At 36.5% G+C, this 72089-nt stretch overlaps 1 pseudogene; it reads right to left on the bottom strand.

Annotated features, from left to right (window-relative positions):
* Window positions 1-16649: 16649 nt before the first annotated feature.
* Window positions 16650-66300, bottom strand: LOC110220746 (glutathione peroxidase 3 pseudogene; annotated as a pseudogene).
* Window positions 66301-72089: the final 5789 nt, after the last annotated feature.

The following is a 72089-nucleotide window of genomic DNA, read 5'->3' as shown; positions in this document are numbered from 1 at the left end:
AAGCCAAGGAGGATTATTAACGCTTATTTCTGCAGGACCTGAAATGTTGTGGATGCAAATGAAGACTTGTATTTAAAATATCATAATACAATTAACTCACTTAGAATTTGCATGTATCGTATCTGCTTCTCCTTGTTCTCCTTATCAGCACAATTCCAGCCAGTTGGGCTGCTTTTAATTACTCAAGCCAGGTGGGCTGCCTCCTCAGGAAGCCTCCATCCCTCATGGTGGTTTGATGGCACTTACTGTCATTTAATTCAGCCTTTGAAACCTGGAGGTTTTGTTGAACTGAAGAAATTCATTTCTCTGTTTATTGTTGACAAATTAGAGTGTGGCTGGTTTGGGCCTTTAATTCGTGTGGCCAATTTAGACACTTTGTAACTGATTTTCATTTTCTCAGATAGTTTATTGATGAGAGTAGTATTCATTTTCAAATAAATGAGTGACCCATCAAGCCATGCTGTTCTGATAAGATTGTTTGAAAGAAGTCAAGCAGAGGTATATTTGCTATTTTAAGCATTACTAAGAATGGGGGTGCAAGGGGGGAGAGGCATTCCCAAGGAATTCTTTGAAATATAGGGTAAGAAGAAGAAGAAGCTCAGATTTTCCCAGTACCTCATTAATTTGCCATGAACTGCAGATATCCTTTGATTGTGATGCACTTAATGGTAATTTCTAATTGTTGACATTAAGAAGAAAAATGTGCTGAACTAAGCAAAGCAAGGTAGTCTGGCTTCAGTGTATACTCTCCTTCTGACTCTCCAAATTTAAGCATAACTGACAAAGGCTTAATAGCCTCTCTCAAGAACCATCGTTCAATCCCAAGTGCCATTAGAAAGGTTAGGTATTTAAATCTTGGCAAATAGGCAGTTTCTGAATCTCAGGGCACCCAGGCAATGGATTTTGCTCCTTAAGAACAGAGAAAATCTGGAAAGAAAGGGATTCTTCCCTCCAATTCAGAAACAGGAATGCCAGCCTTGTTTACTTCTCACCTGAGGATTGGTTGAATGGGGTGAGCTAGACTGCTATTTGGGTGATGCAACAATGGGCTTCTTGGGTATACACGCAATGAAAAAAACACAGCATAGCTCATGCTTTCCCGGAGCATCATCTATATTAGAAAAGCCAAGATAACGATTCTACATAGCTACTGCTATGTCATTTCTTTGCTCCCAATTTCTGCCTCTCGTTATATTCAGGCTCCTATCTCTCACCCAGTTACCTCTACTAACATAGTAACATTATTCTATTATTTAAATGTGGATTTAGGAAATGCTTGCGTCACTCAGAGGAAATTGATTTGGTGAAGAGGAATAGTAGGATCTAGGAGAGGCAGCGTACCTTTGAGAAGAAAGAACAGAGCACCAAACATTAGAAAAGGAACAGAAGAAAAATTTCCTTCGAAAGTATAGATTATACATCTCCAATGGCACTTGTGTCTCTCTCAAATGTGGAAATAGAAATTGTTATTTTATCAGCAAGGCTCACACAGCCTCTTAATCGTAGTTGGCAAATGCACTCAGTGTTGTATGAATATGGCTGATTATTATTTGAATCATTTCTATTTTGTTGACAACCAAGAAGGCAGTAACCACTGCTGCTGTTTCATTTCAGATTAGGAAAAGATTTTTTTTTTTACGTAAATCAGAATATGTCCTAAATTATAAAGTGATGAGTGAGGTGTTCCTTAGAAAATGGTTGTTTGCTGATCTAAAGGTAAGAAGCAGCCACGTATTTTGTAGTGTCTAATGAAGGTAATACATGATTATTTATTGATCAAACGATGAAGATGACCCTATCCTATCTCTGACCTTCATATTTCCAGTTTCAGGGTCCATTACTTTACCTTCTGCTTCACTTGATTTTCCCCTCTGTTCCATGTTCTCCCAAAATTATTATTACTCCCTTATGTTACCAATGTCTTCTAATTCAATTTTCTAATCACATCTTTCTTTATATCTTTCATTCTATATGATTTAAAGGTTTAAAAATGTACTTAAAAAGGAAACATAAAACTAGCAGATATTAAGAAAACACACATTGACAAATGCACCAATGTGTAGAAGAGGGCAAGGAAAGTATATCATTCTACTTATTTTTTTTTTATTAAGTATGCTTGAAGGTGGAAGAGTAATAGGAACAATACAGTAGGGTTCCTCTCTGCAAGTCTCCTCTAAACATATCTTAAAAATGCACCAGCCTGAATTCAGGTTAGGAAATTTCAAATAAGTTAGAATAAGTCATTTCTCCAATCCAGCTTGGGGCTTTACTATCTTCTTACACTTTACCCCTCAATATTTACTCTTCCATGCAGTTGCGCTGGCCTCCTGGCTGTTCCAGAAACAAGACATTCCATCTCTAAGCTCCAGGCATTTTCTTTGGTTTTCCCCAAGGCCTGGACCACTCTTCCTCCTCGGCTCCAAATACTGACCTCCTTGACTTTTATAAGTGTCAACTAAAATCCGACCTTCTTCAAGACTCCTACTTTAGGGTACTCTTTTAATTATTTCCTATTTAACCTGCATGCAACGTGCTTTGTACATAGTTGTTTGAATGTTGTCCCCCCTCATTAGACTGTAAGCTCCTCAAGACTGTATTTTGCCTCATTCTATATCCCCAGCATTTAGCATAGTGATTGGCACATAGTAGGTACTTAATCAATGTTTAAGAAATTGAATTGAATTGAACTAGAGATGGAGTCCTGCCAGAAGCACACTGCACGCAGAGCACTCCAGTTCCCAAGGAAATACTGTGCATTAGGGCAAGAGTTGGTCCCAGACATATCCCAAGGATTCATTAGACATATACCAGGATTCTGTGGTGGGAACAAGTACGAATTGGAAGGTTTTTGCCTAGTTCCAAATCACAGACCCAACTTGCACACGTGGTAATGTTCCTAGGCAGTATACTGAGAATAGAGAAAGTTCAGTTCAGAAGTAAGTATGCAGCAGTGCTTCATCTTTAGCATCTGTTGTTCTGGCTTTCAGAAAAATAGTAAGGATACAAATCCCAGACCAAAGGGGAGCCTAAATATTTTCCACTGAGCCAATAGAACTTTCCAGCTGACTGACAAGGGCTGGGTTCAGCGGCAGTCTCCTCTTGCATGGATCCAAACCCAGGTCAGGAACTTGCAGATCTCAGACCAGAGTGGCAGCAATCCGACTTTGCTCTGGTTCAGACCGCTCTCAGAACATTAAAAGCTGTTCCTGAGAGCCTGGAATAACACAACATTCAAAACTTTAGGAAAGCAGCAACAAGACCTTCCCTCTAGAAGTGCCATAGACCACCCCTCTCTTTTTACTCCTCTCTTTTTTTACCATTAGGAGACATCCTATTTTCCAGAGTTAAGACACAGCAAATAAGCTTTACCCTGAGCCTGGCATAACAACAATCCTTTGCACTCACCCTCTGGATATTCTCTGTTGCGGCAAAATTCTAGAATTATTTCACACCAGCCCCTAGTGGTTCCTTGAGCTCAGACAAGAACCTGCTTGTCCGGACCACATTCCAGTCGCGAAGCTTCACTATGAATCAGACTTGCCTCATTGTTGCTTTTACCCATTCACTGCCATGGCTACAGCTCACTGTGTATGCAGTGGGTCTTCCCAGTATCAAAGCAGATTCTGGCACGTGTGTCTAATTTTCCTTCTCTGATGGAATATAGAAAGCTTTTTGCATATAAACACTGTTAGCTCTTTGGTTTTGTGTTTGATAACCTCTGTGGCTCTTTGGTCACTTATTTTCAGGATTTGACAGAACAAAACCTTGTCCAAGCAGCAAACTCTGAGAATTAGAATGGACCAAATAGAAGCCAATGACTTCATGAAGCAATAAGAAATACTAATGTAAGTCTAAAGGCTAAAACAAATAGAAGAAAATGTAAAGTGTCTCATAAATCAATCATTAGCAACATAAAAAAAATTAACCTGGAAAACAATCAAGGAGAAAAAATTTTAAGAATCACTGTACTCTGAATATCATGACCAAAACCAACAAAAAGTCTTGATATCTTATTTCAAGAAATCTTAAAAGAAAAGGCATCCCAATCTTTTAGAACCAGAGGGTGAAGTAGAAATAGAATGACTCTGCTGGTCATCCAACTGAAAGAAATCCCAAAATGAGAACTCCCTGGAACATCATAGCTAAAATCTAAAGTTTGGGGTCAAAGAAAAAATACTGTTAGTGACCAAAAAGAGACCTACCTCAGTTTCCTCAGCTTGTAAAAAGGGGATAATAACATCAACCACTTCCCAGGGTTGTGTTGTTGTAAGTGATGTATGTCCATAGATAGATTGATAGATTATATATCTGTCTGTCTGTCTATCTATCTATCTATCCTAATCTTGTCTTGTCCTCTAGAAGCTTATAATAAACACAAATATGCATTATACATGTATATACATGTACACATGTGAGTGTATATATACACATACATGTACATATGCATACAAACATACAGGTTAAGAACATTATATATGGACACACACATACATATATGTACATGTATACACACACACAAGTACACATAGGTTAAGAACCCCTGATCTAGCAGAATTATGAACTCCTAGAGGGCAGAAGAAGACTACTTTGACTTTCTCCTTGTACCTCCTGAAGTTTTGAATAATGCCTTGTTCATAGTGTGTACTTCATAAATGTTTATTGAATTGAATGCAATTGAATTCATATATAGAGGCCAAACATGATTCAAAATATTAGAGTGGCCTAGTATAGATCTAATTATTTTAGGTCCTTGGATATTATTTAACAAATTAAATATTAGTGGTATGTAAGAGTTGAAGCTTTCCTCAAAAGTATTTATCTTAAGCTATAGAATGTAAAATGCAAGATATTATAAAGAAAGAACTTTGAAGAATTCTCATTTGTATTTTTTATGGGTACACAATCTTTTTGTTACTTATTACAGTTCTTGTTTAAGGGAAACAACCTAGGAATCAAGGAAACAGCCCACCTCTGTGACTTTGTAAATACCATTCTCCATATACCTTGAATGATCTACCCCCATTTTTCCATCTGTTGAAATATTCTACTTCTTTCAAGGACCAGACCAGCTAATATCTTTTCCATGAAGCCTTACCTCTTTCCTCCAGCTACAAATGACCTCTCCTTCCTCAAATGTCTCATTCTACTCTCTATAGGCCTTGCTTATTCATTATCTTCTTGTAAAGAAAGAAAGAAAAATGAAAAGAGCTTTATTTTTCTTTCTTTTCCTTCCTTCCTTCCTTCCTTCCTTCCTTCCTTCCTTCCTTCCTTCCTTCCTTCCTTCCTTCCTTCCTTCCTTTCTTTCGTCCTTTCTTTTATCTTTTCTTCCTTTCTTTCCCTTCCTTTCCCATAGGGTATTATACGCTTATCTGGGTGTGCTCTGCCCAAAGGAATTTAAATTTTTATCACAAACCTCATAAGATCTTGAGGTTTGCAAGCTAGATTTTTTTTTCTTAAGGACCATAGCTTAAACACACATCACTTTGGCTCTCTTTGATTGGCCAACAATAGGTCCCAACCCAAGTGTCGCTTGGTCATTGTTTGGGCCCTGGTGTCTCAGAGTGAGTGCAAATAGCAATTTTTTCTGTTCTTGCCAGAAATCTTAGGTAAGAGAGACCTTTCTCTGCCTCCTTTCTTACTAGCCTTAATCACTGAATGGGCATTGCTTCAGTCAAAATGAAACCTGTTAAAGACCTGAGCTTAAGAAGGCCAAGTTCTCCCACTGCATCTTTGGCCATCTCCAGTAGTCCTGACCTGTATCTTACCACTGGACCGAAATGGCTCTGGAGGAGAAAGGAGAAAGTGAGGCTAATGACTTTGCACAGGCCTCCCTCACTTTAATCAAAGTTACTTGCATGGCATGGCATCACCTCCCTGATGTCGTGGTCCTCTTCAAGAATGAAGGACAAACAACACCAGATTGCAACTTATATTACTTTGATCTGTGCCAGGCCTGAAGTCAGGAAGACTCATCTTTCTGAGTTTAAATCTGGCTTCAGATATTTACTAGCTCTATAACTTTGGGCAAGTCACTTAATCATGTTTGCCTCATTTCCTCACCTGCAAAATTCACTGGAGAAAGAAATGCAAACCACTGCAATATATCTATCAAGAAAACCTGAAATGAAGTCACAAAGAGTTGGACACAACTGAAAAATGACTGAACAATAAATATGGTAATGGCTGATTGGTCCTATTTTAAAAATTGGACTTTATCTCTTTGTTGACAGTTTATGCTATGCTTATACATTATCATTATTAGAATAATTTTTATCAGTTTAGTGAAATGCTAATAATAGGCACCAGTCAATCAAAGGGAAGATGAGAGGGTTGGAGAGATAAAGGATTTTGGGAGGAATTCTTCTATTAGCAAAAATGAATATCTGAATAATACAAGCACAACCTCAGTTAAATGTACGTCATAAGCATTAAGTATATCACAAACTCATTTAGTTTGTTCTTCCCACACATTATTCCTTCCACCATTGCAAATCAAAAATCCTCCATGCCTTAGTAGGGAGTACTTATGTGTGGTTGTGGCCATAAGAATAAAGCACTTGGTAAGTCATCTTCTGGTAACAAATCTCTTTCTGTTTAGCTAGTGCTTGTGAACACACCTAGCCCATTACTAGGCCCACACACTGGAAAGTTTTCCAGCTTGGTAGGACTATCAGAGAGTCCAGTCAGGGTCACTTTCATAGCAAAATGAGAACTTAGAATTTGAATGGAAGATATTTCATTCAATAAACATTTATTAAAAACCTACTATGTGCAAGGAACTCAACTGGGTGCTAGGAACAAAGACAAAAGGGTGAAAACTAAGAAACATACAAAATGTCCTGTAATCACGAGGAGTTTACATTCACCTAGGTATTAAACTTAACAAACATTTGTTGAATTGGTGTTGATTAAATTTATAGACGAGGCAGAATCAAACAGTTTGTATTAAGAGATTAAGTGACTTTACCTGCTGGTTTGAGATTTTGCTTCTTTTTTGACCATGGAAACATGGTCCTACATCATTAAAATACACAACAGCACTTAGTAGCATAAAAGCTCAATTGTATCTATATCCAGTTCTTTAAAAAAAAAAAAAGAAATATGCTAATTTCCCCCCTGAATCCATGAACTTGTTATAAGTGCTGTAGAAAAAATATTATACTTTGACTTGACTCAGAGCACCTTTTAAAATTAAAGACAACTAATATTTTGACACACTGTAATTTTTCAAGCTAAGGATTTGCATTACATTCATTTTTCAGATTGTTTACGTAAAATATGTTATTTCCCTGGCACCCCTCCCTTTTAGACTGCTTAATCTCAAAGAGCTAAAAAGAGCATTAATGTCACTGTATAATTCACCTGTGCCTGGGAACTGTGGGGCTTGTTTACTATGAAGTTTGAACACTATTTCATTCTCAGGCAATAAGGATTTCTTCAGACTTCCAATGCAGTAGATCTGTAGCTAAAATAATACATTACTTTGGATTATGGCTTATAATTATTTCTGAACTGGAACAAAATCTGTGAAAGGCACATTGCTCAAGTCTGGGGTCATGTTCCCCCCATGACCAGTAACCTAAGACTTGAATTGTTTATTTAAGATGAAATATCAGCTGCTTAAGAATGCTTTCTGCTTGTCCAGATTGAAAGGCTGCTGCCATCACATCCTAGGATGCTGGCATTTTCTCTTGAATCTTTGATGAATGGTTTTTAAGGAAGGAAAACTACTTTTATTTTTTTTCCCTTCCCCAAAATACTATATTGGTTTATTCTGTTTGCTTTCAGCATTTAATAATGATCCTCCTTTAGAAAAGTCTACCTACCTTTTAAAGCCCTGAAAACACTTTTCTACAGAAGAATATAGGAAGTAGCAGAAAATCATCTCATTATATATGCATCACTAGTCTTACATAGACTCCTGAGGACTCCAAAATAGTGTCATAAGCACCAATGATGATGTTTCTCTTTGTATATATTTGGCTAGGTTTCTATTGGGTAGCTACTAATAAATTAATTTCTCTCTCTCTCTCTCTCTCTCTCTCTCTCTCTCTCTCTCTCTCTCTCTCTCTCTCTCTCTCTCTCTCTCTCTCTCTCTCTCAATGTATATGTATATGTGCACAGTGGACCATAAAACCAGTACCTGAGGTATAATACAATCATATAGTGGTATATGTTTGAGCATTCTGTTAAAGGTTATTAAGGAATGAGGCAGAAATTTTATGAAAGAAATAGAACTTTTTTTGTTGTTAAAAGCTCTTGGATTTCTCTAATTTCTAATTTCTCTAATCAAGTAATTTCCATTTTATGTAATCTGTTGATTCTACCAGACTTAAAAAGCAATATTGTAAGATCAAAAGTTGTCAGTCATCAAGTGATTTATCAGTCACTACGTAGAGATGTTCCAGTTATTTCCAAACTATGATGCCTGCACTCTGACCATCTTCTTCATCCCCCTCCAATCCACTCAGACTCTGTCCCTGGAACTCTGGGCTCTGACACTTGGCCTTTTAACTTATTTTGCCTGGAACCAGGCCATCTCACCATTTTACTGGTCATTTCCAAATCACTCTGCTATGAATAGCCCCCAACCAAAAAACCCAGCTCCCCTTTCGGGTTTGTCATCCTCCATCGGAATATCACTTCATAAAGGCAAGCACTCAACTTTCTTGCCTGCCTGTGTATCCTGAGTGTTTAACATAGTCCATGGTCTATAGTAAGCACTTACTAAATGCAGTTTCCATTCATCCATTCATTCAGTTATAAAAATACTCTAGGATCCCTGGTGCATATCTATGGACCATGGTAGATTGACTATCTCTATCTATTGGTAATCACCAAAGCTTTGGTAGCAAGAATGGAATAGCCCAGGGAGGCAAAGGTAGAGCCAGTGTAACCCTGTGTCAGCTCCATATAACGTGATCACAGGTCACAGAATTAGAATTGTAAGCTATCTCAGAAGTCATCTTATCTTATTCTCTCTTTTTAGAAATCAGTCAACAAGTACTTAGTCACTGCTTACTATGTGCAAGGCGCTGTGCTAAGGACTGGAAATACCAAAACAGGCAAAAAGAAAGATAGCCCTTGACCTAAAGAAGCTTACATTATTCTCAGGAAAGACAACACATAAAAGGGAGCCAAAAAGTGAGGAAGGGGAAAGGTTAAAAGAGAGGGGCATTGACATTGGGCAGAGGATGAAAGATGGGTGACCTTCATCCATATTTCTCAAGAGACACTGAAATAACTTGTCCCACATTTGCATATGATGAGGCTCAATTCCTTTTTTTTTTTTTTGTGGAGGCAATCAGGGTTAAGTGACTTGCCCAGGGTCACATAGCTAGTATGTGTCTGCTACCAGATTTGAACTTAGGTCCTCCTGACTCTAGGGCCAGTGCTCTATCCACTTTACCACCTAGCTGCCCCTCAATTAGCCTTGAGTAAAAGATTATCCAGCCAATCTAAATCAAAAACTGACAGCTGGATGGTGCAGTGGACAGGGCACCAAGCCTAGAGTCAGGTTAGCAGGAATTCAAATACGACCTCACACACTTAGTAGCTGTGTGACCCTGGACAAGTCATTCAATCTCTGTTTGCCTCAATTTCCTCAACTGCAAAATGGGAATGATAATAACACCAACCTCACTGGGTTGTTGTGAGGATCAAACAAGATAATATTTATAAAGCACCTGGCATATAGTAAGTGCTATATGAATGTTAGTTATGATTATTCTTAACAAACAGCTTTACTTGCATCATAGAACTCCCACTGACTTGATGATAGAGTTTCATATGAGGATGAGATAAATGTAACTAGAAATGGGGCACCCTTGAGCTTACTAGGAAATTAACATGCATGTAGATTGTAGTAAATTAAACTAAATGAAGATCTGCCACACAAGGCACTATATCTACTGATTGCTCATGAACTGTTCTGACTGACGTGCCAACTCTTACTCGTTCTCTCTGCACCAACTCAGGAAATAACAATGTTTGTTCACAGCTGTAATGGCAAAAAGAATTCCCCTTTAAGATGATAATGTCTTTGTGCCCCAGCGCCACTTTGGCACATTGACTTCTGAAGTGCCTTCAGTGGGAGTTCCATGCACAGCAAGATCAGGTCCCAAACACTGGATCACATCTTGGCGGACTGCCTTAGTTTGTTTATCAAAATTGTGTTTTCATTTTTGTTCTTTGATTTTGTGCTTGTTTTAGTTTATAATGGTTTTTAAGTATTCATTCGTATTCCCTGGAGTCCTTCTTTTTCTCCTTGGCACACCTTTTTCTCTTAATTAAAGCCTGTTGGTTTTGGAATAGACCCTACCCAGATAAACACACCGTAAAAGACAACTATTGAAAATGAATGCCAATGAGGAAAGACATTTGAAAATTTGAGTTGCTTTGTGGTCTAACACTGGGCCAGAAGATTGGTGAACTTGGCCTACATTTTTCTTCTTCAGTTCACCCAGGGAGATGGCCTTTTATGCATCCTTGTGAAGAATATGTAATAGCTTTATGTCTAAAGAAAGCTCATCAGATCAGTAGGGCAATATATTTTTGCAAGAACTGAAAGGTAGAATGGTAGAAAGAGACATAGTCTCAATTTTGTCATTAAGTAGATATAATCCTAAAACACCAATTAATCCTTCTGAGATTCAGCTTTTTTCATCTGTAAAAGGAGGAGGTTGGACCACAATGATTCTGGAGTAGATCCAAGATCTTGCATTCAAATTCATTCATTGTCCTTATGCTATTCTATGTCTTCTTAAAATCAATTTGCTTTCTACAAAAGACTTTAAACTAGGTTTCTGAGAAGCCAGATTTATTGAAAGAACAATAAAAGTTTGTGTATGTACATGGAAGACAGGTCAATTCCCTGGAATTATTTAATTAAGTATTGTCACAGTACCTAAGGGAAAACAAAGCATAACTAAAACTAAACTGGGAACAAAAACTGCTGGGAAAAAAAAGTAGTCAAACAGATACTGGTCATAGACCAACATCTCACATTGTATACAAATATAAACTAAAAATGGGTACATGATTTAGCTATGAAGGGTGATAAAAGCAAATTAGTAGAAGTGGAAGAAATTACCTGTCAGATCTATGGATAGAGGAAAAACACAACCAAACAAGTAATAGGTAGATTCACAGGAGGTAAAATGGATAATTTTGAATGTATAAAATTAACAAAAAAGCTTTGCACAAACAAAACTAATGCAGCTAAAATTAGGAGAAAGGTAGAAAATTGAAAAAAAATCTTTTCAGTAAGTTTCTCTGATAAAGATATCATTTCTCAAATATACAGTGAACTGAGCCAAATTCATAAGAATAAGAGCCATTCGCCGATTAATAAATGGTCAAGGGATATGAACAGAAAGTTTTCAGAGAAAGAAACCAAAACTATCAATGTAACTATCAAAGCTCTAAATTACAATAAAATAGAGAAATACAGATTGGCTAAGATGACGGAAAAGAAAATTATAAATTCTGGAAGGAATATAGGAAAACAGGTAAACTCACTCTTATTAGGGCTATGAACTAGTCCAACTATTCCGGAAAGCAATTTGGATCTATGACCTCAAAGCTATAAAACTGTTCATACACTTTGACCCAACAATATCCAGCAAAATATAGGAGGCCTACATACCAAAGAAATCAAAAAAAAAGGAAAAGGACCCACACTCACAAAAATATTATAGCAGCTCTTTTTGTGATAGCAAAGAATTAGAAACAGAATGGATGTCCATCAGTTAGAGATTGTCTGAACAAGTTACAGTGTATGATTATAACATAATACTATTGTGATGTAAGAAATGATGAAGAGAATAGTTTCAGAAAAACCTGAGAAGACTTGTATGAATTACTATAAAGTGAAGTGAGCAGAATCAGGAAAACAATTTGTACAGTAACAACAATGTTATAAAGATAAACAACTGTGAAAGACTTAGTAATTCTGATCAACACAATGACCTTCTAATATTCCAAATGACTTTTGATGAAAATACTATCCATTTCTAGATAGAGAACTGATAGACTCAGATTTTAGATTAAAACATATTTTTCTTTTATTTTCAGAATACGGCTAATGCAGAAATTTATTTTTCATGATTTCAGATTTGTAATGGGTTTTGTGTTTCTTGGCTTCTTAATGATTGGGTCGGGGGCACGGTAAGGAGAGAATTTGGAGCTGGAGATAAAGTAAAATTAAATGTTTTAAAAAATCTGAACTTGGAATCTGGTAGGTCTAAGTTTTCATCTAGGCTCATGAATCATTTACGCAAACAATAAGTATTTAAAATCCTCTATTATGTGCCAGGCATTGGGGATTCTAAGATAAAAATTAAATAATACCTTCGACTCAAGAAGTTTACAATCTATCTTGAAAAAAGCATATGTACACATAGAAATATATACAAATGCACATAATAAGAATCCCAACTTTGGATCCTAAGAATCCCATCTGTGAAATTAGGAAAGTCACTTTTCATTCTATGCTCAAGTTTTCTCACACATAAAATGACAGCATTAGACCTGCTATTTTGTGAGGTCCCTTATAAGGCTTTCATTCTTTGAATATGTATTGAATGGTAAATTTAACAAATTATTTGGGAATAATGGGAAATTAAGCCCTTCTTTAACAGATGGTAGGAGTCACATGTTACAAAACAAAACAAAAAATTCAATTGAGGGAAATTAATAAATTTTCTCATCTTTTCAAGATGTAGATTTTATACTTCCAGATGATTTTGATTAGAAGGACGTATCTTCCACCAAAGCAGATTTCAATACCTCTAGATCTTAAACAGTGACCTTCATCACTATCTTTAAGAGGCCTGACTTATGGAAATATGATAAAAAGAGTGAGTGAGTGTGTGTGTGTGCATGGTATATGTGTGTGTGTATGTGTGTGTGTGTGTGTGTGTGTGTTCTTGTGAAAATCCTTGTGATAAGTCCAATTGCATTTACCTAAGCTGGTCCTGAGTCAACACCTATAAACTACCATTGGACCCTGGAGTCATAAGTACAAATGCTTTCACCTAGAGCAGAGGGTGGCAGGTAGGGGGTGGTGAGGAGCCTAGAGAACAGAACATTGGCAATGGTGGTATAGATAACAGAGCAGAGGGTGGCAATCCTACTCAGGAGCAGTTAGTCCTACTGCTTTTGGCCACAGGTACACTTATGCTGGCAAAGGAAGAAATCTATTCCCCATATAAATACACCTGCACCCCTGTGGGGCATGGTAGGGGGAAAAAAGGCAAACTTAAGCAGGGGATCCTTGGAACCAGAGCCTCAAGGGAGAGGCTACTTGAGGGAAATGGCTACATGATGCAGGCTGGTATTAGATGGTAAAACCCCATTGCAGCAGTTTCTATGAGGTATTTGCCATAAGGACTCTTCCATGGCACCTTCAATCACTCTCCAGAATCAGATACAAAATGCTCTGCTTGGCATCCAAAGTCCTTCACAACCTAGCCCCCTCCTACGTTTCCAGTCTTCTTACACATTTCTCCCCTACACATATTCTTTGCTCCAGTATCACTGGATCTAGTGTCACCTGGCCGGTCCATGAAGAAGACACTCCATCTTTTGGCTCTGAACATTTTCTCTGGGGGTCCCTACGCCTGGAATGCCCTCCTCCACTCTGACTACTATGTCTCTGGCTTCCTTTAAGTCCCAGTTAAAATCTCATCTTCTACTGGAAGAAGTTTTTTCCCATTCTTTCTTAGTTCTAGTGCCTTCCCTCTTTTAATTATTTCCTATTTATCCTATTGTCTTCCCCATTACACTGTAAGCTCCTTGAGGTCAGGGACTGCATTTTTGAATATTTCTATATTCCAGCAATTAGCACAATGCCTAGCACATAGTATTACTTATTAATGTATTTTATTTATTATTTAATAATAAAAAGAATAGGAAATTTATTAATTTTAAGGAAGTATCCTCCTCCCCTCAATATCCCCTTTACCCCCTCATTCATCCACCAGAGTTCTTCACCCTGGGAAAAGCTCTGATGACCTAGTTTTACTTACAGTTCTGCTGGGCTCTTCTTGAAGCCTTTTTAGCTATTAAGCTAAAAGACACCTCCATACTAAATAAGGCACCAGAATACGATCTTGGTGTATTTAATTTTTAAAACTTCTTCCTAAATTTTAGCCTGGGCACTAACACAGGAGGCAACTGTGAAGGTGCTAAGCACTCATTAGCAGCTTGCTGGTGGAGCTGCTGTTCAGGGCTAGTTTCACAGCAAATGATGTGATGTTTGAAGCATTTCTTTGAAAATAGTTGAGAACACAAGAAATTCAAAGCATTTTGTGTGAACTCAACACATTATTAAGGTTGGGGAAATTGAGGGTAAAAGTATAATTATAGGAAAGTATAAATTGCTATTTTTCAGTTTTAGTTCCCTTGGAAAGTGATGAAAAATATTTCTTTCCAGGTTAGAGGGGAGAGAAGAATCTACCTCTTCTTGCTCTTAATAGGCCAATTGATTTATCACATTGGACTTAAAACATGAACTCTTTGTACTAAGTGATGCTCCAATAAAAAAAAAACACTAAGAGAAAAAAGACCCTCACAAAATATATGTAAGTTTGACATAATAAAGATTTACACTGTTTTAATGTCATCTGTGTGTTCTTCACCTGCACTGAAGGGTCATTCCAACGTCCCACTTGGCCATAGTGCATAAAGTAATAAACTTGGAGTCAAGAACACTTAGGTTCATATCTGATGTTCACTAACAGAATGACCATGGGAAAGTCATTTAACCTCACTCATTGTAAGATAGGAATAATAATACTTATAGTATCTATCTCACACAACTATTGTGAGCCTTAAATTAGATAATGTATGTCAAGCCTTTGAAAACTTTAAAACTATGTGACTGTCAGATTTTACTCATAGAAGGATAATTAAGTTTTTATCCATGTGAATGTCCTACTATGAGAAGGCACTTGGAAATTTGGCTGTGTGAAGGAGGAAGTGCTGATTGGGTAGAGGTGGAAAGTGTTGTGAAGAAATTTTCAACTCTGAGGAAAACCAGGCAAGGGTGAGGTCAGTTCAGAAAACAAAGAAAACCTAATTTGGATTCTGGGGGCAACTAGGTGGCATGGTGGATAGAGAGCCAGACCTGGAGTCAGGAAGATTGAGTTCTAATCTAGTCTCAGATACTTATTACCTGTGTGATTATGGCAACTCACTTACCCTTGTTTGCCTCAGTGTCCTCATCTGTAAAATGAGCTGGAGAAGTAAATGACAAACCACTTATCTTTGTCAAGAAAACCCCAATTGAGGCCACAAAGAGTCAGACATGACCGAAATGAATGAACAACAAAATATTTGGATTCCAGGAGAGCTACTGACTTGGGGCTCTTGTAGCCATGAAGAAAGAGAACAGTCTTCACCTGGCTACAAGGGATGAGCCTGGGTCCCAGAAAAAAGGGGATTCTGTTTGGAAAGTTTAGTGATATAGCAGAAATAGTGCTAAACTTGGAGGCAGAAGACAGGATTGCATCTTGGCTCTGATAATTCCATGTTGTGTGACCCCAGAAAAATCACTTAAGGCTTTTTGAGTCTCAGTTTCTTCATCTTTAAAATTAAAATAGTAATACTTGCACTATGTCACAGGGTTATAGTAAGGAAATCACTTTATAAATCTTACATTCTTGTAATTCAAGAACAATTCTGTTTGTCATTATATTAACATACTTATTAGTATGCATCATTCCCTCAGTGGAGACAAAACTTTCAGACCCATTGGAAGTGAAAATTCACCAAGACATTTTAGGGGATGGATGTTTTGCAATCTGAAGAAATTGCCTGAAATTTACGGGCTCACCAGGACTACTTTTTTTTTTCTGCAGAAAAGTTTTTATTTGTCAGCAGTGGATATGGCTTTAATCTCTAATGTAGACATCCCTGCTTAGTTGCCACGACCTGAATGCACTAAGGATAATGACACCTTTTGCAGGCTCTGATGGGATCCCCCTGGAAAGGCTTTGGATCCTACCATCATAGAGATGCCACTCCCTAGTTTAGGACCCTAGCTCTCTCCTCTCGCACCAGTCTTTTGCCCTGGCAGAGCCCTTTAGGCAGCTCACCAGTGGGTAACTCTATGGGGTGGGGTGGTTGAAAAGGGCTGTTCAGAGAAGGGAGAAAAGGCATTCATTTGTACTGGGCTGAGAGAGGGAGGGAGGGGCCTGGTTTATTTTCAGTGGGTCACTGGATATCCAGGGCCTCTAACTTCGGATGAGCTAAGGCAAAGGTGTTCTTTGGGAAGTTGTGGGAAACTCCAGACCAGAGTTATCCTGAGGAACAGCTCTGAGAGGTTCAGTAATCTGACTTAAAAGCTAATTTTCTTCTGTGGGTTGGGAAAACTTTAATATTGGAAAATGAGTTGCGTATTCAGTAGAGCAAGGATATGGAGGTGGGTTGTCTGCACCTGTCTCTGGTCTCATGCACACCTAGGCACACAACCCTGAAAATACATCTGTGTGCATAGGCATTCTGAGGTCTGCCCGTTGCACCCACACCCATTCTCTGAATAGCAGGTCTTGTGGAGCAGGGTCTTAGGCAGACAGTACAGTCTGTGGGCTGGGGGCAATCCCTTCCCTGAATAGTGAATTTTTTCTACTGCCTGAGAACAGCAGTTACTTCTGCCATTCTTCAGCAATCCTATCATGGCTGCCACGCTTTGGCAGATAGTCCAGGATGTCCACCTTGACTATCCTGATTATGGCTGGGTGGTTCCAGCGCTTGATGGGGACACTGTCTGGCCCCACCAGGAACTTCTCAAAATTCCAGGGGATGTGAGGGGCCTTTATGGGTTCCCAGAAGAGGCTTCTGGGTGTGCCCATGAGTTCAGTGAGGGCAGGGCAGGAATTCTTCAGGAATGGATAAAACTTCTGTTCTTTCTCTCCTTCCTCAAAAAGCTGGAAATTGGGCACAAAGCCCCCGCCTGGATGTACATGCTTGAGGGCAGGGAGGATTTCTGAGTTCTGTCCTGGTTCTTGCTTTCCAAATTGGTTGGATAACAAGGCCAAAGAACTTAAATTCTTCCTGTAGTGCATTCAACTCAAGGTACTGGACCGTCAGGCCTCAGCAGGTGGCAACATTGACGAAGAGGACATATTTGCCTGCGTATTGCTTGAAAGGGATGTATTCATCGCCATCAGTGGTGAAGACCCCATAAACATAGACGATATCCGTAATCCCTGAGTAGCAGTCCGTCTTTATCCTTTCCTAGCCCCGGATGGGCTGGACGAAGGAGGACAGGACTAGCGGGAGAAGCCAGGAGAGGTGGAGGTATCCTTGGCTACGAAGAAGGGGAAGCCCCGGGACTGGGAAGCGAGCGTTGTGAGCACCGCCTCCCTGGGGCACTGCGCATCTGAAGGCTCCGTTGCTTTATGAAACTCCCAGGACTACTTCTGATACTGATTCTAGTATAGCCTTGAATTTGGAGGGAAAAAAAATCACCCATAAAAAACACTTTGTATTTATACTTTAGCACTCCAGTCTTTATAACATCTCACCCAAGACAAACATTTTCTCTTCATAGTAACTGACACATAGCAGATGTTTAATAAATATTTGTTGATAGCAACTTTTTGTTTCTTTTTTTTTCAGCCAAAGATACGGTTTATTAAAAACACCTGTAGAGGGTGGGTGTGATTCTAAAAATCCTCCATATTGGCCAGACTCTTACTGAATCTAAGCATTTGTATCGTTAATGCAAATGGACCAGAGTGAATCTAAGTCTGTTTTGTTTCATTTTTAATCACCCTTCTCACAGTTCTTCCAACTTTGAGAATACTCTACAGCAGTGATATCAAAATCCAACAGAAAGAAAGACCATTAAACTCTGGGGGGGGTCACATTCACTAAGTTTTAAACCGTAATACTATGCATATTCTATTGTATGTTCATTTAGTTTGTTAAATATATCCTAATTACATTTTAATCTGTTTTGGGCCACACTCATGTAATGTTGTGGGCCATGTGTGGCTCATGGGCCAGGTGTTTGATATCTCTGTTATGGAAGAATCAATCACAACTCCTCTACCTGACAGGTCCTTATAATGTCTTTTGTTCCCTAAGAACTCATTAGGCTGTTTCACAGAAATCCTTAGTTCTTAGAGTTGCTTTTCATTTTCTTAATCTCATTTTAGTTTTTTTCTTCAGCACAATTTCTCCTTAGTCATTGTGGGCCTGAATGGTCTTTGAAATACTTGACTATCCAATATAGCAGTTGCTCCAATATTTCCAACAGTCATTGCAGTGTGCTCTTTAATAGGTATATTTTTTGTACGTTTTCCAGGAGTTATATCATTTTTTTTTATAGAATACACATGCTCAGAATTAAAACCAAAACAAAACTGAATGATGAAATGTGTGTAGCACAAAATGCAGCACTCAACTGACAGAGAACTATATAAAGGCGGGGAATCCAGTTCAATATGATTTCTAGTCAAATCAGACATTTTGAATAGAAACACACAGGCATGGCCAACTGCCTTATAAGATGTAAACTCCTAAGATCAAGTATCATTCCATTTTGCTTTTATATTCCCAGTAGCTAGCACTGTGATTTGCACATAGTGGGCACTTAATAAATGTTTGTTCAATTGAAATGAACAGCAAGTAGTCCATATTAGCTTAAACACAGAGCATGCCTATATGAGTAACCTATCCTCCAAAAAGAAGAATAGTTAGAATCCTACAAAATCAAATTCTTCATGAGAAATTATACTGAGAGCCATAGGAAACCTTCAGTAATGACATTCCAAAGTTACAGTCTAATAAAATGAAATTGAATGAAGATAAATGTAAATCTTATTCTTGGGTTCAAAAATTCAGCTTCATAAAGATGGTCCAGATACCTTTTCCTGAAAAAAATTCTAAGGATTTTGAGGGTAATTTTCTGCAATTTTAATGTGAGGCAGTCAAGAGATATGATAGCCAGAAGAGCTAATGTAGTCACTAGCTGCACTAAGAGAGCCACAGTTCTTGGAGCAAAGAAACAATGGTTCCTCTATACTCTGTTCTCAACAGACCACGTTGGAAGTATTTTCCTCAATTCTGGATGCTACAGTTTAAGAAGGACATTAATGAACCAGAAAGTATCCAATAGAGGACCACCAGAATGGTGAAGAACCTTGAGGTCCTGTGAAAGATGGAGGAGTTGGAGGAGCTGGGGATACGTAGCCTGTGGAAGAGAAGAAAGAACAGGACACAGTAGCTGTCTTCATGTGTTTAAATTGCAATCATGTAATAGAGGGATTAAACTTGTTCTGCTTGGGTCCAGAGGACTGAAAGCAGAGCAAAATGTGGGAGGGGCAAAGAGGCAAATTTATCCTTTATGCCAGGTAAACAAAAAAACAAAATATTCCTGAACATGAGGATTGTCCAAAAGTTGAAAGGGATGCCTCAAGAGGTTTCTCCTCCTCAGGGATCTTCCATCCATCCCTCAAAAAAGCACTTGTCAAATATACTGTAGTGAGAATTTCTTTGGCGGATGGGTTGGACTAGGTCTCTGAGATCTCATCCAAGTCTACTTTCCATTATTCTAAGGATGATGTGGGAAGGCAGAGAAGGTATGCAGGATCATGGAAAAAAGTCCTTTGAAGGACAACAGAAAACACTTGGCTCGCATTAAGTGGGCAATGGCCAACCACTAAAGATGAGAGAATGATTTCCTTAGAAATGAGGGGCAGAATATTAGAAAAGTGATAGTGAAATTTTCTAGGAAGCTTTCTTGTACAAAGCTGCCCTATCATATTTTGTCAGCATTTTATATAGTCCTAAACTAAGGCTTGCCTTAGAGTGCTTATATGTTACAGGGGAAATATATATAGAAATGCTTGTTTTTAATTACAGTTAAGCATGAAGACAAATTTCAAGAAGAACAAAAAATGAAATAAAATTAAATTAAAATATTTTGAGTTGTTATAATTGCCTACTCCTTTGATATCAAAGTAGCCCTATGCCACTGAAATCACAGCTATTGACCAAAATAAAATATAGCTTTTTGATATACTTTGGGATGTAAATTTATGGCATAGGAGTACATGCAAAATCAAAACCAAATATTTGTTGTGTGTATATATGTATGCATACATGTATGTGTATGTATACATGTATGCATGCATAATTACTAGGTCAATATATAATGTCAGTATTACAAAAACATTTTCCTGAGCCTGAAGAAAGCACTATGAAGTCTTCAGGACTTCATTTCCCATGATGCCTAGGGTTGAAAAACGCATCATTCATTGAAAAAAATCCCTTGTACTACATTTCCCAGAAGGTCATGTGTCATAGGGCAATTGGTAGGGAGTAGTCAAAGTGAGTTTCAGTGCAAGTAAGCAGAGGTAGGGAGGAAATGTTTGGGGTGCAGTTGGAGCAGGGAGATAGGAGCTTAACTCCCATGGAGTTCCCCCAACTCAAGAGGATCCTGATGACTTCAGAGCCAAGGAATAGTGGGTTCACTGTTCTCTAGCTTCAGAAATAGTCCCACTGACCTCAAGGGATTTCCACAAAATTTCTTGATGCAGAACATCTTTTACTGAAGTGACTATATCCTTCTAATGTGCTGGGAAACTTGGAGTTGGGAAACTGATTATAAATTTTAAAGAGGTTGTATCCATTTTGGAGGCGGGAGGGAGAAGGAATACTTTACTTGATTCGCTCTTCTTCTTTACAGTATTTTAATGTTTCAATTGAATTCTTTTTAATATTAAATTGTTGATTCTTCTATAGCCTAGTAATAGAGATTAATTGAACTAGTTAGGCCCTGATTTTAACAAAAAAAATGAAAATTTAGGCCATGATTTGCAATAAGTAATTGCTCAATACAGCCATGCTGAACCTCAGACTATAAGCAAGGGATTCTAGGGTCAAAGTCTTCAGACATTTTTGGAGCCCCGTTATATTTGGGAAGCACTCATTGCAGATGTTTATGGATGGATTAAGGTTTATTACATCTATCTAAAGCTAATTACTCTAGGACTGACCTGGTCCATTTCTATTTCAAAGTGTAAACTGCTTAAAGCAGTATACATTACCCATCACAGTACATTTGGTAACTTGTTTGTATCCATAGGCTGCTTGCTGGTATACCACACTGAAGATTTTATACTTTATAATTTAAAAAAAAAATTCAACTTAATAGTATTTTATTTTTTCCAATTACACAGATAGTTTTCAACATTCATTTTTTATAAGATTTTGAGTTCCAAATTTTTCTCCCTCCTTCCTTCCCCATCCCCTTCCCTAAGGCAGCAAACAATCTGTAGGTTATGTATAGGTTATACATGTACAATCATGTTAAACAAATTTCCACATTAGTCATGTTGTGAAAGAAGAATCAGAACAAAAGGGGAAAGCCACGAGAAAGAAAAAAAAAGAAAATACTATGATCCAATCCACATTTAGACTTCATAGTTCTTTCTATGGATGTGGATAGCATTTTCCATCATGAGTCTTTTGGAATTGTGTTGGATCATTGTATTGCTGAGGAGAGCTAAGTCTATCACTGTTGATCATTGCACAATGTTGCTGTTACTATGTAAAATGGTTCTGCTGGTTCTGCTCACTCCACTCAGCATAAGTTCATGTAAGCCTTTCCAGGTTTTTCTGAAGTCAGTCTGTTCATCATTTCTCATGGCACAATAGTATTCCATCATATTCATATGCCACAACTTATTCAGCAATTCTCCAACTGATGGGCATCTCCTCAATTTCCAATTCTTTGCCACCACAAAAAGAGCTGATAAAATATTTTTGCACATGTGAGTCCTTTTCTCTTTTTTATGATCTCTTTGGGATAAAGACCTAGTAGTGGTATTGCTGGATCAAATGATAAGCACAACTTTACAAGCCTTTGTGCATAATTCCAAATTGCTCTCCAGAATGGTGGGATCAGTTCACAAATCCACCAATAATGCATTAATGTCCCAATTTTTCCACCTCTTCTCTAATATTTATCGTTCCTTTTCTGTCATATTAGCCACTCTGATAGGTGTGAGGTGATACCTCAGAGTTTTTTTAATTTGTGTTTCTAATCAAGAGTAATTGAGAGCATTTTTTCATGTGATTATACATAGTTTTAATTCCTTTACCTAAAAACTGCCTGTTCATATCCTTTAACCATTTATCATTTGGGGAATTTCTTTACAATTTTTGTTTTCTCAAAATCTAAACGGCAATTTGATAGTTTTTGCAGTAAAAATTGTTTTCCCAGGTCAGGCAGATTGGTTTGAGTAACCACTGTGTCATTGTTTACCAATCTGACGTTTTGTTGTTGCTATTGTTTGCTGATGAAGTAAACTGTCTTGAAATGCACCAAAAATGGTATATTTTGAAGTGACATGGTTGAATTGCCATTTTACCTTGCAAAAGTATGTGCTGGGCTGAACAGTCACTATGTAAAACATGCTGCAGACCCTTTGAGGGAAGGTCATATACTGAGACAGTTTGCTCTGCATGGAAATCTCTGGCTACTCTGCACTCTTCAGAACACTCTCTACCAATCAAAGTCTTTCCTGGTCAGATCACTGATTGTCAGCCAGGCATTGCTATTAATCTTTGGGAAATTTCTTCAAATGAGCTCCCTTGACCTCAAGCCATGGAAGATGAAGTCCTGAGGACTTTTATCCATAGTAACATTGAAAATATAGTAGCACTGAAATAGTTTTCTAGTAAGGGAAATGTCTTTTTACCTTCATGCTTTTCAGTCATCATCAGTATTAGCTCTTTCTTTATTTGTCTTTCTTTAGGATTTATTTCCATCTTCTAATCCACAGTCAGCAAGGGTTTCTGTGTTTATTGTTTGCTTAAATCCATATTCCTCAGTAACTTCATGTCTAATGACATTCATACTTATTTCAGTTAACAGATTTTGCTTCGTGGTACTCTACTTTCAGTCCATGCCATTTTTTTTCCCCAGTAAGTTGCAATTGATAATATTGTGACTAATGAGAATATATGACTATAAATCACTGGAACATTTCTTTTTTTGGGGGGATGAGGAAATTGGGGTTAAGTGACTTGCTAGTGAGTATTATGTGTTAGAATCCTGATTTGAACTCAGGTCCTTCTGACTCCACGGCCGATGCTCTATCCACTGTGCCACCTAGCTGCCCCATCTGGAACATTTCTTGTTCATGACATACATTGCTTTCCATTGGGTAGCTCTGAAATAATATTGTGTGTGTGTGTGTGTGTGTGTGTGTGTGTGTGTGTGTATACACACATACATTTTCTATGCTCCTTGGGACAATTCCACCCAAGTGGCCAGGCTGTTCATATCTGAAAAAGAAAAAAGAACACCCAAGAACTACTATGCCATGGTTAGCTTGGTTGATTCTTGAATTTCTTTAAGTTCTGTCCATAGTATAGCCAATGTCAACAGTGTGAGACTGGCCTTTTGTAAAGGCAAAAACAATCTCTCCTATTGTCTCACACATTCTTTTCCTGGCTCTGTCAATAAAGTTTTGCATGAATGAGCTGTCAACACATTTACTGGATTGCCAAGTCTACTTTCACTAGCTATGCCATTGCCCACCCCAAATATTATGGTACCATATGGAAGGAAAAGAGACCAGAAGGTTGATTGCAGAAATGCTTTATCACTCTCTTCATTAATGTCAGCATCATTATCATCATAAGTAAAGTAGCAGCAGCAATAGTGACGCTGTTGTTGTTGTGTTTTTGTTGTTATTCCTCCCAGAGGCAACACCCTATAGTAGAAAAATCATTAAGGTTGGACTTTGGAGGTAGAAGTTTGAGATCCAGATCTACAATTTACTAACTTTTGAAAATCTGAGTAATTCATTTAAATTCTCAGACCCTCAGTCTCTTCATCTTCAGAAAGAAAATAATAGTTGTACCATCTACTTGATAAGGTTTGTGTGTAGATAAGGTGAAATAGTCTATGTCAAGGTTTTTTATCTATAAAGAACTAAATAAATGTAAGCTACTAACTACCATTACTGTAGCTAGGGTTTAAAGTTTATCTAAGGACTCCCAAGAGCCAAGATGGCAGAGTAAGCATAACTCTCCCATATTCACCTCCAACCAACCATTAAATAGCCCCCCAAAAGAAATGGGCACAAACATATTTATAACAGCCCTTTTTGTGTTGGCAAAATATTGGAAACGGAGGGATGTCCATCAATTGCAGAATGACTGAACAAGGTATGGTATGTGAATGTAATGGAATACTATTGTGCAATTAAGAAATGATGAACAGGCAGATTTCAAAAAACCTGGAAAGACATATATGAACTGATGCAAAGTGAAATGAGCAGAACCAGGAAAACGTTCTACACAGTATCAGCAACACTGTGTGGTGATCAACTATGAATGACTCAGCTCTTCTCAGCAACTCAATGATCCAAGACAAGTACAAAAGACTCATGAAGGAAAATGCTATCCACATCCAGAGAAAGAAATAATGGACTCAATGAAGACTGAAGCATACTTTTATCACCTACTTTATTCTTTTTGCGGTTTTTCCTTTTGATCTGTTTCTTCTTTCACAACTGTGACTAATATGGAAATGTATTATTTTACATGGTAGCACATGTATAAACTATATCAAATTGTGTACAATTTTAGGAAGAGGTAAGTGGAGAGAGGAAGGAAGGAGAAAAATTTGGAACTCAAAATCTTGTAAAAATGAATACTAAAATTGTTTTGACATGTAAATGGGGAAAAATAAACTACTATTAAAAACTTTTTTTAAAATTCTGAGAAAGGGGCCACAGGCTGCACCAGACTTTCAAAGAGGCATATGACTAAAAAAAATGGTTGAAAATTTTGACTTATAAGAGGATGCCTAGATTTTTATAACTGAGTTCCTGAGTTAATTCTTCAGGCGTTCTTACATGTTTTTGGTGTCATGGACTCCTTTGTCAGTATGGTGAAGCTTATGGATTCTTACTCAAGATAATACCTTGAAATGTAGAGTACAAAATACATTGGATTTCAAAGTGAACCAATTACATTGAAACATTTATTAATATATGTGTGTGTGTGTGTGTGTGTGTGTGTGTGTGTGTGTGTATGTATGTATGTATATAATGGCAACAGCTGTTCATCTTGACTCCTTATATTAAGAGAGTTGCCTACCAGCCAGGATTTGACTGGCTTGGCCAGTTGCTTTTTTTTGCTCATATGTTTTATAGTGCAGTGGTTGGCATGTTGCATCAGAAAGACCTGGACTAGTTTCGAATCCTAGCTTTCTTGCTTCTTAGCATTTATGCCATGGATAGGCAAGCCATTCAACCTTGAGCTTCAGCTTCCTCATCTGCAAAATGGGTATAATAATACTCATAGTACCTCATCAGAGTTTTATTATGAAATTCAAATGAGAAAAATGTATTAAAAGTGATATATAACCAAATAAAAATTAAATAAATGTTTAAAAATAAAATTTCAGTCATTGGTTCTCAGAATGTTGTCTAAGGACCCGGGGGGGCCCTAAAATTCTTCACGTGGGTCTATGAGATCAAAACAATTTTCTTAATGATACTGATATTATTTCCCTGTCCAACTAAATATCTGTGTAAAACCAGAGAGTCTTTGAAACAACATATCACAACAGATTGAATATAGAAGCAAATAAGAGATAAATGTCTTCTATTAATACTAGATGTTAAAAAAAAAAGACATTGCAAAACAATGTCACTCTTCTCATTTTTATGCTTTGGAAAATAGTTTTGTTTTTCATAAAAAAAGATGTTAACATGTAATGGATTTATTATTTATTATTTTAAAATGATTAACAAGTATTTGAAAAGATCAGTTTTAATTTCTAATTTGGTAAATATAGATTGATATAACTCACATACACAAAGGCTCTTTAGGGTCTTCAATAATTTTTAAGAGTATGAAGGGGTCCTGAGACATAAAAGTTTGAGAATTGTTAATCTTAACAAGTTCCAGAACTTTTTCAGCTTGCTTAGATAAACTATGTAAGTTACAAACTATTTGACACTCATTTTTTATTCTATTATTTATAGGAAGCAGGTGTGTGTGTGTGTGTGTGTGTGTGTGTGTGTGTGTGTGTGTGTGTGTATGCGCGTGTGTGTGTTTCTGTGCTGGGGGAAGTAAAGAATGGAAAGTTTATGAGCTCACATCATATGCATAATAATTCACTTAAAAGAACTCACCCAGATATAAAGTGAGAAACTTGCCCTCTGTAAAGTAGAGGGGAAAAAATCAGTAAGCTTTTAATTAGTAGAAGAATTGATACCTACTACAAGATTTAATAATTAGCAATAACATTTTAATACTATCTTCCGGCTTGAAAAATAAATTCAAATTCTACTTAAAAAAGACAGAAAGATATAGATGATAGAGAGAGAGAAAGAAATAGAGAGATAGCTAGATATAGATTTATTAGGAGTGATAAAAAGGAAAAATCCAGGGATCCAGCATTCTTGCTTATCAGTTTGCTTTTTAGCTTGGAAATACAAACAATATTTTAACTTCCCAGAATGGTCCAGCAAAAATGATAAATGAACTATGATTTAGCAAAACTATATCTATATCTATTATTATTCTATTATATATCTACTATATATTATCTATTTGTTGTAGGTAGATAAATGAAACATGGTCCAGTGAATGTAATATAGATCTATTTGTCTACCTGTCTATCTATTTTTGGTGGACCATTTTAAGAAGTCAAAATATCATTTGTATCTCCAAGCTAAGAAGTAAATTGATAAGTAGGAATGCCAGATTCCTGGATTTTCCTTGCTAGCACTCCTAATTCTGACCTTCCAGGGAACCAGGGCCTCCTGGGTAATCTGGTAATTTAGAGTGAGTGCCTATGTGCAGAGTCCTGTGGGGTGGGCTGGCTTTGTGAAATATGAGGTGGTTTACTTTTAACTAGAGCTCAGCTGAGACCTAAGATGGAACTGGAAAGAGGCTTCCAATGGTGAGAGATAAATGTCTAATTTACTGTCTCACTTAATCCAGCACTTTTTCCTTAAGCCATTATCCCCTTTTCCTCATTATTATGGCAGTGCAGGGATGAAAGACAAGTGGAGGGAGACCATGATTTGAGCACTTCTATTTGCAGTACCACAGACCATGCCATTTTCCTCTCCTCTACATGCCTTTAAACACAAAAATAACTTCATGTTGGAAGCTTGTAAAATTACGAGCACTATTACAGATGATACTAATTTAGTCATCTGTAGTCCCATGTGAAAGAATGGCCATACAACAACTAAATGTAATGCTTACTGTGTCAGAAAGGAATAGAGTGGGGTTTTTTTTCACTCCTTTATGAGGGAATTACCATATTTCATCAAGCTCTCTTTCCTCCCATTCAGTTTTTACCACTTCTTTGACAACTGTAGGCTGTCTTCTAACAATGGCTACCAAGTATTGGTGTTTTATGACAATGAAACAGGAAAAGAACCATAGGACTAAAGAATCACCCTAACTCTTTCAAAAGGTTCAACATCAGAAATGGAAATGACATAAAAGAAGGTGCATTGCTATCTGTTTTGTCCCTGTGTCCTACGGGCCATATCACCTAGCAGCTGAAATCTCTTCTGTGTGTTGTCTCTTCCCGTTATGATATGAGCTCCTTGGGAGCAGTGACTGCCATACTTTTCTATCTGTATGCTCGGTACCTAATACAGAGGAAAGACTTAATACATTTTTTCTATTCATTTATTCTTCATGGAACTCAGGCTTTATAAAATACCTGAAATTACATTTAAAATCAAGAGACTTGAAAATATTAAAAATTCTTTAAGGGAAAGACCCACATCCAACAGTATTTTTTACTTTATTATTTCCTTTTTAAAAACCCACACTAGCCTTCAGTTGTTTCAAATAATAATGTTAATAACTGATATTGAAATAGTAACTAATAATAATAATTGAAATTCTGAACTTTACAGCAACCCATGTGAAATGATTACTATTGGTATTATTCAGCCCATTTTATAGATGAGGAACCTAACATTCAATGACTATTAGCCCATAGGGCTGGTAACTTTGGAAGGTGGGATTTGAACCTAGGTCCTTCTGATTCAAAGTGTAGAATTCTATCCACTGTGACCTGCTGCCTCAATGCCTAACAAATTGAAACCCCTAAGTCTATTTATATATCACTTTGTTTTTGATCAAGTTAGTTTATATATGCTCTGTTTTGACTCCAAATGACCTATAAAGTATTTGAAGGCAGGAAGATGGTTTTTGCTTCCTTCTTGCTTCCATCTTACTTCATGATACCTAAACTTAAGTAATAAAAAATGTGATTATTTACAACTGTATTTTATGGCACTAATTTACTAAATGTATATGCCCATTTCCAAAGAAATCCATTGCTTTCCTCTCTCACGAAAGCTAACTTTTGGAATTCTGGGCAGTGTGATCTATGAAAACCTCAGTTGCTTGTCCTACTAAGACTTGTAACAATTCAAAGTTGAAGACAATTTTCTGATTGATTTGTCCTCCCCACATTTATAATTTGCTCATGATGTTTATTTAGTATATGACCTTTGGTTTGTTGTAAATAATCCTAATTCTTCCTCTTTTCAACCTGTTTTTCTTACTGATCCATAGTGTCGCCGGCATTTTAGGTGTGTCAAATAACTCTGACATGGACTCTTGTTGGGAATGGATATATTCCAACCGTACAGGAAAACCAAAATATTTCAAGACCATTAACAGTACAGCTCAGTGGTCCTGATCAGTGGGAATAATGAATCCCCTTAAGTGATTGCATGTATTTGAACTCACAGTTATAATTATGTAAATGATGAATATAATACTAAATTAATTAATAACAGCATTTCTATATAGTGCTTACTATGTGCCTGTCACTGTTCTAAGCACTTTACAAATATTATGTTACATTATAAATAATATCAGTGTGAATTCGAATAAAGAAATCACTTCAAGGGATTAATTTTCCTCACTAATAAGGACCTAGCTGTAACCATCTAATCCCTGTTACTTCAAGAATCAAATATAGTTTATGTGTAATAACAAATTTGTCATAAGTTGCATAGTTGATGGTGTAGTGCATATCTTCACAATGGAGTCAAAATAGTACAGAACAAAGGAGAAATAATTTTTCAAAAGTTCTAACTTACAGTCTAGTCTGCTTCTCTTAACCTTGTTACAAAATGTCTCTCATATTCCCGTCTGCTACCACCAGTTCCTTTCAGCTATTGTCAGTGAATTCAGTGATGTGGCATTTACTATGCCTCATGTTTTTGGAATTTAGTTTAGTGTTAAGTTTTGGTTATCATTGTATAGTTTTTGGATCACAGATATAACGATAGAAGGGGCTTCAGAGATCACCTAACCCAATCTCTTCATTTTATATACAAGAAAGCTGAAGCTCATAGAGATTAGGTGCCTAGCCCAGTGTCACACTGTTCTTTCCTCTTACGTAATAGGATTTAAACAGTAGCTAACAATAGCTATTGTTATTATACATACATGTGTGTACTTATATACACATATATAGTTATGTAGCACTTTAAGGTTTGCCTACTGTTTTTACAAATAATGGTTTCATCTGATCATCACCACAATGCTGTGAGGTCTATTATTATCTCCATTTTGCATACGAGGAAACTAAGGCAATTAGTTTAGGGGCCTACGGCCACATAACTTGTCAGTGTCCAAGGTGGAATTTGGACACATAGTCTGCTCGACTTCACTTCAGGCACTCTCTCCCCTAGGGACTCAGTAGATCAGAGGCCCATTCCAGCTCTCTAAGTCTATAGCTTTTAAGGGAGAAAAATGATAGTTCCATTTATTTTCCTATTTTGTTTCTCCCACCAACACCTCACCTTGTCCTTAGACATCAGCAAAGTCAATAGCTGGAGACAGATCACAGAGGCAAGGTGTGGATATCCCTTTTTCTTCTTAGTGGGTAATGGGATATTGTGTCAGGAGACAAAAGCCTCTCAGTATACCATTGTGCATTTCCAGGAGGAATTTTGATCCTGAAGGTGATAGGGAGCCACTAGAGTTTATCGAGTATGGGGGTGACATGATTGGACCTGTACTTCAAGAAAATCATTCTGGTGCCTGAATACAGGATAGACTGGAGTGGGGAGAGACTTGAGCTAGTCAGACTTCCCAGCAGGCTATTGTAGTAGTTCAGGTTATGAGATGATGAGGACCTGATGGAATCCTAATAAAGGTGCCCCCAATCTCAATATTCTAACTTCCTTATGGGCACCACTGAACAGCAGGCATATCCTGATTTAACCACACAATCTGGCTTTAACCACACCTCAGGCCACTAGACACATATTGAAAAATGCTATCTACCTCCAGGGAAAGAACTGATGGAGTTTGAGTGCAGATTGAAGCATATTATTTTTCACTTCCTGTATTTCTTCTTTTTTTTTTTTCTTTGGGTCTGTGTCTTCTTTCACAACATTACTAAATGGTAATATGTTTTGCATGATTGAACATGTGTAGCCTTTATCAAATTGCCTACCATCTTGGGGAGGGGGAAGGTGAGGGAAGGAGAGAGAAAATTTAGAAATAAAACTATATAAGTACTTATCCAATATGCTGTGATAAGGGTTCTTTAGATTGAATGTATTGAATGGCTAAATGGCTACTGAAGGTCTTTTTAGCTTTGAAATTCCATGATTCTATGGTTCTTCAATGAAGAACTACAATAGAATAGTTGTAAATTTCTCTAAGCCTGTCTTTAAATTGCTGAAGAATAATTATTAGAAGAATGTCATGAATGTTGGACTATGGGGATCAATGTTGGCTGGAAGATGAAGCCCAAACACGGCAAAACCTTATTTATTCCTGATGCCCAGCTGATGGATCTGTTGCCTTTTGGGCATTTCAAGCTTGATGTTCCATATGCATCTTAAATTCATCAGATTTGAATCAGAATGAATTATCTTTCTCCCTAAAATCACCCCTCTTCTGAATTTTCCTATTTCTGTTGAATGTACCACCATCCTTCCAGGTATCCAGGTTTGCTGCCTTGGAGTTACTCTTAACTCTTCATTATCCTTTATCCTACCTATCTAATCAGGCAGCTAGGTGGTTCAGTGGATGAAGCACCAAGTGTAGAGTCAGGAAGGCCTGAGTTTAAATCTGGCCTCAGACGCTTACTAGCTGTGTGATCCTGGGCAAGTCATTTAACCCTGTTTGTCTCAGTTTCTTCATCTATAAAATGAACTGCAGAAGGAAAAGGATCACTATTCCAGCATCTTTATCAGAAACAGAAACAACAACAAAGAAAAACAAAACAAAAAACCCAAATTGAGTCACAAAGAATTGGATAGGAGCAAAATGACTAAACGTGTCTAACAGCAACATATCTAATCAGGTGTCATGCCTTGTCAATTCTTCCATCATATCCTTGTTTGGGACTTTATTACGTCCTAGATTTTAAAGAGCATATTGAGGTAGGGTTCCAAATGACTTTCCACAATCATTCTAATTAGGGTAACTTTCTCCCTCATAAATGCAATGTATCAATTCCCATGTTCTTTTTCACATCTGAAGAGATAGAATGAAAAAGGTATGAGGTACCACTTGAGAAAACATGGTTTTCTAAAAGAAGTTCTCAAAAATATATAAATTTTTTATCAGTGTTCTTTGACTGTTGGAATTCATATAATTTTTGTAGAAACTCTACATTTACTTACCTTTGCTTATATTCTATTGCCTCCAATGGAATATAAACTCCTTGAAGGAAAAGATTGTTTATTTTTTGTCTTTATATCCCTAGCACCTGTTTCACGTTTAGTACTCAATAAAGTTTGAGAAAGAAGACACTGACCAGCAATGTCCAGGAGGACAATCAGTATTGTGTTTCAATAAAATATACAAGCAATGTTTTTGTTTTGAAGGGGAGGTGTTCTCTGTCTAATACATTCACATTTATCAGCTGCTTAAACAAAAGTTCAAGTATATCACACTAGATCAGTCATATCTGACATGTTACTGAAGAAATGTTGATAGAACATTTTTCATTTGTGTCCAATAGATCATCACATTGTCATAATTACATATTCAAAATTCACCGTAAACTGATAGTTTACAATATATCTCAAAGCCATGGGAAAATATCCTTAAGTAATTTTGAAATATATATATGTATATATGTGTGTGTATATATATATATATTTTACACTTACATACATAAATATGCACACAAACACATATATTCACGTATTTACATAAGATATGTACTGCATGATTTTGTATACAGAAAAACTGAAACTAGCTAACAAAAGTTGATTGCTTAATTGGCTTCTATTAAGAGGACTGTGCCATGATATTAAGGTATTAAATGACAAACACTTTTGAAGCTATTTAGTCCTGTTCACTGCAATCTTGTTCATGTGAAAAGGTTGAAAAAGTCAACAGACGAAACAAAAACGTGTATAACAAGATGCGTACCTTTCAGAATATGCTTGTTATTATGAAAAGCAAAATGGATCATTTTGATTACATTAAATTGAAAAGTTTTGCACAAACAAAGCCAATGCAACTAAGAGTAGAAGGAAGGTAGAAAATTGGGAAAGAATTTTTACAACCAGTCTCTCTGATAAAGGCCTCATTTCTAAAATATATAGAGAATTCAGACAAATTTATAAGAATGCAAGCCATTCCCCAATTGATAAATGGTCAAAGGATATGAACAGATAGTTCTCAGATGAAGAAATTAAAGCCATCTATAGTCATATGAAAAAATGCTCTAAATCATTATTGATTAGAGAAATGCAAATCAAAACAACTCTGAGGTACCACATCACACCTATCAGATTGGCCAACATGACAAAACAGGAAAATGATAAATGTTGGAGAAGATGTGGGAAAATTGGAACACTAATACATTGTTGGTGGAGTTGTGAAATGATCCAACCATTTTGGAGAACAATTTGGAACTATGCCCAAAGGGCTAAAAATGTGCATACCCTTTGATCCAGCAATAGCACTTCTAGGGCTATATCCCAAAGAGATCAAACAAATGGGAAAAGGACCCACATGTACAAAAATATTCATAGCAGCTCTTTTTGTGGTGGCAAAGAATTGGAAATTGAGAGGATGCCCATCAATTGGGGAATGGCTGAGCAAGTTGTGGTATATGAATGTAATGGAATACTATTGTGCTATAAGAAATGATGAACAGGCTGACTTCAGAAAAACCTGGAAAGACTTATATGGTCTGATGCTGAGTGAAGTGAGCAGAACCAAGAGGACTTTGTACACAATAACAGCCATGTTATGCAATGACTAATATGTTAAACTGAACCCTTCTCAGCATTACAAGGATCTAAGACATCTCCACTCAATGGAAAATGCTGCCCACATCCAAAGAAAGAACTATGGAAGTCAAATCACTATTGCTTATTTTTTACCTTCTGTTGAGTTTTGTTTCATCTTTCTGATGGTTCCTCCTATTGCTTTTAATTTTTTACTTACAACTTGACTAATGTGAAAATATGTTTAATGGGTATGAAAATATAAAGCCTATATCAGATTGTGCACCATCTTGGAGAGGGTTGGGGGGTGGAAGGGGGAGAAATATTTTCAACTCAAAAGCATATGGAAGTGATTGTTGATAAATCAAAATAAATTAATAAAATTTTTAAAAAAAAGAATATGCCTGTTAGCTAAATCTAATCATTAGTTTTCAAGGAATTTTCATAGTCCTAGCTCTTTGCAATGTAAAGTTTATTCCCTGCCACTCCCTCATTATATTAGATGATTATGATCCCGATGTAGAGATTATACTTCAGAGATTTAGCTCTTATACACATTCATATTTGTGTTGCCACCTTCATTATGGAAACTAGAGTGTTTAACATTTAAATTTAAATTCTTAGCCTTTCAGATCACAGTTTTAGAAGTTTTATTTATTTTGGCTACATGTAATTCTTCAGTAGTGTGATATGGGCAGTTACTTCACCAATGCCAATTACAACCCATCAATACTTTCTTATTCTGTGTTATTCCTGTCCGCATATTTCCATAAAGCCTTCATAAATGAAAGTACCCAAGGAAGGCAAGAGTCCTTCCCTGAGGTGTTTTGATTTTTGAATATTAATGCAATATTTCAGCTACATGTCACTTGGTGTAGATGACTTGCCCACTTCCTTTTCTAGTCTAAAAGCCTTTGATGACAACATCAAACATACGCAAAGCTAACTTTTATGTGATGTTACTGTTTTAATTCTTTAAAATTTTGAACTGAAATACCAGAAGAAATATTTCCACACAAAACAACACAAAAGGATATTCTATATGAAACTAGGAATCTTGATTTCATACTGCTCCCTTTTTTTGAAAAAAGTATATAATACATTTTACATGATGATTTCAAAGCCATCCTGTTTGTCAGTGTTCCCCTTCTGATTGTTCTCTTCTCTTCTCTGCATAAAAAAAAATATATATATGTTGCAATTCTTCTTCCTCCTCCAAAAGTTCACATAAATTTACCTTTCTAGTTTTCTTTTGACTTTGGTATTTGTACTTAAAAGTTCCTACTCAGATTTGATATCATCATCAGAAATGCTTGTAAGTCCTCTATTTCATCAAAGATTTATTTTCCCCACTATAGGATTATATTAAAATTTAAAGGGTAAGTTATTCTTACCAGTAAGTCATCTCTTTCGCCTTCTGGTAGATTGTATTTCAAGCTCTTCTCTCATTTAAAGTAAAAGTTGCTAGGTCTTATGTGATTTTGCCTGTAATTCTTAGATGTTTGAATTCTTTCTCTCTCAATGCTTGCAGTATTTTTTTATTTGATGTGGGAACTCTGAATTTTAGATATAGCACCCCTGGGACTTTTTCTTTTAAGGTTACTTTCAGGAAGTGCCCAATGAATTCATTCTGTCTTTACTTTGTGCTCTAACTCTAATAAAATCCAAGCAGTTTTCATTTGCTTGAAATTGATTGCTTGAAATTCAGTGTTCAGGCTTTGTTGTTGTTTTAATCATGGTTTGCAGGGATTCTAATGATTCCTAAATTATCTCCCCTTGACTTATTTTCCAGGTCAGTTGTTTTTTTTTTTTGTTTGTTTGTTTTAATAATAGATACTTTACATTTTCTTCTATTTTTTCATCTTCTGATTTCATTCTAATATTTCTTATTGCCTCATGGAATCATTGATTTCTTTTCTGTTATTGTAGTTATGAGGGAGTCTATTTCTTGGATAAGGTTTACCATTTTCTCTTCAAATCTACTTATTCTTCTCCCAAGACTTTCTTCTAAATCAAAGTTTCTTAACATTTTTTAAAAATCATGTATCCCTTTAGTATCCTGGTGAAATGGATGACCTTCTCTTAGGATAATATTTGTAAACACATAAGATAAAAGATGTAGCATTACAAAGGAAGCCAATTTATTGAAATAGAGTTATCAATTTTTCAAAAGTTCGTGGATGTTATTTTAAGAACTGCTCTAGAACTTTTATTTCACTTTTTATCTTTTGCTTCATTTGATCTTCCTTTTTGTGGAAAATTCATTTTTCCCATTTAGTCTCTGCTTACAGTTATTGGGTAGCTACTTTATTCTTGGGGGGGTTCTTTTGATATATGTTTATATTTATTTATATTTATATTTATATTTATATTTATATTTATATTTATATTTATATATTTATATTTTGATTTATATATATTATATTTATATTTTTTATGTTAGTCAATGTTTTCTTTGATTTACCCATCTATCCAGCTTTAGCTCCTTCATTGTGGCCATTGTTACAGGATTGTACTTTGTACTCTGTTATGCTTTTTAGTGAGGTATTCAGTCCTATGGGGGTTTATCCTGGGTCCCTGGTTCTTCTCCAAGGGCTTGCCCCCCTGGATCTTTGAGGTTTAGAGAGCTAGATCATGAGGACCATGTCAGGCTTCTCAAGGCAAAGTATTAAAAAACTTCAGAACCCTTCAACCCAGGTTCAAGGTCTTGGTATGCCTTGGTCTTGGTGTGAATGCCTTGGTACCACATTGATCACTGTTTCACTTCCTGCTGCTACTTTTTGAGACTTTGAAGGTCCCTACCTTGGTTCTTTCTGAACACCTGGAACCTTCTCAGGGGTGTCCTCTGGTCTTGCTATCTCTGTACATAGATATTTGCAGGATACGTGGGTCCCTTCTGTGGTTGAGTTGATACTTTTTTGGCTGGAGGGGCTCCCTTACTTATTACTTGTGGGCTTCTTCTAACTTACTATTTTTACAGTTATGGAATAGAATAAGTAACTGTAGTTTCTTGTTGTACTTCCTGATCATAATTCAATTTGGTATGAATTTCAGGGTTTTCTGGGGTAAAGTATGTGAGAGTTCCATGGTGTACTTCCAATTTTGGCACCCATCTTGGCAGGAAGTCTGCTTCTAACTTTTAAAGTTCTTTTCACGCAATATCTCATGTAAGCCTCTCAACAATATGGTGAGCTAGGTATCATAGATCCATTTTATGGAAAGGAAATTGAGACTCGGTCTTGCCCATACTCACACAGTAAATCATAGGGGCAGAACTCAACCCAAGTCTTCCTGACATATTATGTGCTGTAACCTACTTACACATGCTACATCTATTTTCATTGCTTTTTTAGTATTCTGCAGTTTTAAATCTTTGGAAATCCTTTGAAATAATTATGGTATCACTGGGAAAATATCAATATCAGAAACATGAACTGTTATAGCAGGGAGAAGTTTGTGGTCATTGAAAGTACTATGTAATTTCCCCAATACCATTCCACTTGCTCTTCTTATACTCATCTCTGAGTACAGCTAATTACCTAATTGCCTAATTGTTGTTGTTGTCATTAAGTTGTTAGTCATATCTGACTCTTCATGGGTCCAACTCCATTTGGGGTTTTCTCAGCAAAGATACTGGAAAGGTTTACTGTTTGCTTCTCCATCTCATTTTACAGATGAGGAAACTGAGGCAAACAAGGTTAAGTGACTTGCCCAGGGTCACATAGCTAGCAAGTGTCTGAGGATGGATTTGAACTCAGGAAGATGAGTCTTCCTGATTCCAAGCCCAGTACTCTATCCACTGTGCCACCTAACCTCCCAATTCCCTAATTCCCTGACCTTAATTTCTAGAGCAGTTCCTGTCCAAGATATATGTAGTTACCATTATCAATTGACTGCTCATTTAAATGAATGTCATAATTGGGCAATATGCTTTCTTTGTACATTTAGCTTTTTCTGTGTGGATTGCTAATAATTTCTTTTCAATGGCCATGGATATTTTTTAATTATAGTGATTGGAATAACTACTACAATGTCATCTGCAAACAAGAGCATTTGCACAAATTTACAAACTATATAAATAATCTCTTCAATTAGGACTTTGCATAGGACGTCTTCCTTGAAAGTGATGAATACCTTTGGTATGTACATCTCCCAATTTAATTCTTCTTGGTTATTGATATTGAGAGGATTTCTGCACAAAGGTGTACCGCTGTGGTCAAATCTACCAAGGAACAGTGAATGATCTTAACAAATTGTTGGAGGAAAGTGCTTAAAAGACTGTATTTCCCACCATGAAAACAACTGGGTTTTTGTAACTAAAATCATGGCCAGATTTCTTATGTACCTATAAAGACTATAGAAAAAAATCTATGAAAGTTTGTCAATTTGTTCTTATTTTGGGAAAGGAGTGGTCAGGACCCTCAATATATACACAAACAATTCTTTTAAAGATTTTATAAATACAAAAATGGTATATGGCTTGATAATTGCTTTGTATTCTCAGATACCTTTTATTTTTTTTAATGGGGCTAGGGAGTCTCAATGGTGTTGCATGTAATTTTTTCCCTTCATTTGGAATCTTCCTTTCTTTGAAATATTTAAAATTACTTCTAAAATTATGCCAGCCCCAGCACAGATTTCTTCAGAATATTTCTGGTCAGATTTAGTTGCTCTGTCCAAATTTGTACTTCCTTTCATGATCCTTTTAGTCCTAAGGTAAGAAATTGATGCTAAGTGGATGCCTCTAATTAAAATTGCAAAATGTAGAAGTATGGATTCATTAACTAAAATCACCAAACACCAACATGAAATGATGAAATGAAATTCTGAGAGATTGACTTTCTTCTTTTCATTCACCCTCCCTTCACTTCATCTAATTTGTAGACTAAATCTCCTCTTTTATTGGGGAAAAAAAAACTGACTCCCTATCACCTATAGGATGAAATACAAAATCTTCTGTATGGTGTTAAAAGTCCTTCATAACCAATCCCTCCCCAGTTTTCTTATACTGTTCTAACATTAACCTCCACCATCAAAACCACCATTATTCCCTCCTTCCCACCCCAAGTCCTCTTTGATCCAGCAGTGACATTGGCCTCTTTACTCTTCCTCAATCAAGATACTCCATCTCCCTACTCCTGGAATTTTCACTGTCTATCTTCCACGTGTAGAATATTCTCTCTCCTCATTGCCACATCATGGCTTCCCTGACTTGCTTCAAGTCCCAACTTTTACCTGAAACCTTTGCCAATAATCTTAAATTCTAGTGCCTTTCCTCTATGGATTCCTTCCTATTTATCCTGCATAAGTTTGTTCACATATATTTATTTCATGTTGTCTCTCCCTTTGGGTTGTGGTCTCTTGGAGGGTAGAGATTTTATTTTGCCTTCTTTTGCCTTGTGTGTCCCCAGAGCTTATTGTGGTACCTGGCACATAGTGGGCATTTAATAAATGTTTATTAACTGACAGGAATATTGCACAATATAATAACATATGGTTTATTTGTTTCCTTAAGATGGCTAAAGTAAACTGGGAAACAATTCTTTTAGCTTGTTTTAATTTGTAATTTGCATTGAAATAAAGCAGAAAAAGTGTGGTGATTCCATCTTCCTTCTAAACTTATTATTAGGACATAGAGTACTGTGCCAGAGTTGTAGACTTTCTTTTCTGCCATTAAAGATATCCTCACAGAATGTCACTGAAGTAGTTTAAAATAACAAACTAAGAGAAGTAGGAGTGCCCAAGCAGACTTAGATTCATTCTTTCTCTTCACCCCTCTATCCAATGCTGCACTTTTAGAGTCACTTCTGATTTGAATCCAATGGGAAAATGCTTTCTGAAAGCTGCTAAAAGCATAGCAGGATGTTCAACAACTTGGGACCCAGGTTTTCCCAAATAGTCTCACCTTTCTTTAGTGCATCCCTTGAATTATCCTTCCTTTTTGGTTCCACAACCTCTGTATCAGTTTTTGTTAAATCTTTTTTGGGGGGTACTATGCACACTATCACAGACACACAAGACAAACACCCAACAACAAAAAAGTAAACTATTAAGTTGAACTGTTCTGATGACTAGAGAAACTGACAAGATGGCAGCATAACTTGTTGTTTTCTGAAAGTTATTTACCATCATGGGATCAGAGGCATTGAACCAGGACAGGCCCGCTAATTTAATTTCTTCATTTAAAACCAAGAGGTTAAAGTGACCTGCCCAAGTTAGAACTGATAGTAGGTAGCTGAGCTAAGATTTGAATCGTAGATCTCTGCCTTCAAGATTTTCTTTAGGAGGATTTTATGGCTTATTCAATTTATCTTTTTGAGAGTGAATTGTTTAGATTCATAATTTCCTGAATTTTTTTTCCCTCTTTACTAGGAGGGAGAATGGCATAGTGAATACAGGGTTGGTGAAAGGAGTTCCTTCAGCTTGGAGTTCCTATTAAAATCCCAGGTACAGTCCTCTTTAATGATAATAAAGTTCTATATTAAATACCCATAAATATTGAGGCACATTTCAAAAAGTATTCATCTATTTTATAAAATTTCTAAAATACATTTTATTGATGCTTCTCCACCCCCTATATCACAATAATTTCTGGAAATGGCTACCCCCTCCTTCATTCCCAATGAATCATCTTTTGTAACAGAGAAAAACAATTAATAGGAAAAAACCTGATTCAATGGTGAGGTGGGGAGAAAGGGAGAGAATTTGGAACTCAAAGTTTTAAAAACAAATGTTAAAAATTGTTTTTACATGTAACTGGGGAAAATAAAATACTAAATAAAAAAAAACAATTGAGTGATTACATGACAATGTATACAGCACCATAATAGTCCCTTTCCTTTCCATCATGAGAAGGGAAATATGGTTCATTATCAATTTTCTTATAATATACTTCCTACTTTTTTAAAAAAATTCTGCTGACGCATAACACATTTCCTCCAACTCCTCATTTTAACTGTATGATATCTAATATTTTAAATATGTTTCTGACAAAGAAATCAATTATTGGATTTTACTTTGTAATTAGTTCTACCATCTCCCTCTGTTTTGGAATTGAGCTTGTTTTATTCATACTCATGGTTGTAATTAAGTTTGTTTCTCCCTCTCTCAAATCCTATTAAAATATTTCTTCTGTTAAAATGTTTTTCTTCACCAAGCTTTCATTTAAGGCTATCCTCTCTCTGATCTCTGTTGTAATTCTTAAACCCCTCTCTTGCCCTCTTAAAATTCTACCACTTTGAAAACTAATTCCCTCATCAACTCCAGACTAGAATGAAATTCATGAAACTCCTTAATCTCTATACCTCTACTTCTTTGTTCTTTAGTACCCCGTTTATAAGAAATAGTAAGTTCTCTCTTTTCCACCTCCTTTTACATAGTATTCTATTCCTCCTCCTGCTGTTTTCTTCCAATCCATCTCATAGCTTTTCTATCCTTATTCCTTACTCATACTTAAATATGGATTGACTACAATGAGAAAATAGTTTTTTACTCTTTCTGAACATCTAAGCAATCCGTCATCACTTAGCCCATTAACACTGTTTAACTTGTGTACCTTTCTTAAGTATCATGGGTCCTTGAATTTGCCTTTCACAGTCTCTGGCAAGATCTGGTTTCCAAATAAGAATTCTCAAAAATTATGGTTTCTGTTAAAAGTTCATTTTCCCTTTATTTTCAACATTTTAATGTATCCTAAGTCTCAGTCTATTGTTCTTTTCCTTTCGATGTATCATTCCAATCTTTTCTTTTCTTTCTCATAGTTGATGAATAGTCCTGAGTAAATATAACAGGGGTTCCATGGAATGTGATTTGCCTCTTCCTAGCTACTGGCAATATTTTTTGTCTTTATTTTTTTAATCTAGTATCACTGGAATTTGGCTATCATATTTTTGGCTTCCAGTATTTGAGGTTTCTCTCTGGTGATGATGAGGTTAGAAGGAAGGTGGAATCACCATACATGTTCTATCTTTTTTCTGTCATTTGATCTATTAGCATTCTGTTTAATTATAGATTTTTAAAATTATGTTCCCTCCATTTTTTTTTCAAAATTCCCTCATCACCAGGGGCCTCTTTATCCTGGAACATCTCTCCATCATGCTATCCTCCTTCTCCCAATAGTGAGTTCCTTCTGGGGCTTCCATTGTGGGGACAGGACAATGCCAAACATGCTTCATTAGCCTCACAGCTGTGCTTTTAAAGCTCCTTGACTTTGCCACTATATACCTGTACAGATGCCTTTTTCCTTCTGCCTACTTTTTAGCCCCTTTAATATGTTGTCTTCTCCCATTAGAATATAAACTCATTGAGTGCAGACACTTTCTTTTGTTTGTATTTTTTTTTCAGCCCTTAGCAAAGTTCTTGACACAATGTAAGTGCTTAATAAATGTTTATTTCCTACTTCCTTGCCTTTCCTTTGAATATTTTTATTAGACCTTTCAATCACTCTCATGATCCTTATGGCCATTCTAATACTATTTTATTTAGTTAATGCAGAAATATTTTCCTTATGGAATTTCATCTCAGGACAAACTTATCGCATTATATTTCCTTTAATGCTTTTAGAGTTTAACTTTATTTGTACATTTTCTCAGTCACTCCAGTCTGCCCCACCCCCTCCTTTGAAAGCTTAGTTACTAAAATTTGCTTTTTCTGGGGGAAGGAATCTCTTTGCACATAGACTCAACTAGTTGAAACTTGTGAAGTCTATTGTTGATAATCCATTCTACCTGCATGTAGTTTCAGGCTTTCTTTGATTCAGTTTCCTGGGAGGGTGTTATTTAAATTTTTCAGTGTCAGGGACCCCTTTGGGAATCTAGTGACGTTTATGGGTTCCTCAGCATAATTTTTTTTTAACAATAATTGAAAGAAGAACTAACCTCCTCAGTTAGAAGTTAATGAGAAAATGATGTGGTTTTTACTATCCAAGTTCATGGATCCCACAGAATACTTTAGGGTGTGTGAATCCCAGGTTAAGAATCTTTACAATAGCCTGTTTTAGCCATTGTACTGAATGAGAAGCCTTTATTTGGGAGGTTTTAATATATAATCTGGTATTGAGATGGAGTTAGGGGAGTTGATCACAGATATAGGCTATGTGGTGATGGTGATCAAAGAGGGTATTTGGAGATTGCCTTCCCACTCACATATACAAATTATATTCAAACTTTCATTGATTCAGTTGCTGTTACAGCCAGCATCCTCTAGGAGCCTGCCCTTCAGTACACATTTGGTGGGTGGAGGACAGTCACATTATGGAACTGATTTTGTAAATTATGCTGTTTTAAAAATATATTTGTAATTTGCATTCAGGAACTTATTTTTTCTCCTCTTTTGATTGTTGTTCTTTTACTATATTTGACATATTTCTTACTGTTTTTTGAGGTAGAATTGGAAAGGGATGGGTTAGGCCAGAAACTCCTGCCATCTTACTGAAATCTAGTCCAGATTCAAGATCATTTTTTTTTCTTTTTTGCCTGACCACAATCTCCCTTCTTCACCAGGAATTCTCCTGGGCTTCCTTGATATTTAGTTTGGAATGAGTAAATTCCTTTTAACTCATGTCATGCTCCTGGCAGCTAGTACTATGGCATGCAAATTACCCTGGATCTTTGACAAACCTCAAAGAGTCACTTAGCATCACAGGCGGGGGAATGGTGGAACTGCTGACCTTTGCCCTATGTTTATGCCACAAAAGTTGGGTCACTGTTCTCATTACTTATATATTACTAAATATACTCAACTCCATATTTAAATACCTACCATATATCATGTATACAATATAAAGTTAGCAACATTTTTATCCATGTTTCCAAAATAAAATATACTAAAGATATGCTTAACTTTCCTGTGGTTATTAACATCTATCTATCTACATAGATCTATATCTATCTATATCTAATAATAATAGTATCTCCTTCCAAGGGTTGTGAGGATCAACTCATATAATAATTATAAAGAACTTAGCATGGTACCTGCCACATAGTAGTTGCTATATAAATGTTAGTTGCTATTGTTATCATTAATATTTTTGGATATGTTCACATGGTCTGTGTAGATACATATCCATCTAAGTATGAATGTATGTGTATATATAAACATATGTACAAATATATATATATATACAAATGCATTTCATCTATGTATGTGATATGTGTATAAACATGAATGTACATGCCTGTACATGTGCAAATTTGCACGTACAGTCAAAGCCAAAGTGGGTTTACTACTATACATATACATAGTACTGGAATATAAAACAAAATTGTCAAATGTTGCCTTAAAGGAATTCCACCTGGGGTTAAAACTTCACCTGTCTAAGCATTTCAGCAAAACCCCTAAGTTTATTTTCACACACAAGGGTGTGTGGCTGCACATAGCTGTCTTCTTCTTGAATCATCTACTATTTATGTGAGTGCTAGAGGTCACCCCTCCTTTCAAAACTTGCAGATTCTGGTCACCACTTTGTGGTACATAGAAAGCTGCTTTCTACTCCGAAGGTCCAGCTCCAACTTCAATGGGAAGACTCTCAAATCTATTATAAAAATCAAAAGATTCAATGGTTCCTCTTTTCTTCTTTCATGTCTGTGTTGCATTCTTCATAGGATCATAGAGGAGAAGCTAGAAAGGGTTGTGAAAGCAATTTAGTTTAAGCCTCTTGCTTTATAGTTGAAAAAACTTAGGCCCGGACCAAAGTCACCCACCAAAGGCAGAAGCTGGATTGGAACTCAAGTCCTGTGATTCTGAATTCAGTGTTCTTTCCAGTGCACCTCAACAATTCTTTGTGAGGCATGTGTTGTTATAGTCTTCATTTTACAGTTTGAGAAACTGAGGCTCAAACATAGGTTGTAACTGGCTCAGAGTCAAATAACTAAGAAGCACCTCCATTGGCATTTGAACCCATATCTTCAAATTTTCAAGTCCAGTACACTCTCTTCCATACCACCTGTCTCTTTTACCCACTCATTTCTTGAAATCAGTTTAAATTTCCCTGTTAATCTTTGGGTTCTGTTTTCTCTTTGCTTTCCACTTGAAAGGTTTATTCCATCCTTTCTAGAAATGCTTCCTTAGAAGGGGAGAAGAAGCTAGTAAACTCAACAAGGTAAAAGGGTGATATCTTTGTTCTGTCTTGGAAGATATCCCAATATATAAGTTTAAAATACTATCCCTTTCTAATATCAACATTTTATTTACTGAAAGTGACAGAAAATGGACATTGGGATGAGAAACACTAGGGAAAGGAAGCTTTAGGAGAAACTGAAACAGTTTCAAGGATCTAAGAGGAAACAACCCCTCAGATAAAAGTACTGAGAAAACCGAAGAGAAAAAAGCAGCTCAGAGATAGTGTACTGACTGACGGTAAAGATGAATGCAGTGCATTAAAGGTGTAAAGAAAGGTAAAAAGGAGACAATACTATTGGCTGACAACCTAATGGTTTACTTGAAAAAAAATCTCAGAGAAACAGATATACTAATTGAGATATTTAACAAATGTCTCAATAAACCCTCAAAAATCAACAGTGTTTCTATAAAACAAAATCCAAGAGGCAATAATGGAAAGGCAAATCCCATTCCAAATAACTACAAAACGCATGAAATATCTTGGAGTCAAATGTACCAAGGCATACAAAAGCTTTCTACAGAGTAAATTATAAAATCATGCTTAAAGAACAACTTATTAAATAGCAGGAGCAATATTCAGTGCTCATGGCTGGGCCCTGTCAATGTAATAAAAATGTGAAAAGTACCAAAGTCAATGTACAATTTTAATACTATGCTAGTCAAATGCTTAAAATAATATTTTATAGAACTCAATAAAATATAACAAAATTATATGGAAAAATTTAAAATACCCAGAGAAATAATGAGAAGAGGTCAGAACTAATGGGAAATATAGCACTTCTAGACATCCAACTATATTATGAAATAGTCATCAAATCCTTCTGACATAGGTTAAAAATAGAGAAGCAGAGCAGTGAAACAGACTAAAGAAGAGAAGAAGAAACAATGGAATTCAACAAACCAATGTTCATTAAATTTGAAAACATAAATTACTTTAGAAAGAACTCCCTATGTGATAAAACCTGGGAAAATTGGAAAGCAGTATGGCATACATTAGGCTTAGACTATCTCCTCATACCATATTCCATAATATATTCTAAATGGATACATAACTTTAAAATGAGCAGAAAAACAGATCATATACCTCTCACAGCTATGGAGAAGAAGTATATTTTTTAACCAAACAAGGGACATACATAATTATAAAAGATAAAATAGATTAACTTTGATTGCATGAAATTGGGAAGCTTCTGCACAAACAAAATTAAAACACCTAGGATAAGAAGGGAAGTTTATAGTAGCACTTTTTTTGATAACAAAGAATTAGTAGCAAAATAAATGCACATTGATTAGGGAATGGCTAAACAAATTGTGGTATGTGAATATAATGGAATATTACTGTGCTCTAAGAAATGACAACTACAGAGAAGCCTGGATAGATTTAGATAAAATCACAAAGAATGAAATAATTAGCAGAGCCAAGAAAACAATGCATACAATTACTACAAGAACATAATTGGAAGAACTACCAAAAGAAATCAAAAGTGAATATTGTAAAATTACAAAGAATAAGCATCACTACAAAGAAGAAATACGAGAAAACACTTTTATCCCATGCATCTATAGAGCTGGGAGATTGACAAGTGTGGTACATTCCAGCAACTTTCAGATTGTGTTGAGATACTGATTAGCCAGTTGTGCCTATTTTCTCTGTTTTTGTCTTTGAATTTTTTTTCTATGTCTGTGAGGGGGGAGGGGTCGATGCTTGGAGCAATTTTAATGATATGAAAAAACCCACTTCAATTAAAAAGTATTTTAAAAATAAAAATCTTTAGAATGTTCCACCTCAGAGTAAGCAGAGGGTTATAATAAATGCAAAGGATAAAAAAAGTGTTTTGTAAATAAAAAGTACTATTCATATTGATAATAATAGATGGATCTTACATCTTTTTACAGTTTGCAAAACCCTTTACTTATGCATTTCATCTGAGCCCCACAACTCTTTGAGGTAAGTAGGTATTGTAGGTGTTTTATACTTATTTTACAAAAAAGGGAATTGAGGCTACATTAAGGGCTATACATCCAGACAGAGGAGATAAATATCCTAATGTACTTTGTCCAGCTCAGAACACTTCCGATGCTTTATGTTCAATTCTAATTACCACCTTTTAGAAAGAGCATTTGTTATTTTGTCCAAAGAAAGGTGCCTAGGGTGAGGAGACTTCAAACCATGTCATATAAGGATTGGTTGAAGGAAATGGAGATTTTTATCCTAAAGAAGAGAGGATTTGGGGAGGAAGCATAGGATGGTGGGGAAGGAACATGCTAAATATCTGCATATTTGAAGAGCTATTTTGCAGAGGAGAGGGTAGTTAGATTAATCATGCTTGTCCTCAAAGGGCAAAAATAGGAGCAATGGGTAGACACTATAGACACTACTCTCCTTGTAGAAAGGAACTGGGCTTCCTCAGAAGCTCCTAGTGGCTCTTTTTCCCTGAAGCCTTTATATCAGAGGAAAGATGATCAGTTATCTGAAATGTTAGTGAGGGTTCCTGCTCAGTTATGGTATAGATTAGATAATCTTTGAAGTTACTTCCAAACTGAAATTCTATGATTCTATGCTTTTGTTCCCAATTTTAAAGTCAACTTCTCAGTGTTTAGAAATCTCCTGTTATCTTTTTGTTTCCTCTCCTTGTCCCAGATGTTGCCTTTTTTTTTATAATGGAGCCCTCTTTCATGATACTATGTGTAGTTAAGTTCATTTTTCCTGTATTTCTTTTATTGTCTCACCTTATGACAGTTGAGGATGGTTGGCAGAAGATGAAGAGTATTAAAAATGTGGCCCTGGAGCTCATTTCACATCAAGCCCTCTTTCAGTCTCTCTGCATGGCTGGAGCAGCCCACTTCTCCTCTCACAAACATTACCATAAACCATCTTAAATTCTGAACAGGTCATAGCAATCATTTTCTCTCCATCTACAGTTTTCTAAACAAATCCTTCACATAAGGGTTTCACTTTTCCTTAGAGTTGCATGCCTGGGTCTGGCAGTATAGTGAGAAGCAGCAATGCTGCATGTCACTGAGAAATGCTGTGACCTGACAAACCCCTTTTCAGGTTCTCTGTGAAACCCCAGTTGGCATTTACAGGGAGGTGAAATCACTGAACTCTTGGTGATACCCCATTAAGATTTCCCACTAATATCAGCATCCCAGAAAGTGCCTGGACACTGTCAACAGGGGCAAAAACAGAGTAAAATGTTGGAAGACCCAAGTTAGAATCCTGCCTTTTGCTACTGACCACCTTAGGCAAGTCACTTAACTACCCTACGCCTCAGTTTCCTCATCTGGAACATGAAAAGGTTAGATGAAATATCCTCTACAATCTTTTTCAGTTTTAAATCTATGAATAAGGAATGAAAACAACAAAAACAGCATTACAAAGCAAGGCCAGCAGGAAAAGTAAAATTAAATAAAAGTGGCACACACATTCAAAATTTTAATTTTGTGCCCATTCAACACTATAAGGAGTCATGAAAACATTTTAAATACATATGTGTGCATATATGTTTCATATTTTGTAGGTTTTCAAAATGAATTAGAATTAAAATGAGTAAATGGTTTCAACAACAAAAAGGAGTTTAAAACCCCAAGTTCTCCAAGAGAGGGACTAGTAACTACGTGTCTTTTTTTTTTAAATAAGAAGTACAAACTTTTTTTGTCTCCTTTAAAAGAAAATTCATTGAAAATGCCTTCTCGAGTTTTTGTCTACCAAACAATACACACACCCAAACCCCCCCCACAAAAAAAAATCTCAACTCTATCCTGTATCTAAAATGAAATATTTTTTTAGCAGCAACTCGTGAACCCAAAAGTTTCTACTCTACTCATATTTAGTTTGACCTATAGGTTCTGCCTTAAACATCTGAAAACATTGAAACATTTTTCAAATTTATATCTTTCAGCAGAGCAATTTTAGTCAATGATATTACTGTATACCAAACATATGACACAGTTTCTGGGCTTTAATGATCAGATCAAGGAAATTAACTGGAGGGAATGCCTTTATTTCCAATTCCTACCTTTTCTTCCACACTCTGATTGGTACTGGTATTGTAACAGTGACATAGAAAGAGAGAGAAGGGACATGACATAGATAAAGCAAACAGAAATGGAACAAAATGCAGGAAGACTACATTTACAATTCAGCTGACAAAGCCAGTCACTTCACTTTAAATAAGGTGGCAGGCAGCAAAAATATAGTAATTACTAGAATTTCATTTTCATTAACTAATAAACCAAGGAAAACAATTTAAGTATCTGAATGTCATTTTTCAAATGAAAATAAACTGTAAACATTTGAATAACATCACAGCAGGGATAATATACCTAAGGAAATCTATTGAAATCTGCTACTGAATTCATCCTCTTCTATCACATTAAAACTGCAATTGACTGTAAACCTCCTACCACTCTCCACTGAGACTTTAATTGTAAAGATTCCTGTTACATATCATATTAGAATTTAGTTAAAATTGTAGAACACATTATTTCCAATCAGACAGCCAACCATCACTCACCAAGATTTTTAAAAAGGTGATTAATAATTCATCTCAGATAAGGAAAAGATCTATATTTATACCATCTTCTCAGCCACCATAAACTACCTGACAATTGTTCAGTAATGATGCCCAGTAAATTCTTTAAAATGGTAATTTGTCATTCTGTCACTTCATTTGTGACCTAAAATTCCTCACTTGAGGCATCATCAAATAAATTAATCACTTTCCAGGATCCATTTCTCTGTTCTGCACGTTATTATGCCCGGGCTCTCTTGTGTTTCTCTTCATTTACATATATTTAATGGCTCAGCAGTGGTTCACTGTGGCACATAACGCACACATCTCATTACAGGTGAAATATTCTAACTGCCACTATCACTGGGAAAGAAAATAACTCTCCCAATTTAATTTTCCTGATGTAACAAAACCATGATTCTTCACTATGAGATGTTGATGCCATCCATCAGTCACAATCAATAAAATCATCATAGAAGGACGCCTTCTTTAGCATCACTCCTTCATCCTGGTATTATTGGAGGAAAGTAATTAAACTCATAATATGTAATGAATGTAAATGAAGTAAAAACCCTCATGTTAGCTCTCTAACTATGCTTATTTTACTGCTTTGATTTAAAGTAGTTTTTTTTTAATGTCTTCCAATCGATGAAATACACAAGGCCCTGATGGAAAGATATCACAGGTATAGGAGATATTCATCAAGATGTATGACTAATTAAAAGGGGGCATATTTTTTTAATGAAAGCACAAAATACAATTATTTATAGATTTTTTTCACTTAAAATAATGTATTTCCTTTGGCCTAATATATCTTCACACTTAACAGTGAATGCAACTTTTAATATAAACACATTGAGATACTCTAGCTGTTTACATATGACAAAAATAAAGGCTGTCCACAGCAATCTGGTCCACTGAGTATTTGTTGTCTGCGGAGTATGTGGCCGCTATTTAACTTAGGATGCCCCCAACCCCTTTTAAATAGGGTGCCAACTTGTTGAATTTTCTAATTTGCCAAAAGTTTTCTAGCTAAAAACAAACAAACAAACAAACAAACAAAAACAGAGACTGTTAAATCAAGGCTTTTGACAAAGATCAGTTTGGCTCTTACTTTCAAACTGTTTTCACCAGCTGGAAGTACTTGTTCTCAAAACTGCTTTTATGCTGTATTTTAAAAAGGTAAGTGGAGAGTGAGGTTAATATGGTTATTGCAGAATAATTGATAACCTGCATGCAGTGCCAAGAAATCTAGAGGAAGAATCTCCGGCAGGTTGAGTGGGCCCCCTTACTGCAGGAGCACTGGCACAAGATGGGCAGAGACTAGATGCGTTGAGATCTATATTGTTTGAGGAAGTAGCCAAATTTATGAAATCACAGAGCCACTTAAGTATTGAAGCATGGTGCCAGTGAGGAGCAACTTTAAAGTAAACTGATCAACCAAGAAGTATTTTAAGCACCTATTACATTCCTGGCTTCATGAGCTAGGTGTCAGGGGGATGCAAAGACAAAATTAAATGGTCTCTTCCCTCATGTGGGGAAGACAACATGTACGCATATAGGTTTACACCAAATTGAAACCAAAAATACAAAGGGTGATTTGGGGGCACTAGCAGGGGATTGGGGAGAGCAGTTAGAAAAAATCTTAATGTAAAAGATGGTACTTGAGTGGAGCCTTTAAAAAAATGAAGGTTTCTGGTTTCGAGGAGAGGAAGTAGACATGGCCAGTGCCAATGTCCAAAGGCATCTTTGAATGCTTATTTTAGCCCATTTTAATCTCTGCTTCCTCAGATATATGGGTTCCCTCACATCTCCAAGGGAACTAAGTACAAACTAACAGTATTTTGTAGAAGTCTACTGGGCATGATGTTCTCCTTCGAAAGATAAATACTAAAATAAAACATGGTATTCCCACTTCCCTTACTTGATAAGCGGCCTCCATTATTCTATTTAAAGAAGGAATCTAAATAAACATTAACCCCAAAGCTTTACAACGAGAAAAAAGAGGTGAATATCACTGCTCCACAGATGAATGACCTAACTACAATATCAACAAACCATCTACAATACACTGTCTTTCTTCTTCATTAATTATAATATAGTTATTTTTAATGGATGCTTATTTTTAAGACTACAGTGCAGTTTTCTCTCTGTGTGTGTGGTGCGTGCGTGTGTGTGTGTGTGTGTGTGTGTGTGTGTGTATTAGCAGTGTTATAATTTGTTAACCAAAGAAAGTCCTTTAGCAAATAAACTCATCTAGATTAGGGCTAAAAGCGACAAATAACCACCACTATCATCACTACCACCACCACCACAACAAAATAGGAGCTGAACACTACTACTTCAAGTATATTTGGAGAGATCCTATTGTTTGCCTAGACATTTTGGTTTAAAATTACATGGGAAGCAATGGCCAAGATGGCAATAGATTAAGGGAAGGGTTCCGAGTATGGGGGTCAGCTGTGGAGACAGTACCCACATCTGGCTTCCCCAAAAACACAAGGCAATGTCTCCATATGCAACAAAATGCTTGGAACTACTGAATTTGCTCCAGAGAGAAATGGAAAGGCAAAGGATCCCTTCCTTCTTTTTAATAAAATAGGTGGGAGAAAACGGAAGAGTTTTAAGCTGATGAGAGTTGGCAAACATACAATAAATTCAATTCATTTCAATAACATTTTTGAAATACTTGTATAAAACCCTCAAAATGCTTTTATTCTACAGGGTTTAGGGAAGAGGAGTCACATCATATACATAGATGAGTATAAAATCAAAGTCTATGTGATAATAAATATTTAGATGGAAACTAAAAAAGAAATATACATATATGTACTATATACATACACACAATAATATATTTTATATATGTATTGGGCATATACATACATACATGTGTTTGAATGTTTGTGTATGTATCTGTATCTATATCTGTATGTGTATATGTACATGTATATGTATTGCATTTGTACTCTGGCTTTGGAACACCATGTAGCCAAAGACAAAATTTTCAAACGGTAGAAATGAAGGCATCAAAATGTTGCAGTTTTTCTTGGCAAAAAATAAAAAGGTTGAGAAAAGGATTTTGTTTCATCATAATCCATCCTGTGCATTGTCAGAGGTTGAAATATTAGATGAATAGCTTCAGTGAATGGGAATGTGCATGGAGAGAAAACTTGTATCTGGCAAAAACTAAGAATAAGGAGATGAGCCAGGCCCAAGTGCCTGTGGGATGGGAAAGGGGGAAGTTCATCCATTTTTTCATTGCAGACTGGTATCTTTATATTAAACTAGAGCTGTAAGTGATGCAGTTTTCATTATGGTCATTAGATTATAAATGCAAAACTGGATGGGATCTCAGAGGTCATCTAGCTCAACCCATCATTTTACATATGAGGAAACTGAGGTCAATGAAAATTAAGTGATCACTTAGCTTGTAAGTACCAGAAATACAGCTTCTTTGACTCTAGAATCAGTTCTTCAGTCATTGTATCATACTTGGTTTTTAAAGAATCAGTCTCCCTCTCTCAAGTGCTCACAGGGAGGTCAGAAGAAGTGATACAAGGATACTCTCAAGGTCTCTCTGAAGAACTTTAGAATCGATTGTGGGACGTGGGAGACACTGGCACAGGGCCACCTAGCATTGTGTGCCCACATCAAAGAAGATGTTGTGCTCTATGATCAAAGCAGAATTCAGTAGCTCAAAAGAAATGTGAGATGTGCAAATTTCGAGATATCTCCACTCCAAATGTTCATATAGACTATTTGTGCAAAACCTGTGGTACAGCTTTCCACGCTCATATTGGTCTGATCAGCCACAGTCAGACATCTTGTACTTTCACCTTGACATTGTGATGTTATTTTGGTCTTCCTTAAACACAAAACACAATGACCAACCAACCACATTTCTGAGCCACCTATTTCCAATTCTACTAGGAAAAGTAACTGATACTCTATGATAAGGATAAGAAAAAAGATGAGAAGATAAGAATATGGAGATAAGAAAACAGAGAAGATGAAGGAGGAAAAATTAAAAAAGGAAGGAGGATAAAAAAGGAAGAAGAAAGAAGGGATGGATGTCATTGATGTTAGCCTAGCCTTGCTGTCACATTAACAACCTAATACAACCCATTTCATTTCATCTGCCCCCTCCTTGTATTTCTATTCACCATGAACTCCAAGTTGGACACAAGCTACAGGGGTGGCTTATTCATTACTCAAGCCTCATATAAAAATTTGGGAAGGTAAGCATGCCACAACTTGAAGAATGGATAAAGGCTGGTGTATCACCAAATCTAAAAATGGTTACTCACACCATTGGGCCAAGCTGTCTTCAAATCCCCAGTTAGTCATTCAGTCAACAAGCATCTTTTAAAATGTGTATTATATGTCAAGCACTATGGTGAGTTGTACGGATAGTTAGGAAAGCAAAAACATCCCTTGCTTTCAAGGGTCTTGCATTCTAATCAGGGAGACAACGTGTAAATAACTAAATATATACAAGTAAATGGAAAGTAAACTAAGGACCTACTAGTGACAATAAGGGATTGGGGAGGGTGGCATGGGGAATTAGGAGAGGTCTCCTGAAGAAGGTGGGGATTTGAGCAATTATTGGAGAAGGACGGTGAAACTTAGAGATGAAGGTGAGGAATCAAAACATTCCAAACATGAGGAACAAATCCTTGAGTTCAAACTTGGAAGATAAAGTAACCTAATAAATCACAGATGCTATCTACCACAGCTTTGGGACATGTTGGCAAATTTGGTTCAGAATTCCAATCCTATGGTCAAACTTCAAAATCTGTGGTAAAAATAATTGTCCTATTAAGCTTGAGGCAGCTGACACTGTCCTTTAAGACACTGTAACCTGTCACAGCTAATGACAGACTACTCCAGAAGATAATAACAATGTGTCTGACCCTAACTTTTTGGAGAGCTTCTCTGCAGGGTGGGCAGGGGAAAAGATTAGATCCACCTCATAGGCTAACATATCTTCTACTCAGTACTGGTTTGACCTTTGAGAAATCATTTAGACTCTATGGGCCTCAGTTTCCTTATCATTAAAGTGAGAAGCTTGAACTACATGGCATTTAAGTTTACTTCCAGCACTAAATCTGTGAGCCTCTAATTCTGTGTTAATGGAAACTGTCTGACCTCCTTTTAATATTATTCGGTTTCAGATACTTGAGCAAGACTATGCATTTATTTGAAACTCCTTACTTACCAAAGATAGGTAGTCTTGATTTTCAATGATGATAACCCTTTTATCTCAACTAACTTGTCAAAATGGAAGATCAGGTCTATCATATTTCAGTCTGAAAAAAATCCTGATACAATTACTAACATCACTGTTGCCATCATCATTATAATCATCATTATCCCTAAACATTCATTAAGGGCTGCATTTGGCACTGTACCCAACAAATAATAGGCAGAACCTCTGCCCCCTGGAATCTTTATATAAAGATAACACTTACCAAGACAGATTCATTTAAAAAAATGTATTAAATGCAAACAAAGTTGCCTAGATTTTATGGGATACACAAAGATAAAAAACTCAAAGTCAGTACTCTCAAGGAATTTATAGCCTGGAAGGAAAAGTAGAGGTTATACAAATAACTATACTACAAGTTGTTACGTTAAATTCATAAAAAAAAAAAAAAAGAGATACAATATGGAAGTGCAGAGGGGGGATCAATCACTTCAAAATGGGTTAATGAGGGAAGGCTTCTTGGCGGAGTTGGCACTTAAGCCAGGCCTTCAAGGATAGCAGGATGTCAACAATCCTTAGTTCCAAAAAGAAAGATACCACACAGAGGAAGATACAAAAGCTCATATCACATTTGAGGAATGGCAGGTGCCTATGTTTGGCAGAAATAGAAAGAGTATCTAGAGGAATAGTGAAGATAAAAGTGAAAAAATAGCATAGAGCCAAGTTATGGAAGGCCTTGAATACCAGGCTAAGGAGAGGACTTTGTTCAATAGAGAGTGAGATTTCACTGAAGATTTTGGAGCTAGGTAGTAACAAGAGTGGAGCAGCAGGAAGTGGCACAGTGGATAGAGCACTAGGCCTGTAGTCACGAAGACTCCTGTTCCTGAGTTTAAATATGGCCTCAGACACTGACTAGCTGTGTGACCCTGGGCAAGTCACTTAACCCTATTTGCCTCAATTTCCTCATCTATAAAATGATCTGGAGAGGAAATGTCAAACCACTATAGTATCTTTTCCAAGGAAACCCCAAATGAGGTCTTAAAGAGTTGGACACAACTGAAAAACAGTAACAGTGACAAGACTGAAACACTGTGCATTAGTAAGATTAATTTGTAAGGCATAAATAGAATAGGAGATGATAGGAGACTCACAGCAGGGAGAGCATTTAGGAGTATATTACAGAAGGCCCCATGAGAGGTAATCAGGGCTGAGACTAAGGTAGTGGTGTGGGGACAACAGAATAAATTAAAGATATGTTGCAGAAATGATATTAGTGGATTTGGAGACTGGTTGTATACAGAGAGCGAGAGGAAGAGAATTCAAGTTTTTCATCTAACTGCCTAGGAAAATCCCGGTATTTTTTGAAGACATGAGGTAGTCAGAAGGTAGGGAAACAGTTTTTTGTTTGTTTGTTTTGGTTTATTTTGTTTTCCATAAAGAGAAATAATGAATTCTATCTTGAACCTACTGATTGAAGGGCTATTGGGAATTCAGGTAAAGATATCTAATTGGAAATGTTAATCTGCAGCTCAGGAGAGAGGTCAGGGCTGGACCTAAATACATAAGACTGGTAAGTGGACAAGTATTGGGAAAACACATTTAACAAGGTAATTATTGAAATAATAATTTTATAAACAGCATGCCCCAAAAGTCTTAGTGTAATTTCAAGATTAAAACTTGGCTAGGTTTCCTAAGCTTAAAACTTGGCTTATACAATATGTCCCAAAAGTCTTAGTACGGTTTTAAGCTTAAAAACAAATGTCGGCAAAAATTTTAAGCTTAAAGTTTTAAGCTTAAAACTGCACTAAGACTTTTGGGACATCCTGTATAAGCCTAATAATAGTTGACATTAATATGGTGCTTACTATGTGCCAGGCACTGTGCTAAAAACTTTTCAATTATTATTTCATTTGATCTTCACAACAACCATGGGAGGTAGGTGCTATTATTAACCCCATTTTACAGATGAAGAAACTAATGCAAAGAGAAGGCAAGTGACTTAGGAAGAGTTATGCAATAATAAGTGTCTGAGACCGTATTTGAACTTAGATATTCGAGACACCAGGCCTAGTGCTCTATTCACTCTATCACCAAGCAGCTAAATGGAGTGGCAATTAAGAAGTACTAATGAACAGTACTTGTTTATAAGAACTAATGAACATTACTTGTTTACTCAGTCTTTGTCTAATGTACTGACAAGTGTGATTTTAAAACCAGATGAATTCCAAAGAGAATTCTCCTGGTGACACCTAATGGGAATTATTTACTATTCAGTTTTGTGTGCTTGGGCACCAACGCTGGAGGCACCCCCAGGAGCTTCTGAAAGTAATAGCCAGGCAGAAATGGCAATGTTATAAGAGGACAGTGTAAAAGATTCCCTGTAGGATGGAATGCTGATGGGACATTTAAAAAATGAATAAAAGTGGGCAAAGGGGAAGCAGTTTCCTCCTTTCCCTTCATGGTTCTGGAATTCATACCTCAAGTCGGTTGTAGGATTTCACAGCTGGTCTTTATCCAGAGAAGTGATTCAGTGGAAAGAGGGCTGATCTTAGAGTCACATCACCTGAGTTCAAATATTAGCTGCTCTATTCACTCATGTGCATGGCCTTGGACAAATCACATAATCTTTCTGGGCCTCAATTTCCAGTATTTACATGATCTCATTCCCTGAACCTTCAGTAACAGGATAGCTGAATTCTCTATTGAGAGGTAACATCACGTGGTGAGACTAGCACTGGATCTGTGCTTAGAGGACCTTGGGCCTGAGTCTTGCCTCTGGATGTTACTTGCTCAATGGTATCTATCCACTGTTTCTTCTGATTCCCATCTGTGAAATGGCAATAATGATACTTATACAACTTACCAGTTAGAGACTCAGAGAGGAAAGGACTTTGTAAATTTTGAAATGTGAGCTATTATTTTCACTTCTCCAGGATGCTTTTGTTACAAATGGCCTAGAAGCAAAGGGGTGGGATTAGCTGGCTTCATAAGTTTTTCAGGCTTTCTGATTCAACTGAGAGTTCTTCTTTGGAAACCTAGATGTGTTTTAAAAGGTTAATGTTACCTCTTCCATTGACCTAATATTAGTGTGCAATGGGCATATTGAGTTCTGTCCCCAGGGAATGATGTTGTCTTTGTGAAAATTCACAAAAAGGGAAAATTGTCTACTGTGACTAATGTTGCTGCAGTTCTGTTGGTCAGTTTGTATGTGTATTTCAGCATTTTTCAGTTGAGCACTGTCCAGTAAATATATGAGCTCTGTACCACCTCTGCCAATTTCATCACAATAAGATAGAATGAAACTGACAAGCACAAGTAACTCATTCCAAAATTCCCTTACATTTAGCAGTATTGGAGAGAATAGATGAAACCCAGACTGATGTATTTTCCTACCCTTCCACACTGAAAAATTAAATTTCCTTATTTGAAGTACCATTTGATGTTTGGGTTTTCTGTGGTACTTGTTTTCAATGGAGACAATTAGCAGTAATGCTGGAAATGGATTTTTTTTTTCTAGGCACATCCTGTTTTCAGTAATTGGATGTACCACCAAGGAGTAAAACAAAAGATGAAACATCCTTCAAAGGAAGACAAATGTAATTAATATTCCAACTGGGTAATTACAATCCAGTAGTCCGGCCCTTTCCTTTTCAGTCCCAAAGTGTTGTGCCGTTTAGCTATGGCAGGCTGATAGGCGAGTCTTATTTCTTCACTTGTGAATCTATAGAGAGGAGAATATTTGAAGTTTTGGGTGTGATGCTTTCTAATATTCAGTGAGCAAATTTCTTTGATGTTGGAATTTTCTGAAGAGGAACTACAAATCAATTGATTTTTCCCCAGGCATTATCCCACATACATCATCCCATGTAAAGTTCCAGGAGAATGGACTCATATGCCACATTGTTCTAAGTTGGACTTCAGCAGTTTACTGTAACTACATATATGAGAGGCAGCATGGTGAAGTAGGCAGAGGCCCATGCCTGGAAGACCTGGATTCAAATCTTTGCTCCAATGCATACTATCTGTGTGACAGACCTTTGAGCTTAGTAGCAACTTTCTAAGACCATTATAGACAATTACCAATATGCATCATTTGAAGGAATTTCTACATTGGGATTTTCTCCACACTGTTGAAATCATAGGTTTAGACCAAAACAATATAAAACAATAATAACTTGATACCCAATATGTTGATGCACCCTTAGAGTTACCACTCTTGTACATTCTTGGGGTTTTGTTACAGTTTCCAGGGAATGGGGTGTTAAGAAGAAATAATATAGTATTGCTTTATATAAACTGCCTAACTTTAATACTTATCATATGTTAGGGAAAACTTCATTCTAACAACTTCCTTAAAAGCAACAATGAGAAAAATAATAATGGTTAAAATTTTTATGTAGTCTTGTAGTTTGCAAAGCACTTTTGCCATGTCATTATTCTTTATAAACTGTTTTAAAATGGAGTGTGGACTGGTGCATTGTATACATTAGTGATCACAGGATTGGCATGGTGGAGTAATGCAAAAAAATTATATTCCTATAGCTTCACACATTAACACATCTCAACAAATAGGCTGAAAAGTTCTGTCTTTCCTAAACTTACAATGGTCTTGTTAACTCAGAATTCATGATGGGGACACAGAAGCAACCCAAAGAGTTCATCTTCTCTTTCCTTCTTTTCCCTTCCCTTCCTTCCTTATCCCTTCTTCTCCCTTCTCCTCCCTTTCCCTTCCCTTTCCCTTTCCCTTTCCTGTCACCTCCCTGACTTTCTGCTCTTGAACTCATACTGATATAGAGTGCAGGAGGAAAAAGGAAGCAGAATAGAAAAAAAAACATGAAGAGGAAAAAAATGGTGAAATGAAATTAAAACTCTTTCAAGAACTGTAACATCATTTTCACGCCACCTCAGGTCCTGATTTATTTTTATTATTAGATGTGAATAGCCCTGAAAAGTACCATCCAGTCTTATTCCTACCTGTCTTGTCTAAACCACTCCCCCCACTCCAATTTATATTAGCTTTGGTATATTTATCCCCTGCTAAAGTCAAAGGGTTGAACCTAATTTTCATAGCTATATTAATACATTTTTTCCCTTTAATTACTGGTTTCTTCACCCTTTCCTAAGTTTGGAAGCTACTGGGAAACAAATGAAGGTATAGATTAATCTAGGCCAAGCAAGGTATTCTAAGTAATAGTAATATACCAAGCCTGTCATGTCCTTTTTCTCATTCGATTGATCTCACCACATTCCTCGTTAACAATGGAAAGCCTAGTTTTCTGTCTGTTTCTATTTCTGTGGGTCTCTGCTATATCACATGTCTTTGGATAGAGACTATATTGTCTTAATATGTGCTATAGCAAATGGATAGCCTGAGCTTTCTGAGTTTTCTCTCTCTTTAAACTATTCTAGCTTTATCATGGAAAGAAGTTATGCAATATTCACTATATTCTATATATGTGCTTGTATATTTTGAGGATACAGCAAATTCATTAAACAGTTTTATTATTGCATGATTAAAGTTGCCATTTGAGAATGATAAATCTAGTGGGTGTTCTGACTTCCACATGGAAATGGGAACAGAATTCTAAGAATTCCTAGAGGTCAGAAGGTATTCTACATTTTTCTTTTCATGAAAGTATAGAATGTTTAAAAATTCAAAGGGTGAATGGAAAAATACTAATAAAACATTGCTAATATTTTAGTAATATTAAAATACTAATAAAAATTTTAATAAAATAAAAATAACACTCTTAACCAGAGTCTCTATGTGCTTCACAGACCAGGCTGCCTGAGCTGCTAATTAACTTAGCCAGAGGAAGAAGTGGGAAATCAGAAAGTTTTAACTCTGTATATCGACCCTGAAGAGTGGCAGCACATTTGGTGGCATAAAAAAGGCACTTTCTTTCCATGTGATACACTGGAGAAATCCTAGCACCATCTCTCTGAAACACATGGGCCTACCTGTGAGAAGTGCCAATTTTATGATGGTTATAGAATGTAAAATGTGTGGAAATCTGCCACTCCCTCCCCCACTTTTCCTTATATTCATTAAAGCAGGTTCTGTAATGCCTAAAGTCTCAAAGGTGGAGATGATTGTTGATTCCCCATTCCACAAAGAAAATGGGACCTATGGACACTAGTAATTAAAAGCAAGCAATAGCACCCAAAAGAAAGAGCCCCCTTGCAAGAGCAAGAGTGTAGTCCAAGTCATGGAGGAAGAAAGTCAACCAAAGGCCATGAAGGATTGAGCTAGGGTTCAAAGGAATAACAAAACAAAACAAAACAAAAAGATGTGGGATGGGGGAACAAATTTCACAGCCACAGTTCCTAAATAGGGGTGTAAACATGGAGTAATTCAGGGCAAATAATGTAGACATCAGTAAGATGATGATTTGTGCCTTCCCTGTCCAAGATGGCAATAGTTCAGGGCAATGGTGTGCAGCCCAGGCTCCCTGAGGTAGAAAGTTAACCAAACCTCCTCCTCCACTTACTGTTGGTGTTTCTGTGAAACAGAGCAGAAGCCACCCAAGGTGAATTATTGCATCTTAGAGGTTAATAGGGTTCTTAGAGATTTTTTAGGCCAACTGACCAAAACTGCTAGATGGATTCCCCCTATAGTAGCCCTGGCAAGTGGTCATCTAGAATATCTTTGGATGAAAATGCATTGCCTCACATGGTAGCTATTTTCACTTTTTTGCATAAATCTAATGGATTTCAATGATTTTGGGGAGCAGTTGACTGTGAAGGAAATTCTTGCTAACACTTTGTTTGGGGGAACAGTATTGAAAGGTAGGCTATAGAGAGTTATAGATAGACTTGCAGATTGGTAGATCTAAAAACAACATTTAGAATCTATCTTGTCATTTTACAAATGAGGGAACTGAGGCCCAAAGAAGAGAGGTAACTGTTTGTCATTACACAATAACTAACATAGCACTTACCAACATTGAAGTAGGACATTGCTCTAAGAGAAAAAACTCTATTTTCCATCTATGAGATTCCTTCTATCTATCCCCATCTCTTTATCCCATAACCATAACCCTAATATAGTCCCACATCAGTTTTCACTTGGATTGTCATTACATTATCCTCCTAATTTGTTTGCTTGCTTCTAGTTTCTTTTCTTCTCCAATCCACCCTTCACATGAAAACCAAATTAATTTCCCTAAAATACTCCAACCTAGATTTTTGAATTCACATTCTACCTCAAAAGAAAATTAATCTTCTAGCCATTCACTGAACCAGATATTTGAGAGAAATGATTATTTCTCTCTCACTTTTATTAACTAATTATTAGGACTCTTTACTACTTCCTCCTACAGAAATCAACCTGTAAGGGAAATCTTGGGCATAGACTTACCCAGGTCAAGATCTAATAAAAGACAGCAAAAAAAAAAAATTCTAACTTTAAGCAAATGGGCGAATTCTTGCTCATTGTGTTTACTCAGACAGGTCTGGGAAAATATGAATTCTCCCTTTTGCCAAACAGGTGATATGGATATTGATAAGTCTCTTTGACCAAGATTTGAGTGCTCAGTGTCCCATATATACCTCAAGACCCTCACTGGAATGTAACCAAGTTCTCCTTATAATATTCAGTAATTGTTAACCAATCAAAGTTGATTGCCACCCTCAGGAATGCCCACTCTTCCAAGGGTACATAAAGTGTAAGCCCACCACCATAATTGGTCTTTGGCATTTGAGATGCCACTGACCTCTTTTATTTTATTTTTATTTTTATTTTTAGGCAATTGGGGCTAAGTGACTAGCCCAGGGTCATACAGCTACTAAGTGTCAAATGCTTGCTCTGAAGCCCCATTTGAACTCAGGTCCTCCTGACTTCAGGGCCAGTGCTCTATTCACTATGCCACCTAGCTGCCCCCTGACCTCTTTTATTAATAACATGCTAGCATTATTAATAAAAAATGATTTATTACTCAGAAACTACTTCTCTTGACCTTTTTGAACAGCACCCATCCCATCTCTGGTCTCTGTGCCAGGTACTAGAATGTGTTCCCTCTTCACCTTTACCTGTAAAAGTCCCAAACTTCCTTTAAGATTGGTCAGGTAACACTTCCCATAGGAAATTACTTCTGTTTTCCTTCTACTGAGAGTTTCTAGACTGTCTCAAAGTGAGTTATGTATTTACATGTTATATTCTCCCAGTGGAACATAAGCTCCTTGAGGATAAAGCTGTTGCCATTTTTTTGTCTTTTGTCCCCAGTGATTACCACTGGGTGTTATACACCATATGTGCTTAGAAGTGGTTTGATGAAGTGAATTTAGTAGTAACAGATTTCTGGTGGAAAAATTTAGAGATTCAGGCTGAGGTATTAATCAAAATAGGGCAATTTTTATTTTTCTTTTCTTTTCTTTTCTTTTTCCTTTTCCCCTGAAAATGGTGACTTTATTAATTTTGTATCCAATTCACACTATATTTCTACTTGCTAATTTATGTTTTCAGATGTATACATATATATTTCCTCTAAGCATTACTTTACCTGTATCCCATAAATTTTGTTATTTAGGGACATGATAAAAATTCTTTTAACACAATTATTTATCATTTCTAGTATCTGTTCTTTCACTCTCTTGGTATTTAAAATGTCATTTCACTCCATCGCCTCTGCATATTTTGCTGCTACTTCCTTAAATGTTCCATTTTAATAATCAAAACTCTGAACCAGGGGTGAGAAACCTGTGGCCTCCAGGCCACATTTGTCATTCTAGGTCCTTGGGTGTGGCCTTTCGATTGAGTCAAAGTTTTACAGAAGAAATCCTTTTATTAAGGGAATTTGATCTGTGAAATTTGGATTCAGTCAAAAGGCCACACCTGAGGACCCACAGGGCCACGTATGGACTGGAGACCACATTATTTGCAAGGAATGGATTAATAGGTAGGGCAGGTAAGTAGTGAAGCAGAAAGAGTGCCTGACCTGGAGTCAGGAAGACACCTCAGAAACTTATTAGCTGTATGACCCTGGACAAGTCTTTTAACTCTGTTTGCCTTCGTTTCCTCATCTCTAAAATGAGCTGGAAAAGGAAATGGCAAACTGCTTCAGTATCTTCGCCAGGAAATTTCTAAATTCAGTCACCAAAAATCGGACATGACTGAAACAACTGAACAGCAACAACAAGACTGATAGGTTTTATTTCTGACCATGGATTTAACTAGAATCTGTGAATAGAGACAAAGTTGTCAGCATCTAGCACTGTATTACACTTTTATCCCCCTCAAGCAAATTATCAGACTAAAAGAATGGTAAAAGACTGCCAAGGATGCCCTCAAGCAGACTGTTGATGGAGCTCAGCCTCTAAGATTTACTAGACTTTTTTATCACTCAGTATTCTTTATTCAAAAACAGATAGTCCTACTATTTTGCTAGTGGGTTAAAACACTTGTTATTTGGCTGATATTTTAGGATGTAACCCAACTATCTCTATCTACACATCATATACAAAAAGTACACACACACACACACACACACACACACATATATGCACAAGCATGATTAGCATAGCTGGCTGCTCTAGTTTTCTACAGGATTTAGAAATGTTAAAATATAAAATACTACAAGTACAAATATCCATGTCCATGCACTGCTGTGCTACTTATCAATAAATAATCAAAGGATGGGTAGATTTTCAATGAGACTAAACTTCATTGCTGCAAATGATTATACGCAAAACTTCATTTTGTGAGTGACTATAACATTCAGCTATGGACAGTCTTACATAAGTACATCACGGAACTCAAGTGGAAGAAAACCATTATATTGCGCTAAAGCCTTCATCAGCATACACAAATAGCCAACCTACTTCCTATGATTATTATTATACAATATATATAATACATATATAATATATATAATACATATATAATATATAAATATAATACATATTATAATTATATATCACTAATATTCCCATTAATATAATGAATTCAGTATGTTATAATAATATATTATTATTAATATTCCTATAATTAATATCCTATTAACTGCTTAGACAAGAAACAATGTGAAGTAGTGAATAGAATACTGACCTAAAAACCAGGACAATGGGTATTTGAGTCCTTTCTCTGACATCTGTGTGATCCTGGGCAAGTCATAGGACTTTAGGCAACTCTTAAAGTCAGTAAGTGGCAAGGAAGGTCCTAACCTGCACTGATAGATCTCACTCTGTGAGGATCTTACCACATCAATGAAATCAGGGGCCAAGTCCCATCTCTACTTCTCTACTCACAGATAACACTTTTACAAAAATCAAAAAATATGTCCTTTGATAAAACTGCCCTTTAATTACTATTTGGTGAAGAAATAAGTATATTTACCGCTAGAAGTTTCAGACAAGAAATACTCATTAGGGGATTGATTAACCATGATATAAGAATTTTGGATGGCACTGGAAAATGCTCAGTTTCCATGCTAGTTAAAAATACCTAGGGTTTATTATAGGCTTCAATGAACTTTTTTTTTCCAAAATCTTTGGTCAAAGGGAAACTTGACAGTTAAGGAAATGGGAGGGTTATATTTGGAAATAAACACACTGTAAAATGTAAAACTATAAAAAATACTTTTAAAATGGAAAAAAGCAATAAATAAATCAATTTTAAAAATACTTAGGATCGTAGGTAGTCTGTTCTCTTTCATTTGACCTGTGGCCTGGTTGGAAGGGGAGAAGGAAAGGAATAGAACAGGATTCTCTTCCATTAGTTTTAGTGAGACGGTGGAATGGACGTCGCCTGGAATAGAGTCACACAGTTTCAAAATTGGAAGAAACCTCAGAGGCCATCTGGACTGACATACTTGTTTAAGAATCCCCTTTATAACACCTCCAACAAGTAGCTGGTAGCAAATGAGGAGAACAAGAAAAAGGAGTCTCACAAGTCTAGAGACAGGGAAAGAAATGAAAATTAGGGATTTTTCTTTTGATAAAACCAATGATTTCACTAGTGTTAGGAATTCTAGATTAGGACACTTCTTCTACCAATGCAGACTAGCATCGCTTTAACAATTGAGATAGTTGCTTGTGGCACTGAGTCATATACCCAGTATGTATCAGAAGAAGGATTTGACCCCAGGTCTGGCCTGACTCCAAGGCCAATTTTCTACCTACTATGTAGAACAGATTAGGCAGGAAGGATAGTCCCAGAAATCAAAGACAGTCTGCATTACTCATAGATTTAAATGTGAGATGATCTCTTTTGCTTGTGAAAAGGAAGTGTCGTTCCCACTCCACCTCTGCCCAAAGATGGTGTGGACTCTACTGGTGAGGTGACCCATATCATTCATTTCCTCTTAATTCAATTCAACAGCCATTCATTAAGCATCCATCATGTTCAAAGCACAACAGGCACTAATATGCAATTAGGCACAGTCTGCCCTATGGGAGTTTACAATCTAATAGAAAAAGTAATATCTAAGTTGAAATTCAAACTCTGTTATTTTTAAGATGGAGCTCACAAAATGCTTTATGCACATTACCTTCTTTGATACATCAACCCTGAAAGGTAGATTTATTTTCTGTTTTACAGATAGGGAAATTGAGATTCAGTTAGGTGAGTTTTCAATCCTGGTTCTTTGTCTCCAAAGCCAGTTCTTTGCCTCTGTGACCAAACTGCTGTGTTTACTACCTCTGACCCTGGAGAAATTAATCTTTTTAGACTTCAGTCTCCTTGCCTGCAAAATGAGAGGGTAGGACTCAGTGATCTCTAAATTCTAAATTCTGTGATCTTAAGTATGATAATCCACAGGTACAGAAATAGCTTGAATACAGATTAAAACATAAGTGCAAAGGTGAAGTTCAAACAAAGTATTATGAAAAAAATCTGAGGAAGGAGAGATCTCTCATTGCAGGTAGAGAGGTAGGTGGGTGGCAGAAAGCAAGATTAGAGAAGCCCAATGTGTGTGTGTGTGTGTGTGTGTGTGTGTGTGTGTGTGAGAAAGGAAGGGACAACTTGCTAAAATGCCTGTTTCTCTTAAGGAATTCAGGAACCCTCTAACCAAGTTTATTTTCCACTCTTTACCTAACAGCATGTTCTTTCTTCAACCCAGACTTTTCCTCATCCTCCATAACCTCCCCCATGGTTGTTTCCATCTCCAAGTTCTCTGATCATGCCTTACCTTACATCTGAAATGGCCTCTTCTTCGCCTATCCATCCTCGAATTCCACCATCAAGCACTTGATTACTCCAAACCACAGGGATATGCCTTCTATGCATTACTAGACAGGATTGCATTTAACTCCTCATAGGTTCATGGATGTTGGAATTATCTTCTAGGTGTCTCGAGGAGAAAGGCTTATATTTATCTTTGTCTCTCTAATCACTCCATCCATTTTCTCCCTGTAAAAGTTGTCACAGTTCTAACCATTGGATATCTGTTGAATGATATAGGGTGAATGGATCTTTCTAAGTATTCCCTAGCCCAACCTCATTGATAACAAGTTCCAGAGATATGGATAAATCAACTGAAGGTGAATACCACACTTTCTGATTTCTTTGCTTTGGAGGCAATTGTGAACTAATAATTTTCAGACTCAGGGCAAGTTCCCATAATTATATCTTGAGCAAGCAGACTAAAGCATGTCCTTAGTTGGGGGAAGAGGACAAAAGGCAGCGTAAAAGATGAATGCATGTCACCATCTGTTAACTTCCTATTTTAACTCTTCTTGCTAAGTAGGTGCTAAGCTTGGTGGTTCCTATGCTGCTAATGCTCTCTAAATTCAGTGTCTGGGGGCACAACCCCTTTTACCCCATACTAATTGTAGCTCTGTTCAGGGGAAGTCTATATCCAGGCAAAGAGTGAAAAGCAGTCTTCCCATGGTAAATTAAATTGGAGAAGTATGCAATAAAAGACCAGTGACAGAAAGAGCTACTCAAGAGTAAGGGATTAAGGACACCTTTGGCTGTCCTTCTACCTATTCACTTTTCCTCAACTGTCATTGGTTGCTAACCACAAAACAGACATCTTGTGATTATCTGTAAACATGAGAGTATATAACATTGAGCTGTATTGCCTCCACCAGGACTCTACGCCATAAACTTCTGAGCACATTAGAAGCCGACGCTCTTAGCAGACTTGGCTGAGATGCTGGCAGCATCAACATCTAATCGATATGCATGTTCACCAGCAAAGCTGACTAGTACATCTGTTCTGTGAAAAAACATACATTCTGCCTCTAGTACAATCAGTGTAATTAAAAATTAACATGCATTAATTGTTAGAGCTGATGTAAACAGCTGATGTTCCACTTAGCACTGTCTTCTATACATATCATTAGGCAAAGCCAAATATTGTTAAGTAAACAGGCAGCACTTACACACAAAAAAATAAAGAAAAATAGAAAACTAATCCCACCTCAAGAAATTGACACTATAGTAAAAGTCATATTAAACCGGAGGAGATAATTATTAGGCCACTGGATTAACAGAGGGAAAAAAAATCATGTGTCACATTTAATTGTTTGAAGCTCGTTTTGGTAAATGTATTTAGGCTCAGTGTGAAATATAATTTGATTTGCTTGTGAGCTGTACTGGGTTTCCAGAAGGATAGTAAAGAAGAGCTCTAGTAAAAGTATGATTCTGGTCTGATTTATGTACGAAACAAATTCAGCTAAGATGCATCATTCACAGCCTCTCTGGAATCCAGTATTCTCAGGGGGAGTCCAAATCTGATGTTTAATGTTAAAGGGTCTATTTTCCTTTGCATGCATCTGCATAACTGCCATCATTGTCAGTGGGAGTTACATGTGCACACTGAAACATGAATATATTCCTCAGGAGTTAAGTTCCCCTTGCCTCTTTTTTTTTTAATGTCATAGCAAAATAATTTCCCCATTCTGTCTCAAAAGCAAAATAAATAAATGTACATGCATACATGTATAAATACATACATATATACATATACATACACACACATATATAGTACGATAACAAACAACTTTGTTCAGGACTGTGCATTTTGCAGTTCCAGGTTCTGATCACAGTTGTATAGCTACAGATTGCTGGGGGCATGTCAGCTGCTCATGGCCTGAGGCCCTTTCCTTCTTTATCGAGATTTTCAAGTCTGGGGGAGATGTGGGAAACAACCCCTCCAGGAATGTGGTTCTCAAAGGGAAGTTTAAATTGTAGGAGCCCAAGGTGTAGGAGAAAAATTCAATTGCCTGCAAGCAATGAAGAGAAACATTTCTGAATAATTTAAGTCAATATCAAGGATGTGTCTTAAGAATTGTAATAACAGAGTAACCATAAATAATATGCAGTTAAAAGCCCCAACATGTAAGTTAAACACTGCATACCCTGCTGTAACAAGTGCCAACTACTTAACTACTTAGTGCCTTTGATATAGTCCTCAAATGGATATTTTTTAAAATGTTCTTAAGCCTAATACAAAAGAAGATTTGTTAAATCTGTGTTTAAATTTCATTAAAAGCTGAGATAGTTGTCATGGTAAAGGAAGGAATAAAAAAAAGTTAAGTTGTTCTTCAGAATTCACATGTAGCAAGCAGCAGCTTTAGCAGGTCTGAGATCTCAGAAACCAAAAGGAAACTGACAAGCCCGAGTTACACAGATTGCAAAGATGAATAAGCAGGATGAATATGAAAAGCTTTTATAGGTATCCCCAGTCTCTTTGTTTGAGATCTTAAACCACCACCAGGTTGTGCATACAATTTCGTTTTTGCTTTTTAATTCTGTGGGATCTCTGTGGTAACACTATCCTGTTAATGTGACATTTCAAAATTCCAAGTTACAGAATGACTATTGTTGAGAATTTCAACTAATCTCTAGGGAGTATAATAATTATTCTGGAAATGTATGATATTTACAAAGTACTAAAGCTTTGACACTATGTGGATGGTACCATGTATGAAATGTTTTAAAGTGATATGATGTTCACTTTTAATTTTTGTTAAAATGTTTTCATTTTTCATTTCATTTCATGAAAAAATTATATGGCAAACTTCTCTTTATCCAGAATAGCTGGAGAATGATTTTTTTTCTAATTAATTGAAGCTTAACAAATAAGATAAATAGAATGATATAATTTTAGAGCTGGAAGAAGGTTGAAACTTTGAACCTTAAGGGATCTTCTAAGCTAAGAACCTCCCATTTAGGAAATTGAGGCCCAGAAAGATGAAATTATTTGTCCAGTTTCACACTGTTATTAGTGGCAGAATCATGAATTACTCATTTTCAAAAGAAATCGGATAAATTAAAATACACTTAACACTAAAACTATACTGGAAATAATTTAGTCCTTTGATAATTCAGAAGACACTTGAGATCCTGTAGTGACTCAGGGTCATCATTATGAATAATAATTATTGTTGTACAGAGAAGCTAAGGATGAAAAATGGTGAATTATTTATTTGTGACTAGAGTTTATGAATTAAAACTCAGCAGTCATTCATTTGATTACCCTTTTTTGAAATGCAGTAGGTTTTTTTTTCTTTTCTCAGTTTACAATCTGCCTATAATGCTCACCATTTCTGTGATACTTCATTTGAGAAGTCCTTCTACCATTCAGAAGAAGCAACAGCATATGATGGAAATTACACAGTATTTGGAGTCAAAGACACATGGATTTTCTGTGATCTCCTTGAGAGGAGAGGGCAGCTAGGTAGCACAGTGGATAGAGTGCTGGACCGGGAGTCAGGAAGACTTGAGTTCAAAATCAGTCTTCAAACACTTATCAGTTGTGTGACCCTAAGCAAGTCACTCATCCCTGTTTGCCTCAGTTTCCGCCTTTGTAAAATGAGCTGGAGAAGGAAATGTAAACCACTCCGGTACATTCACCAAGAAAACCCCAAAAGGGGTCATGGAGTTGGATACCACTGAAAACCACCATTGAATATCATCATCTTGAGAGGAGGATTATCTTTTCCTTTTCTATTTTATCTCCAGTTCTTAGTATACTACCTGGAATACAAAAAATGCTTAATAAATGTTTACCGATGGACTGATATTGAGTGCAACCCATATATAAAATTTCATTAAATATTTCCCAATTATATGTAAAAATATTTTGACACTGTTTAAAATTTTTATTCCAAATTCTCTCTCTCCTTCCCAACCTCCCTCACAAGCAATATGATATCAATTCTACATATGAAGTCATGCAAAACATATTTTCATATTAGCCATGTTGCAAAAGAATACACACACAAAAAACAAAAACAAAAATTCTTAATTTCTTAACTTAGGATGTTTGGGCTCTTTCTTTGATCATGGTTTTTGGGTAGTCCAATAATTCTTAAATTATCTCTGTTCAACCTATTTTCCAGATTTGGTTTTCCAATAGATATTTCACATTTCCTTCTATTTTATCATTCTTTTAACTTTGTTTTATTGTTTCCTGATGTCTTATGGAGTCATTACCTTCCACTTTGCCAATTCTAAATTTTTTTTTAAGTGAGACAATTGGGGTTAAGTGACTTGCCCAGGGTCACATAGCTAGTAAGTGTCAAATGTCTGATCTGAGACTGGATTTGGACTCAGGTCCTCCTGACTCCAGGGCTGTTGCTCTATCCACTGTGCCGTTTAGCTGCCCCTACCAATTCTCATTTTTAAGGAGTTATTTTCTTCAGTGAATTTTTTTTTCAATCTGGCCAATTTTTTAAGGTATTATTTTCTTCAGTATTTTTGTGACTCTTTTACCAAGTTGTTAATTATCTTTTTTTATAATTTTCTTCTTTCACTCTTATTTCTATACCTAATTTTGCCTCTATAACTCTTATTTGATTTATATAATCTTTTTAAATTTTATTTTTTTTTAGCTCTTCTAGGAATTTTTGCAAGGCTTGTATTTAATTTAGATTTTTCTTTGTGGCTTTGCTTGTAGCTGTTTTAACTTTGTTGTCTTCTTCTAAGCTCTCTGTCACCATAGCAGTTTTCTATGGCAAGGATTTTTTATTTGTTCATTTTCCACTCTATTTCTTGATTTTGAACTTTGTTAAAACTGGGTTCTGTTTTAAGCATGTGAAGGGAGGGGCACTATCTCAAGCTTCAGGCTTTTTCCTACTGCTGTTTTCAGAACTAGTTTTATTTGTCTAGAACTTTTCATTGCTTCTAAGGTGGTGTGATCTGGGAAGAGGTGTGGTCACTGCTCTCCTGGTCTGCACTCTGGTCTTTACCCAGGAAGAGCCCCTGATCACTTGGGACTGGAAGAGATATTGCTCCTCAGGGCTCCTTCTCTCTGTTAAACAAAAGCATTCCTCTCCACCCTTGAACTGTAACCTGGAAATAGGTATAAATGATGGAACTGCCAGACATCATCTAGTCCTGCATTCAGTGCTAGCACAGGGGTCCCCTTTAATCTCTTTCTAACAAGGTGTCAGGTCCCCTTGCTGTTTCTGTGACTACCATCTTGTCCCACCACTGCTGTTTCATCCACGTGGACTTTGGGTCAGTCTCCAACCCTGTATCACAAATCTTACCTTCTGACTTCCTAAGTTGTCTTGATTTGGAAAAAAAAAAGTCTTTCCCTGAACTTTTGTTGGCTCTGCCACTCCAGAATTCAATTTGAGGTGTTATTTTCATATTTGGAGGGGACTGTCACAACCTCTTCATTTTACAGATGAGTAAACTAAGGCTTCCAGGTGGTGTAATGGATAGAGTGAGGTCTGGATGCAGGAAGACCTGATTTCAAATCATCCTCAGACACTTCCTAGCTGTGTGACCCTGAGCAAGTCACTTAACCCAGTCTGCCTCAGTTTTCTCATCTGTAAAATGAGCTAAATAAGGAAATGGCAAACCAGTCCAATATCTTTGCCAAGAAAACCCCAAATGGGCCCAACAAAGAGCCAGACATAACTGAAAACTGAACAAAAATGATGTGAACAACAACAACAAAAAAAACAAAACTGAGGCACCAAGAGGCTAAGTAACTTGCCCTGGGTTACACAAATAGTAATTATTTCAGGTAAGACTTGAACCCAGGCCTTACTAACTCAATGTCCACTGCCTTCTCCATTCTGCCTCTCACTACACCAGGTACTGAACTTGAATTC

This window comes from Phascolarctos cinereus, unplaced genomic scaffold (assembly GCF_003287225.1).
Source record: "Phascolarctos cinereus isolate Bilbo 61053 unplaced genomic scaffold, phaCin_HiC Scaffold_726;HRSCAF=1367, whole genome shotgun sequence".
In the NCBI taxonomy this organism is placed as follows: Eukaryota; Metazoa; Chordata; class Mammalia; order Diprotodontia; family Phascolarctidae; genus Phascolarctos; species Phascolarctos cinereus.
This window is presented reverse-complemented; position numbering and strand designations above follow the sequence as displayed.